Here is a 57,970-nt window from a genome sequence, read left to right on the forward strand (position 1 = left end):
TTCCTTCCTTCCTTCCTTCCTTCCTTCCTTCCTTCCTTCCTTCCTTCTTCTGTTCTTTCTTCCTTACTTCCTTTCTTCTTTTCTTCATCCTTCTTTTCTTCCTCTCTTGGCCTTGGAGGTAGCAGGCAAGAGTTTCAAGCTTTGTAAGTTCTAGAGGTCTATGTGAGTGCTAGCTGGGACAACAAAATGGCTCTGTGAATAAAGCACTGGGCTGGAGTCAGGAAGATCTGAGTTCAAATTGGGACTCAGACACTTACTAGCTATGTGGCCCTGGGCAAGTCACTTAACCTCTGTTTGTCTAAATCCACTGGAGAAGGAAATGGCAAACCATTCCAGTATCGTTACCAAGAAAACCTCATAGGCAGCATGGTCCATGAGGTCATAAAGAGCCAGACATGACTGAACAACTGAACAACCACAAAATTCTAATTATTAAGATGATGAGAAAAAGTGCAAATGGACTCTTCATAAGGAGAATCTTTCAAAAATTAGAACCATCAGAACAAGAAGTGGGTTGCCCTAGGAGGCCTCGCTGGAGACTTCCAGGAAAGGATGGTCAAGCACTTGTTCATATTGTTACAGAGGAGATTCTTAGCCATGGACTTATTGGAATGGAGAGTGATTCAGATGGCTTTCAGCTCTGATCTTCTGCGATCATAGGAAAATAATAGTCTACTTGTAGTGTCAGCAACTCTGAAGAGGAAGTATGAAGATTTTTTCTTCCATTTTACAAGTGAGAAAACTGAGGCTTGATGAGGTTGAGAAGAACTTTTATAGTCACAGAAGAACTCACAATTGTGAGGCCTGAGAATCAGTCTTTTGACTAAAAATAGTTTGTTCTTTCTATATATGTTGCCATCCCATATAAATAGATTTCTATAAAAAATAAATTGAACACTATAAGGTCTACAGTAGGACACACTACAGGTGCCTCCCCAAGACCTGAGGCATCTCACCATTTCCTGATAAGCATCTATTTAAACCATAAGGTCTAGAGGAATCTTGAGTGGCAGTCATTCAGAGGGATTTCTTGTGGCCCCACTCTGAGCACCACACTATATCAGGCACTGAGAGGGGAACAGAAAAGGAAAAGGCCAACCCCCCTTTCCTCTTGAAGAGCTGAAAATATAGTTGAAAGGTCTATTTAAGGAGGCAGCTAGGTGGCACAGTGGTTAGAGCACCGGCCCTGGAGTCAGGAGGACCTGAGTTCAAATCCAGCCTCAGACACATAACACTCACTAGCTGTGTGACTTTGGGCAAGTCACTTAACCCCAATTGCCTCATCAAAAAAGTTCTATTTAAAGCCCTCAATGGAGGTTCAAACTGCCTAGCTGCTAATGCTATTTTCTGGTGGCATCAGGAGGTATTGCCACAACTTCCTGCTTCAGACTTGGTAGATTTCCCAAAATGAAGAAAGTCACCACTCCCTGCCTCCCTGAGTAGACAAGTTTTGATTTTCTGTATGGAGATAAGTGTGGCCAAGCCTATAGCTCATTGTGACATCCTTGGTTTGTATGTACTCTTTGAGCACAAAATGGCTGAGTACACCTCCTTTCCTTACCTGTTGAAAAAAAAAGGAGACTATTGATAGGGTAAAGAGTATCCAGATGAGAGTAAGGTAAATAAGATGGTGAAGGACCTTGAGTCCAGGTCATGTGAGGATATGGAGAAAGGACTTGTGAGACTTAGCTTGGAGAGGAGAAGACTCAGGGTGACTGTGACTGCTCAAGTCAGGTGTTGGAAAGGCTCTCATGGTAGACCTGTTCTATCTGGCTCTAGGGACACAACCAGGAGCCTTGGGTGGAATTTGCAGAGGCAGATTGAGTGTGATGTCAGGAAATGCTTTGTAAGAATTGAATCCCTCTCATCTTTAAATAAACTCTTTCAATATATCATCAGCTCTTTTTTAAAAAAATTTTTATTAATAAATTTATTTATTTTTAGTTTTCAACATTTACTTACACAAGATTTTGAGTTCCAAATTTTCACCCCATCTTGCCCCTCCCTCACTCCAAGATGGCATGCATTCTGAATACCCCTTCCCCTAGTCTGCCTTCCCTTCTATCTCTCCCACCCTTCTCTTATCCCCTTCCCCTTCTATTTTCTTGTAGGACAGGATAGATTTCTGTACCCCATTTCCTGTATTTATTATTTCCCAGTTGCATATCATCAGCTCTTCAAGGGGAAAAAGTCCACCATTTCCTTTTCTGTTCCCTTCACAGTGTCAAATGCAGTATGACATTCCCAAGGAATCTTCACTCAAGGAATCTTGCTGGATGACTGAGATGTCAAGATATCTCCAGTTCTCATAGTCTGTCTAGATGTTGTTCAAGAAATGGTGACATGTCCCAGGTCTATGGGAGGGACCTCTGATTTTATCCTTGGAGACACTAACATGTGCCAAAGTTTGAAGGACTGCTTTTGGAGGAAGGGATTTCCCCCTCAATGGAAGTCTTTGCAAAGAGGCTGAATGACCATTTCTCAGGCATGTTGAAGAGGAGATTCTTATGGGACATGCTTGGACTAAATGGCTGATGGAGCCTTATTCAAATCCCTTTGGATCTGAATTTTGATCTGAAAGATTTGGGTTGGAGTCCTCACTCAATAAACTGCTTCCTAGGTATAGGACTCTAGGTAAGTTACAAGGTCACAGTTTTTAAGAGTTAAAAGGGACTTAAGTATTTTGCAGGAATAGGAATTTTACATTTCACATCACCTTTATAGTGTTCAAACAATTCCCTCTAGATCAAAGACTGAACAGAAGTTGGGCTAGCCCTCCTGCTGATGGTCATCTTCTCCAAATGCTAGAGTTGCAAACTACTCCTGCTACAAATTTGCACCATTTGGGGAACCCAGTATCTCTGGACTTCTCACAAGCTTGCCTCAAAGGTTGAAAACATACACCTCAGGATCACATTTTGGTCAATTGTATTCAGGAAAGTAACAAAATGTTAAGGAAGATCCCTTCAAGTAGTGAGCCTTGCTCAGGTGGTCAAATAACATAATCACTACATGATCAAGGCTGCTTTTCCCCTGGGAAACTGTCTTCCTTCCACCAGCCCCTTCCACTCTTTTCCTCAGAAACTCTCCCTTCAATCTTTGACACAAAAGGCAGCCCAAAACTCAGACTCAGATCCACATCAGTAGGATGGGTATTTTAGTTGCCTGAAAGCTGTCATGCAGCCAGGATAAGAAAAGTGCCCTAACTCATTGAGGGAGGGAGGCACAAAGAGTGACTTGATGGGCAAATGGGGGGGGAAATGAGAGACAGTAGGGGCAGAGTTACTCCATTTAAAAGTCCAGTGAGTCAGCATCACTTCATCTCATTTTTGCAGAAGAAACAATTAAAAATTAAAGTTTGCTATGGCTTTCCAAGACCACAGAGCTAGTAATAACAGAGAAGAGAGTTGTTTAGATTGAATTTGAGTAGCTCATCCAGAGCTCCATAATCTGCTCACCACATTGTCTTTCCTCACCACAGGAGCAGGAGACAAAGAAGCGCAGCCAGAGACTCCAGCTCCACAATGAGCCCTGTCCAGTGCTGATCCCTTTCCCAGAAGAAAGAGCAGCAGGGAGGAGTTTGGTGGAAAAAATGAATGCAAAACACCTGGATGATGGGGGCAGTCCTATCTTCTCCACATCTCTGAACATATTCAGCAGTTCTTCCTGAGGTATATGTTTTCAACCTTGGAGGCAAACTTTTTCTATTTAATGTTCTGAAGGTGGACAAAATAATTACTTTTTCTAGTTGAATTACAGTATTAAGATATAACTTAATGGCCTACTGACACTGACATCTGGCAACAATGATAATAGATAAGATTTATACAGTATTTTCAGGTTTGTAAAAAATTATTGATATGTTAGTTTATTTCATCTTTGCAATCTACCTGTTAGCCTCATCATTTTACAAATGAAGGAATTGAGGCTAAAATAGTGTAAGTGACTTGCCACTGTCACAGAGCTAATGGATTACTCAAGCAAGATTTGAACTTGGGTCCTCTTGTCTCCAACTCCAAAACTCTATCCACTGCCCCACCTACAACACTAGTAGAGTACAGGATGGTGGGAATGATATATGCCTCTGGATATTCCCACATGCTTTTGATTTTTCCTGTTTAGTGTCTGTGCCTTTTATCCCATGTAGCTTGCAGATCATGAGTACATGGTATGATGGTTCTTACATTTTTATGCATACATGTTATGTCTAGCTGATTGTGGGATACAGTTCGTTCAGTGATAATGCTCTCCTTCTAGGGCAGTGAACAGGGTGAGAGGTCAAGGATATCTTGAGATCTATATTTATAGGAAAGACATTTATCATTTGTTTGTCCATAATGAATACCAAGATTCTAGTGTAATTGTAGCTACTAGCTTGGTTAGATCTTGGTCAATAGGTGCTAAATGTTTACAGCCTACAGTGATTTCTTGAATGGTTTCTAATATTTCTTTGCATGATCCTTATTGACTACTAGGTCTAGACTCCTGTTTAAATTGATGGAGTGCTTGGGTGTTTGTACTCAGACCCCTCTTCCAAGATCATATTTCTCCCTAGCCTCAGAACAGTATCCCTGACAATTTTCTCCCCAGGTCAAATACCCTATCTCTGGCAATAACTCAGAAGAGGGCCCAGTGAAGTAAACTATCTCACTATCTCTTCCTGTTACAGGAAGAAGCTGACCTCTATAGAATGCCCTTATATGAATGAGACTGTCTTGTATCAACAAAACTATCATGTACTAATTCCCACAGTTATCATATATGATCCAGAAGTCAAATTATAGACATCAACTCCCAAAACTATCTTGTAACAGACTTAACAGACCAAAAATACACCCCTTCAAAATCCCCCTCTCTGGTTTCCAGTAGTGAATGATGCCTGTGACCAAGGTTGTATGTTATCACCTAATTAGCATACTTGCTACATAATCCACTGCTTTTCCTATATAAGCTTTAGCATCATTCCTATTAGGTTGCAAGTTCCCTAAGGAGCTCTTCCCACCTTGGCAGAATTCCTTAGGGAGTGCTGCCTGCCATATTAACATTATAATAAACTTTTGCCAACTTGACTTGAAGAATGCTTGATTCCATGAATTCATTCCAAATGACCCTGTCCTGTACTTCAGTCCTTGGAGGGTCCCTGAATCTCTTAAACCACATCATAACTCTTGTTATTATTAGTTTCAAATTGCCTGACCTTCAGTAAATGGCTTGGACTAAATTACCTCTGGCTCCACTCTACCTCTAAACCTATACTTCTTTAACCCTCATGGAAGTAATGACCTAGTTCCTAGGATTTAGCTTAACCTCTGAGTACTTCCCTTGTCCTCTAATCTAGATGGGATAGCAGAAGAAAATTGGTGTTGGAAAACTGAGAAAATTCTAGACCTGTCTGGTAAGTATCTGCTCAGATGGTTAACTGGCATTCCTTAAGTGCCACTCTGTGGCAAGTACCATGCTAAGTACTGGGGGTGGAAAGAAAGTCCTTAACATCAGGATCTTGTATTCTAATGGAGGAAATAATTAGATATAAAAAGATATATGCAGAGTTGGACTGATGGAGAGAGAAAGAAATAAGCATTCATATAGTTCCAAGCACTCTGCTAAGCAATTTTTACAAATATTATCGCATTTAACCCTCACAACAATGCCATGAGGTGGCTGCTATTATTATTCCCATTTTACAGTTAAGGAAACAGAGGTTAAAAAAAAGCATCAAGTAAGTTACCCACCAGGGGTAACTTAGCTAATAAGTATCTGAGGCCAGATTTGAACTTAAGAAGATGAGCCTGACTCCAGAGCAGGCACTCTATGCACTGTGTCACCTAGCTGGCTTACTACCTATACATGAGAATAATGTCTACAAAACATTTTTGCCCACTCTTAGTAGAATATAAACTCTGTTAGAGTAGGAACAGTATCTGGGAGGTTTGCCAAACTGATTTGCACATAGGAAGTATTAAGTGACTCAACGACTACAGAATTGTTAACTTGCAAGTAGAGCTAAGGCTTGGCCAATAAGCCCAGTCCTTGCCAACCTATGCAGAGAGCATAAGTATGCTCAGATGATGCACTTCCCCATGGGAAAGTGGTCAGGGAGCCTGTTTCAGGAAGAGTCCTGATAATTTATAATGGAAGTGCCTTGGAGAGACTTTGGATCATAGGTATACATTCAGCAACCAGTTCTAGTTTGCTTAAGATGGCCTAAATATCAGACTCTTAAATTGACTGTAATTACAGAACTAGAATATGGGGTACATTTAAAAGACCTTTGTTGGTTCCTGCCTCTTTCTCTCGGTCAGAACTTTCTCTTGATTTGACCCCATTTCTTCCTCTGATTTCTTCTTGCTACATAGTCATTTGCTAAGAGATTATGCTGTCATCTAAGGTTAGGAGGCCTCAAAAACTCTACCTATCAAGCCCAAAATGTAACTTTGAATACAGGTCTTGGTTCTTTGACTGCCTTCATATTTGTTTGTTCATATTAGATGAAGGAATCAGAAGTTATGACTTTGGGAACTCTGAAAAGTCAGGGGAGAGACACTGGGGAGTCCAGGGGACTTAGCCTTCAGGAATCAAGTCCATACCAGGCTTTGTAGCCTGCAAAAGATGAATGTCCTAAGGAGGAAGCAGAGGCTTTCAGGACCTAGCCCAGAACTAGCTAAACACAAAGACTCATTCAGCATCAATGACAAACCTAGACAAGAACTTGGTCGGTCCAATGCTATGTGGAAACTACATGAAGTCTGAGACCACACTTCACAAAGTCAAAGACAGTATAGAGGAGAGCATGCCCTCCTGGTATTGGAGAGAAATGCTTGTACTTTTGTGACTGCAATATCTTCAAAGTAAATATCCCATTCTAAATGCTATTTGATGTTAATTGGTGGAATGCTACTAGAGTGATAGTCACTGGCAATGAACAGAGGTGAAACACACATAGAATTAAGGCACAGGGCAAAAGCAGTAGAGAGGAAGATATCTCTAACCCTCAGTGGTGGCCAGAGGACTTTGAGGGGCATGTGGCCAATGGAGCAAGTCACTTCTGGGACAGGGAAACAAGAGCATACTCTTGTGGAAAGAATGCTTCATTGAATTGTTCAGAAACCTTATTAATTGTTCTATTGTTGAAATGCAACATTGTAAGATTAGAGGTTGCTGGTGCCCAGAATATCCCCTGATCTCAGTCACTCTCAAGAATGCTTGAGATAACTACAAGGAGTTTGTTGATAAATCAGGTCTAGAATCTTTCCAAAATTGTCTTCTTTTGGGTTACCACACCCAGGGCTTCTTTTGGTTCACCCAAGCTTATATTTTTGGTTTAGGGATTTGGCCTTGTTTTTGGGTTTCATTCAAATTTTATTTTTTACATCTATTCATATCCATCTTAATCTACCTGATTTTAAGTTGCCTTCTGGGTGAAATTGCTTACCTGAAGTACATGTGATTTGTGCATGGTTCATGAATACCTTAGTCAAAATCCTATATGATGTAATCCTTCCAGAACCTGGGGGAGAGGGAACTGCACTTCATTTCCACCTGGCTCTCCTCTACCAAAAGATCAGACAATTTTCTTTCTGAAACTATTTCAGATTTTGGGGTTTCTGCTTGAAAAAAACACTCCCTGCATCAGGAATGAGTAGGTAGGTGGAACTTGGAGGACAGAAATGAGGAGAAGACATCAGTGTAAAGTTTTTGTTTTGTGTCATGTTGTGTTGTTTTCAGTACCTACATTTTTTTAGAAATAGACTGGGGAGAAGTTCACAGAAGCTGGGATGTAATTTGGACATAGGTGGGGTAATTCTTTCACAAGTATTTGTTTGGGCAGTGGGCTACAGGGTGCAGTGACAACCCTTAGTTCTTACAACTTTGATTCAAGCAGCTTCAGAGACTCAGCACCTGAGTATCTCCATAACAATTTTGTGAAAGAGGAAGTAGTTGGGACTGTTAAGCCTTGGTGACCAGCCTGCTGGCACCTGAGGAGTGGCTAATGGTGCATGGGGAGGAAACTGAGTGCCTTGCAGATATTAATAATTCTCTGAATCTTCAGCCTCCAACCTACTGATTTTTGAAGTGAAAATACAGTCTTATAGAGCATTGGAAATGAAAAGTCAGTGTGTATCATTCTCAAGAATGAATGGCAATGGGGACAGCTAGGTGGCACAGTGTGGCTACAGCTCAAATTGGCTACAGCTATTTTCAGTAATGATATCACTTTAATAGGCACAGTTCAGTGGGGAGGTGGAGGAGCAAGATAAGTGAAAGTAGATGTGGTGAGCTGTAGCCTTACCTGTCAGAGGCATGAAAAAGGTAAGAGAGAGGAGAGAATTTTCTGAAGGACCTGGATGGTTCCTCTCTTAAGAGTCAGGTAGGTTGGTCTGGCAAAACTTGAGGTTTAAGGGAGCCTCTCTTAATAATAGCCAGGTGGCAACAAACTAAACATTTAAGAAGTTTCCATAAATTAGAGAATGACTAGACAAATTGCCATATATGAATGCAGTAGAATACTACTGAATCACAAGAAGTCACAGGCACAGGTTCAGAGAAGCCTGGGAAGAAATTGTGAACTGATTCAGAGTGAAATGAGCAAAACCAGAAGAACAATTTATACAGTAACACAAATATTGTAAATTGGGGAAAGGGGTGAGTTTTTTTTTTTGACATGTAAGGTCCTCTTGAGCTCTAAACCCATGATCTTATGATTTCGTCTGGACTTTAAACTGTCCTGAGGGCTAACTCTAGTAATGACAAAAAAGCCTCTCAAGTTGTGGCCCTGAAAGATGTCATTGGCATCATGTCTTACTTAGCTGGCCTTCCAACTGGCTCAGAGACATTAGGGGAGCTCAATGGAATCTTTGTGTCCCTGGGATGGGATGCCAGAACAGGGAATAATACTTTTGGAAAGAGACACTGGGACACTTTGAGCACAAAAATCCATGTGAAGTAGCGCAAGAGTCACAGTTGATGAGGTAGGTCTGGGTATGAGCAGCTAGAAAGGAATATTTTGTTCATAAACTTAATCAGGACATAGACATGACCAGGACATGCCAGACTAACTTTTTTTCCTTTTCACTGATACATCAAGTGGAATGCCACATTACAGAATTTACCTAGAATTCAGAAGAGCATTGAGTTCAATTTCTCAGACTATTCTCATGGAAAAGGTGGGGAGCTGTGAGCTAAGGAATAATTCCATTAAAGAAAAAAATTAATGCCATATTCTGTATTTTAGGCACAAGTCTTCCAGAAATGGTTTTTATTCAGTTAACATTATTTTAGATTTAAGCATTTCTACTTAGAAAGAGAAATGTGCAAACCAGAAAAGTCATCTCAGGCATGTATCTAACATAAGACATTTGAGGTAACAGTTATGGGAATATTGAACTAGGAAAATTTCACCCTATGACAAAATTTAGAGATAAAATGTTATTTCATCTGGTAGAACAAAAGTCCTTGTTGGTCAAGGGCTATTTCCAGCATGGCATGTTGCTTCTTGAGCAATGAGGTAAATAATAGTAAGGGGATCTAAGATGACTCCTATCTTGAATGTAGAGCAGCAGTTGCTGTGAGTCTAGGCCTCTGGGGAAAGCAGCTTTTCCCATGAGCTCATGGCTGAATAATATGGGGGGGGTTTTGTTCAAGTTTAGAGCGCTTTGTAGAAGCCAGTGAGTTCCATACCGACAGTAATAGATGGCTAAATCTTCAGGCTCCAGCCTGCTGATTGTGAGGGTGAAATCTGTCCCAGACACACTGCCACTGAATCGAGAGGGAACCCCAGAGGACAGATTGGAAACTTCATAAATCAGGGATTTAGGAGCTTGTCTTGGTTTCTGTTGATACCAATGAAAGTAAGTGTGCCCATTGCTATGTAGTGCACTTTGACTGGCCTTGCAGTTGATGGCGACTCTCTCTCCCAGAGCCACAGACAGGGAGGCTGGTGACTGGGTCAGAACAACTTCACCTTGTGAACCTGAAATTAATGAAGAGACATTTGAGATTATAGAACCAAGATTGTTTGTGCTCCTTTCTAAACTTTCCCTTTAATCTCTGATCACAAAAAATTGATTAATTCTCACCAAAGCCCCTTTCTTCTAACTCCTATATCATCTATCCAAGACTTTTCTCATTGAGACAGTGAATCCAGCACAGTTCAGATTGCAAGGAGCCTCTCCCAGCCTCCTGTCCTCCATAATCTCCTCCCCACATTCTCTTTCCTCACCTGGGAGCCACAGGAGCAGGAGACAAAGGAACTTGGCTGGGGGCTCCATCTCCTCAATGACCTCTGTCCAGTGCTGATCCTTTTACCAGCAGAAAGACAAGCCTATTGATAAAGATTTTCAGCAGCAGGGAGGAGTTTGAGGGAAAGAGTGAATGCAAAACACCTGCATGATGGGGGCAGTCCTATCATCTCTACATGTCTGAATTTATTCAACCATTCTTCCCAGTGTGTCCTCTGTCAGAAATGAGTCACACTTTCAGCCTTCAAACAATGAGTCTCTCTCAGGTGGTCAAATGATACAATCACTACATGATCAAGGCCCAGCCCCTTCCATTCTTTTCCTCAAAAACTCTCCCTTCCTGAGAGGTAGAATGAGGTAAATTATCTCACATTAAACAGACAAGAAAAAGCTTTTACAGTGAAGGAGAAGTGGGGGAAGGTGAGAGGGAATGAGTGAATCTTACTCTCATCAGATTTGACTTAAGGAGGGAATAACATCCACACTCAATTGGGTATGGAAATCTACCTTACCATTCAGGAAAATAGAGGGAAAGGGGATAAAAGTGGGGGGAGAATAGAAGGGAGGGCAGATTGGGGGAGGGGGCAATCAGAAGCAAACACTTTTGAGGAGGGACAGGTTCAAAAGAGAGAATAAATGGGAGTGGGTGAGATAGGAGGAAGGGAAATATAGTTCATTTTTCACAACATGAGTATTATCAAGGTATTTTGCATGACTACACATGTATAATTTATATTGAGTTGCTTGCCTTCTCAATGAAGGTGGGTGGGGAGGGAGGATGGGGGAGAATTTGAAGCCCAAAATGAATGTTAAAAATCGTTTTTACATGTAACAGGAAAATATGATATACAGGCAATGGGGTATAGAAATCTATCCTGCCCTACAAGAAAATAGAAGGGGAAGGGGATAAGAGAAGGGGGGGGTGATAGAAGGGAAGGCAGATTGGGGGAAGGGGTATTCAGAATGCTTATCATGTTGGGTAGGGGGAGAGGAGATATGGAGAGAAACTTTGGAACTCACAATCTTATGGAAATGAATGTTGAAAACTAAAAATAAATTAATTAATTAAAAATAAAAAAAAACTCTACCTCTCATCTTTGACCTCAAGATATATATTAAAGTATCTCACCACACTTTCTTTTGTCTAACCAACCCATTTCAAAGCCATTGACTAGTAATGCAACCTTCTGCATATTCACTTAATCTTGCTAAAACTCAGTATCCTAATCTGTAAAATGAAAAAAAAAAACAATGTACAATTTATAGAAGATAATTTGAGGGTAAGATTACTTTGTCAACTATTGGTTATTGTCCTTCATCCTCAAAAAGGACCAAAATGACACCACTCTACTGGAGTCAAATTACAGTATGTCTGACAAGGACTGATTAGGCCAATGTGAGCTCAGAATATTCTATCAAAGTTCGGGCACAAATAGTCTATGTGAACGTTTGGGGTGGATTCTCTAAATTTTTGTATCTTGCATTTCTTTTGGGCTATTTCAATTCTACTTTATACATAGAGCCCAGCACCTTCTCTGTTGTGGGCCTCGCTATGCTGAGGGGTCCTGTGTCATTGTCTCCCATGTCACACAATTCCAAAATTCTTAAGAGTGTCCTTGTATCACTTCTTCTGACTACCATGTGAATACTTGCCCTGTGTGAGTGCTCCATAAAACAGTCTTTTGGGCTAGCATACATTTTGCATTCTAACAACATGGCCAGCCCATTATAGTTGCATTTCTGAAGTAGAGTTTGAATACTTGCCAGTTTAGTTTGAGAAAGGACTTCAATGTCTAGTATCTTATCATGCCAGGTGATCTTCAGAATCTTCCTAAGACAATTCAAATGGAAGGCAGCTTCCTGGCATGGTGCTGGTATACTGTTCAAGTTTCACAGGCATACAACAATGAGGTCAGCACAATGGCTCTGTAGACCTTCAGTTTGGTAGTCAGTCTAATATCTCTTCTCTCCCACACCTTCCTTTGGAGCCTCCAAAACATTGAGCTAGCTCTGGCAATGTGTGCATCAACTTCGTTATCAATGTATACATTCCTTGAAAATAACCTATCAAGATAAATGAACTTATTCACAGCATTCAAGACTTCTCCATTTGCTGTAACTGGTAGTTCCACGCATGGAAGTTGTGGTGGTGGCTGATGGGGCACCTGTGTTTTCTTGGTGTTAATTGTTAGGCCAAAATTAGCATGAGCAGAAAAGAATTGACAAGTGCTTCATTGTATCTCAACTTCAGAGGCTGCATTGAGTGCACAATCATCTGCAAAAAGAAAAACATGCACCAACACTCCCTCCACTTTGGTCTTGGCTGGTAGCCTTTTCAAGTTGTAGAATTTACCATCAGTTTGGCAGCTGACTTTGATGCTGTGTTCATCCTAATTGAAAGCATTTGACAACATGACTGAAAACATCATGCTAAAAAGCATGGGAGCAAGCACACAGCCTTGTTTTACTCCACTGGTGCCTGGGAAAGCATGAGAGCATCATCTGTTATCTAGAACCCAAGCAAGCATACCGTCATGAAACTGATGCACAATGTTGACAAACTTCCCTGGGCAACCAAATTTTAACATAATTTTCCATAAGCTGTCATGAATGACAATATCAAAGACCTTGGTCAGATCTACAAACATTGTGCACAGACCTCTGGTCTGCTCCTGGAATTTCTCCTGGAGTTGTTGGGCAGTAAATACCATATCAACCATTCCTCAACCCTTTCTGAAACCACACTGGCTCCCAGATATATGACCATCTTCCAGGTAAAGGATCAGACTATTAAGAAGTATTCTGGCAAGAATTTTGCCAGTAATGATTAAGAGAGACCCCTACTCCTGTGATTTTCACAGGACAATCTATTTCCTTTGCCTTTATAGAGATGGACAATAGAGGCATCCTTGAATATCTAGGGGATAACCCCCTCTTGCCATATGAAATAACCTGGAAAATTTCAATCTGCCTTTGTATGAGCAATGGACCCCCTACCCTGTAAAGGTCAAGTGGAATAGAATCAGCACCAGTTGCTTTGCCACATGAAAGGAGCCTAATGGCATTCAAAACCTCTTCTTCAGTTGGAACTTCATCTATGGAGGGACTGACTTCAACTGAAGTAAATGGTCAGTGACTTCAGCATTGATTGATGATGGTCTGTTGAGAATATTATGGAAGTGTTTAGCCCATCCCTCTAGGATCATGTCCTTATCACTAACCAATGTGTCTATATCAGCACTGGGTAGTTGAGATACACCATCCATCTTTGGCACATAAGTAGCTTTCAGGGCATCATAAAAGCACTTTGGATTGTTCTATCAGCATAGAACTGAATTTCATCTGTCTTCTTACTGAGCCAAGATTCCTGCATCTTTCTAAGCTTCACTTGCACTTTACTTTTGATGAAATTAAATGCTGCTTTCTTAGAGATGGATGAACTATCCTAATGTTAAACCCTAGTGAGTTCTTGATTTTCATGTGGCAGCTTCTGAATTTCCTCATCATTATCATCAAACTTGTCTTGATATTTGTGAGTGTTCTGACCCAGATGAGCAAATGCAGTGCCATACACCAAATCTCTGAAAGCTGCCCACTCATTTTCTGCTCCATTGTTGCCAACTATGTGTTGGCTCAATTTTCTCTCCAAGTTAGCAACAAACTGTTCCCACCCAACTCTAATCTGTTGACATTAATTCTTCTGGTAGTCATTTGGTCTTGTGATCTCCACTTTTGTTGAATGTAAATATTTAGCTTGGAGAGGACAAGTCCATGATCAGTCCAGCATTCTGTATCACATATTGCCTTCATCACTCTCACAGCCTGTCTGTCTCTCCTTCTTACAATCACATAGTCTATTAAATGCCATTGGTTGCTGTAAGATACATCCATGAAGCTTTATTGCATTTAGGTAAATGAAAAACAGTGTTGTTGATGAGAAGATCATGAGATGCACAAGTCTTAATTAGTAAGTGACTATTGCTGTTGCTGTTTCCAACTACATTCCTCCTGTGTGTCCATGACTTGCTCTGTATCTTTCTTAGGGCCCAACTTCATGTAGTTTAAGGAAAGCATCATTCCATAATCTTATCTTGGACTGAATTTGCATTGAAAATATCCTTTTGGAAATAAGCACCTACTGGGGCTAAGAAAATTGATATTCCTCTCTCTTCTTATAGCCACACACACACACACACACACACAAAGAGAGAGAATTCCTCGGCATAAAAGTAGAGATCTGCTTTCCAGGATTGGGGCCAAATGAGTAAAACTTTTCATGTTTTGGGTACTAGGGATGAACTATCTCTTTTTTTCTTCAGATCTCCCCAAATAACCAGCAGGTGGGTCACTACTTGGAGGTCCAGTGAAAGTCTCCCTGCCAAGGGACTCCCTGCCAAGTCTGGCAGTCTCAGTCTACCCTAGCATTAAAGTCACCCAGAATTATAAACTTGTCCTCTTTTGGCACATTGATGATAAGGGTCTTCAGGTCAACATAAAATTTTTCTTTGACCTTATCAGGGTTCATCATGGTGGGAGCATAGGTACTGATGACAGTGGTGTGACATTTTCCTGCAAATGGCAATTGCATTGTCATGAGCCTGTCACTCCTTTTGGTAGGCATAGAAGTTTATTGACTAGATTAGTTTAGATTGCAAAACCTACACCAGCTTCAGGGCATTCCTTTTCACTGTGGCCAGTCCAGAAAAACATGTTTCCAGCCCTGGCTTCAGTAAGCTGGCCTTCATTTGCCAGGCTTGCTTCACACAACGCTGCTCTTTGGAGGTAATACTTGCTGAGTTCTCTTGCAACAAGAGCTGTTTGTCTTTCAGGTCTACTGGATTTTGTGTTGTCTATTAGTGTGTGCACATTCCATATGCTGATGGTGAGTGGAATCATCTTTGCAGACATTCTTTTACATTTGTTTTTGTGTTTCAACCAGAGTGGGATTTCCACCTGCTGCAGTAATTAAGCCAGGGTTGGATATACAAACAATTTTTAGGGCACCTTTTCTAGCCCCTTCCTCACACCAGGAGGTAATCAGTGTGATTTTTAATTTTTATTAATTTGTTTTGACTTATCAACAATCACTTTCATAAGCTTTTGAGTTTTAAAATTTTTTCTCCCCTTTCCTCTCCAAGTAGGCCACAATCTGATATAGGCTATACATATATGTTCCTATTAAACATATTTTCACATTAGTGGTGTTGTAAGGAAGAATTAGAACCAATAGGAGGAATCACCTGAAAGAAGAAACAAAACAAAAGAAAAAAATAGCAAATAGTATACTTGGATCTGCATTTAAACTCCATAATTCTTTCTTTGGATGTAGATAGCATTTTCCATCATGAGACCTTTGGAGATGCCTTAGATCCTTGCATTGCTGAGAAAGGCTAAGTCTTTCAATGTTAGTCATCACACAACATGGCTGTTACTGTGTACAAAATTCTCCTGGTTCTGCTCACTCCACTCAACATCAGACCGTACAAGTCTTTCCAGGTTTTTCTGAAGCCCACCTGCTCATCATTTCATGTAGCACAATAATATTCCATTATATTCATATACCACAATTTGTTCAGCCATTTCCCAAGTGATGGGCATTCTCTCAATTTCTAATTCTTTGCCACCACAAAAAGAGCTGTGATAAATATTTTTGTATATGTGGATCCTTTTCCCACTTGTATGATCTCTCTGGAATATAGCCCTAGACATGCTATTGCTGGGTCAAAGGGTATGCACATTTTTATAGCCCTTTGGGCATAGTTCCAAATTGCTCTCCAAAATGGTTGAATCATTTCACAACTCCACCAGCAATTCATTAGTGTTTCAATTTTCCTACATATTCTCCAACATTTATCATTTTCCTGTTTTGTCATGTTGGCCAATCTGATAGGTGTGATGTGGTACCTCAGAGTTGTTTTGATTTACATTTCTCTAATCAATAGTGATTTAGAGTATTTTTTCATATGACTACAGATGGCTTTAATTTCTCCATCTGAGAACTGTTGCCTGTTCATATCCTTTGACCATTTATCAATTGCGGAATGACTTGTATTTTTATGAATTTGACTTAATCCTCTATATATTTTAGAAATGAGGCCCTTATCAGAGACACTGGTTGTAAAAATTCTTTCCCAATTTTCTACTTTCCTTCTACTCTTGGTTGCATTGGCTTTGTTTGTGCAAAAACCTTTCCATTTAATGTAATCAACATTGTCCATTTTGTGTTTCATAATGTTCTCCATCTCCTGTGCGATCTTTAAAAGGCTGCTCAGACCCTGGGAAAGTCACTTAACCCCAATTGCCTAAAAAACAAAACAAAACAAAAGGCTGCTCAAACACCCAGGGTCCTGCCAAATCACACTGCTGCTTCCAGTGAGAAGACAACTCTATGGCCCTCTGGCACACGACGATGGGATGGAGCCATATGGGGAGGAAACTGAGTGCCTCGCAGATATTAATAATTCTCTGAATCTTCAGCCTCCAAACTACTGATTGTTGAAGTGAAGTCTGTCATACAGCTCCTCTTCCTGAAATAGGGAGGGATCAAGGGATGAAGGATGGAGACAGAGTAAGCAAAAAACTTGGGAACTTCTCCCCATTTTGTAGCTGAAAGATAAGGCGAGTGTTCCCAGTATTGTGTAACAGACTTTCACTGGACCCCAAGTAGTGACCCAGCTGCTGGCTATTTGGGGAGATCTGAAGAAAAAAAAAGAGATAGTTCATCCCTAGTACTCAAAACATGAAAAGTTTTTACTCATTTGGCCCCAATCTTGAAAAAGAGATCTGTTCTTTTATGCTGAGGGATTCTGTGTGTGTGTGTGTCTGTGTCTGTGTGTGTCTGTGTCTGTGTGTGTGTGTGTCTGTGTGTGCGCGATGCTGTAAGAAGAGAGAGGAATATCAATTTTCTTAGCCCCAGTAGGTGCTTATTTCCAAAAGGATATTTTCAATGCAAATTCAGTCTAACATAAGATTACAGAATGATATTTTCTTCAAGCTACATGAAGTTGGGCCCTATGGAAGATACAGAGCAAGTGACAAACAGAAGCCTAGACAATTTGTAGACATTGAACCTCAACTACAACTACAGAATCACACTCTCCACCTGGAAGCTGCTGGGCCATCATTTCCTTCACCCTTTAGCACTGCCCTGATGTTCACTCTGGCTTAATTTTTTTCACTTATGAAATAGAGGGGCAGTGTGGCAGACAAGATAGAGCACTGGACCTGAAGTCTCAGGAAGACCAGGATCCCAATTCAACTTCAAACATCTAACAATTGTGTGACTTTAGGCATGTTCCCTGACCTCTTTGGCCCTCAATTTCATCTTCTATTAAAGGAAAGGGTGGCATCAGATGGGTGAAGTTTATAAATAAAAGAAAATTACAAAGGTGTGAGGACATGCAGGAAAAATGCAAATTAATGCACTGTTATTCTCACCTTTTAGGAAAGCAATTGGGAACTTTGCCCCAAAAGGTACTAAACTCTGCATACTCTTGGAACCAAGAATATTGCTACTAAGCTTATATATGAAAAAGATACAAGAGAAAAAGTTTCAAATATACAGATATATTCAGAGGAGATCATTTTGGGGTGGCAACAAACTACATATTTAGGAAGTCTCCATAAGTTAGTGAATGACTGGACAAATTGTCTTTTATGCATGCAGTAGAATACTACTGAATTACAAGAAGTCACAGGCACAGGTTCAGAGAAACTTGGGAAGAATTTGTGACCTGATTCATATTGAAATGAGCAAAACCAGAAGAACAATTTATACAGTAACAGAAATATTATAAAATGAGGGGGATAGTTTCTTAGACCTGTAAGGTCTTCTTGAGCTCTAAATCTATCATACTATGATTTCCTCTGGACTGAAAACTGTCCTGAGGGCTAACTCAGAAGCTATCTCCCTGAGAGATGGCATTGGCATCGTGTCCTGCTTAGCTGGGCTTGCAATTGGCTCAGACACATCGGAGAGCACAATGGAATCTTTGTGTCCCTGGTATAGGATACCAGAACAGGGAATAATGCTTCTGAAAAGAGACATTGGAACACTTTGAGCACAGAAATTCAGGAGTGTCACCAAGGAGTATGACGGTTACAGTTGTTGAGGTAGTTCTGGGTAAGGCAATGAGTAGCTAGAAAGGGATGTTTTGTTCATAAGCTTAATGAGGACATGGACATAAAGAGGACATGCCAGACTAACTTTTTTTCCCCTTTCTGACCTGGTCACTGAACTGATACATTAAGTGAAATGCCACATTATAGAATTTATCTAGAATTCAGAAAAGCATTGAGTTAAGTTTCTCACACTGTTCTCATGGAAAAGGTGGGGAACTGTGAGCTAAGGAGTATTTCCATTAAAGAACACAATTAGTTCCATACTCTATATTTTAGGCACAAGTCTGCCAGAATGGTTTTATTCAGTTAACATTATTTTAAATCTAAGAATTTCTACTTTGAAAGAGAAATGTGCAAAACAGAAAAGTCATCTCAGACATGCATCTAACACAAAACATTTTGAGGTACCAGTTATGGAAATAATGAACTAGGAAAATTTCACTCTATGACAAAGTTTAGGGATCAAACATTATTTCAGCTGGTAGAATAGGGCTATTTCCATCGCATCATGCTAGTTCTTGAATAATGGGTTTAATAATAGTAAGGGGATCTAAGAAGAGCCCTATCTGGAATACAGAACAGCAGCTGCTGTAAGTCTAGGCCTCTGGGGAAAGCAGCTATTCTCTGAGCTCAGGATTGAATGATATGGGGAGGTTTTGTTTGGGGCTGGAGCACTGTGTAGGAAGCCGATGAGTGCTTTACTGGCAGTGATATATGGCTAAATCCCCAGGCTCCAGCCTGCTGATTGTGAGGGTGAAATCTGTCCCAGACCCGCTGCCACTGAATCGAGAGGGAATCCCAGAGAATAGATTGGAAACTTTGTAAATCAGGAGTTTAATAAGTTGTCCTGGTTTCTGTTGGTACCACTGTAAGTAAGTGTACCCATTGCTGTGTAAGAGGCTCTGACTGGCCTTGCAGTTGATGGTGACTCTCTCTCCCAGAGCCACAGACAGGGAGGCTGGGGATTGGGTCAGAACAACTTCCCCTTGTGAACCTGAAATGAATCAAGAGATATTTGAGGTTATAGAACTAACATTGTTTATGGTCTTTTCCCAAACTCTCCCTTCAATCACTGATCACAGATATTAATGAATTCTTTTCACCAAAGACCCTTTCTTCTAACTCCTATGTCATCTCTCAAAGACTTCTCATTAAGACAGTGAATGCAGCAAAACTTAGATTACAAAGGGCCTCTCCTAGCCCCCTGTCCTCCATAATCTCCTCCCCACATTCTCTTTCCTCACTTGAGAGCCACAGGAGCAGAAGACAAAGGAGCTGTGCTGGGGATGCCATCTCCACAATGACCTCTGTCCAGTGCTGATCCCTTCCCCAGCAGAAAGACAAGCCTATTGATAAAGATTTTCAGCAGCAGGGAGGAGTTTGGGGAAAAGAGTGAATGCAAAACATCTGCATGATGGGGGCAGTCCTATGATTTCCACATCTCTGAACACAGTCAGAAGTTTTTCCTGTCAGAAATGAGTCACACTCACAGCCTTCAACAGTGAGTCTCCCTCAGGTGGTCAAATGACACAATCACTATGTGATTAAGGCTGCTTTTCCCCTGGGACACTGCCTTCCTTCCACTAGACCCTTCTATTCTTTTTCTTAAAACTCTCCCTTCCCCCTGTGACCTTGAGATATATATTACAGCATCTCACCACACCTGTTGTCTAACCAACCCATTTCAAAACCATTGACTAGTAATGCAACCTTGAGGAAATTCACTTAATCTTGCTGAAACTCAGTTTCCTAATCTGTAAAATGGAATGAAAAATAATGTACAACTTACATAAGATAATTTGGGGATAAGGTTACTTTGTCAGCTCTTAAGAGCTATTAAAATCTGAGTGATCCTATTTGCCAGTTATTGCTCTCATTTTTTTCCTCTTGTTCTAATGAGTTCAAATAGAAATCATCCTCGGAGACATCACTATCCCACTGTCAATCTTTTCTATTTAATGTTCTGAAGGTAGACAAAATAATTGCTTTTTCTAGCCAAATTAAAGTATCATGATATAAGCTCATCCTCTGGCCTACTGATATTGACAAATTGCAATACTAGGAATAACTAATATTTGTACAGCTCTTTCAATTTGCAAAAGCAATTGGTACATTAGCTTATTTGATCCTCACAACCTACCTGTTATTATCATCATTTTACTAATGAAGAAACTGAGGCTAAAAAAGGGTAAGTAACTTGCCATCTGTCACAGAGCTAATGCATTATTAAAGCAGGTTTTAAACTTGAGTACTCTTGTCTCCAGCTTCAAAATGCTATCCACTGCCCTACCTGCAACATTAGTAGAGTAAGGGGTGGTGTGAATTATATGTACCTCTGGATATTCTGACATGCTTTCAATTTCTCCTATTAAGTCTCTGTGCTTTTTATTCCATGTAGTTTACAGATCTTGAGATCATGGTGTGATGGCCCCTATTAAAGTGTTGTTCTTATGTTTTTATGCATAAATGTTATGTCTAGGTGATTGTGGGATATAGTTTAGTCAGTGATAATGATCTACTTCTACTTCTAGGGCAGTGAGTAGGGTGAGAGGTCAAGGATATTTTGAGATTTATATTTATAGGAAGGGCATTTGTCATTAGTTTTTCCATGAAAGATAGCAAGATTCTAGTGTATAATTCTAGCTACCTAGCCTGGTTAGATCTTGGTCAATAAATGCTAAATATTTACAGCCTACAGTGATTTTTTGTGTAGTTTCTAACATTTCTTTGCATGATCTTTGTTGACTACTAGGTCTAGACTCCTTCCATATAACATTATTATTAGCTTTGAATTCTGTGGGCTTCAGTAAATGGTTTGGAGTAAATGACCTCTGGCTCTGTTCTACCTCTAAACCTATATTCCTTTAATCCTTATGGAAATAATAACCTAGACCCCATTTTGAGGTAACAGTTATGGAAATAATGAACTGGGAAAATTTCACTCTATGACAAAGTTTAGGGATCAAATATTATTTCAGCTGGTAGAATAGGAGTCTAACCCAGATGGGATAGCAGAAGAAAATTAGAGTTGGAAAATAGAGAAAACTTCAGACATGTTTAGTAGGTCAGACATGTCAGTCAACTGACATTTCTTAAATACTCACTATGTGCCAAGTAATGTGCTAGGTGCTATGGATAGAAAGAAAGACCATACCAGTCTTTAACATGAAGGATCTTATATTCTTATGGAGGAAATAATGTGTAAATAATTATCTATCAAAAAGATACATACAGAATAGGGCTGAGGGAGAGAGAAAGAGAGAGAAACATTCATGGTTACAGGTATAGTACTAAGAGCTTTTTACAAATATCATCTCACTTGCTTCTTACAGTGACCCTGTGAGGGAGCTGCTATTATTTCCATTTTACAGTGAAGGAAACTGAGACAAACAAGGGTCAAGTGACTTACCCAGGGTCACTCAGTTAATAAGTGTCTGATGCAGGATTTTGAAATCAGATCTTCTGAACTTCAGGCCCAGTGTTAGATCCACTGTGCCATCAGTAGAATTTTTAAAATGTAGAGTTAGAGTTCATATCTCAGAGGAGAAAGGTAAACAGCTGCCCATGGATAATGACTACCAGTAATCTAAGCTTCAGAGGATAAAATCAAGAGGCATAAGGAATGCACACCATGAGCTTTGGTGACAAATTTATTTTTTAATTTTTGTTTATTTTAAACTTAAATAGTAAATGAGAAAAGAAAAAAAGAACATTTATAACATAGACAGCAGAAAATGAGAGGATTTAATATAAAACAATAAATTTCTGTTTCAAGCAAACCTATATAATGAATACCACACATTGTTTTTAAAGCTTTCCTCTGTGTTTCTTTCTAGGTTTTCTTTTGTTCTCTGCTGTGTACTTTTTTCCTCCCTTACCTCCCCAAAGGCTACAAATAAACAAAATATATATACATATACATACATATCTATAAATGCACACATATATATATGCATATACACATTATAAACATATTTCTATTTGTCAGTTCTTTCTCCAGAGGTGGATAGGTTCAATTCCTTCCATGTTATTCTAAATAAATGAGCTCATCATTCCTTGTATCGTAGTAGTATAACATCACAACCAAATACCACAGCTTGTTTAGCCATTCCCCAGTTGAAGGGCATCTATCATTTTAGCTAGTCAGATATCTCAAAGTTGTTTAAATTGGCACTTTTCCAATCAATAATTATTTAGAGTATTTTTTCCATAAAATTATTTATACTTTTGATTTCTTTATCAAAAAAACTACCTGTTCATATCATTTTATGATTTACCATTTGGGGTATGACTTGTATTCTTATGCGTTTGACAAAGTCCTCCATACATTTGAGAAAGGAGATCTTTATCTGAGAGATTGTCTAGGAAAGTTTTCTTCCCAGTTTTCTACTTCTGTTCTAATATTGGCTATGTGAGTTTTATTTATTCAAGTATTTTTTATTTTAAATTAATTGAAATTTTCCGTTTTACACCTCACCAATGTTCTCTAACTCAACTTTCCTCACATATTACTCACCTATCCATGAGTCTTATAGGTAATGTGTTCTATGTTCTTCTGGTTTTCTTGTGATATCTCCCTTTACATTTAGTTCATGGGTCCATTTTGAACTTATATTAGTACATTAAGTTGATATGACATTGTCACCCCCTTACTCCAAAAATCTCTGCTGGCTTCCTGTCACTTTTTGGACAAAACACAAAATCCTGAACCTGGAATTTAATGTTCTCCACAACATGGCTCCCTCCTACCTTCCCAGGCTTATGCCATATTAACCAGCTTTCTGTCTTTTCTGTTCTGGTGAAGCCAGCAGGCTAGCTCTTCCTGCATATGGCTTTTTCATTGCCAGGTCTTTGCACAGATGGCTCCCTCAGATGTCCATGTAGGCCCTCCCCACCTTTACCAGGCAGAATCTCCAGCTTCCTTTGCAGCACAGCTCAGGTTCTATTCCATTGGGAAGGCTTCTGCTACTCCTCCCATATATGTTTTCTTTCCCTCTTGAAACTACTCTGTAGACACCAGCCTTCACCCCAATTTAATGTTAAATTCCCCAAAGGCAGGAACTATTTGGCTAAGGTCTATGAATCCATAACCTTTTGCACATAATAAGTGATTAAAGTGGGTTTTTCTTCTATTTGATGTGTTTTCTAACTTCTGACTAAACCTCCTGATGGAATGAGACCCTGCTATTGGTAAGTGGTAGTGCAGCCAGAGTACTGGAGGCCTGAGCCATGAGCTAAGAGTTGATGGGGTCAGGGAAGACTGTTCTGCCTGAGGAGTGTTAGGAGGACCATGATCCATGAAAGCTAAGGGTTCAAGGAGCTTCACTGATATCATGTGACCAGAGCAAGACCAGAGCCATTCTCTAAGTCCTCCAGTGCAGAAAGATTGAGTGTGGCCAGCAGATCCAGGAAGCTGCATTGTGGACCCAAATGTTTATTAGTTTGTTTTTAATCTGCCTTCCAAAAAGATGGTTCTATTCTCCCTCACTCAGGCTAGATTCTTGGTCTGCAGCTTTGCTCCATAGATTCTCAAGCTAGATTTACCCCCCTTCCACATGTTTGAAATACAACTTTAAAAAAAGAAACACAAGTTAAGTTAGCTTTAGAAGGAATCTTCCCAAGCAGCTAGAGCTAGAGCTAGTTATCAGGAAATTGGGGTCCATACCCTGAGGTAAAAGTGATTGGAATTTAGAATGTGCTTTGAGGCCCCTCCATTAAGGATCTATGCCCATCTGTGCTTGTGATACTTTGGAGACTCTTTCAGGTGCCATGCTGGGAATCTGAGGCCATCCCTGGGTATGGGGCCTCCCAGAACCTAACCATATCATTGCCAAGCCATGATGGATGTCATCAAGTTTAGTACACTTGGGTCGATTTGACAAAATGAAGTCTCACGACGTCTAACTTAGTGCCTAGAACACAGCAAGTATTCAATAGATGCTTTTGAATTGAATTGAACTGATTGGAATCATGCTGCAATCATCTCCTTTATAAAGATGTCCTCACCAAACAAAATAATGTTTAATTTTGACCCATTGCCACCCTGATTCCAAGTATTATTGAGCACACCAAAATGCAATTGCAACTAAAGTTGTCCAGGGAGACTTTGCTAATGTGATTCATTCTTAGATCATGAAGCATTTAACTGTTGAATGGATGTTGCCTTAGATAAACTGAAACCTGGGAAAGACCTTAGGTTAAAAAGGCCAAGGTATCCCAATGCATCCAAGGCCATCTCCAGTTGTCCTGATCTATATCTTGCCACTGGACCCAGATGACTCTGGAGAAGAGGGTGAGGTTAGTGACTTTGCATAGCCCTGACTCACTTAAATCCAATTCACTTGCCATTCAAGACATCACCTTTTTGATGTCATTGGTCCTCTTTGTGAAGGAAAGACAAGCAATCTGTGACTATGAGAAGAGCAATGGTACCTTCTCCTAGTAAGAGGGAGGAGGGTTGGGAGGCATTCTTCATTTTTCCCCCAAGTTCCAGCAACAGGAATTCTTAGAGCTAGAGTAGAGACCTGAGAAGTCACCTAGGAGGGGGGGTTAAGGTCCAACCATTCATTGTTATGGTAGACATGAGCTAACTAGCTAGGGTGAGCAAAGGAGTAGAACAAGAGCTCACATCTATACAGAAATGTCTAATTTGCAGACCACTCTATATTAGGTCTTTACCCTCACAACCCTACAATCCCTCTTGGGATTGTAACTAATTCTGAGTTTGAATTTGGGTATGGTTGTCTGCATTAAATAAAGGTTTGATTGAAAATATGGAAAGTAGATAAGAAAGTTTGGAGATAAGTGGGGGACATCCAAGTCTCTCCTGTTGTCCATGGATAGTTGTTTGGGGGTGCCTTTGTGCCAAATTCAGATGGTTTAAGTATAATGAGAGGGTGTGAGGAAGTTTGACAGTATTTTAAGAAGAAAGAGTCAACCAAATTTCAGATAGCTCTGTCAGAAGAACTGCCCATACTTACCCCACTTCTGGTCATTTTCCTCTTACTCCTTTTTGGCCCTTGTTTCTTTTATCTCCTTGCCAGATTTGTCTCCTCTAGGTTTAGTGCCCTCTGCTTCCAGACAACTGCTCAGGCTGGGTACCAACCTCTGTCTGAGACCACCACCCATCACCCCTTGGACCTGGCATCAACCAAGTTCCAGATATTGGCTAAAGAACCAACCTCTTGAATGGAGGGACCCTACAAGGCAGGGACATCTCTACATCCAATCCCAGCATGAAGCAGTTTCAGAAGCTGAGACCTTCATCCTTTACCCCAAAAGATGTCGGGTCCCATCTGTTTAAGGGTGGAATGATGGTGTGCTTGGGTGCTTATACTCAGACCACATTTCCAAGATCATATTTCTCCCTAGCTTCAGAAACACTAACCCTGGCAGTTTCCCTCCAATCCCAGGACCCTATCTCTAGCAAGAACTCATGAGTGGGCCCAATAAGGCAAACTCTCCCTGTTACAAGAACAAGCTGACCTCTGCAGAATTTCCCTTGTATGAACAGGACTATCTTGTGCCAGCAGAACTATCAAGTACTGATGCCCACAGGTATCATATACAATCCAGAAGTCAAGCTATAGACATCAACACCTGAAGCTATCTTGTTTCAAATATAACAGACCAAAAACACATCCATTAGGGAAACCCCCCCTCCCCATTTCCAGTAGCAAATGATGCCTGTGACCAAGGTTGTATGTAATCACCTAATTAGCATACTTGCCACATAATCCACTCCTTTTCCTATATAAGCTTTAGCATCATTCCTGTTAGGTTGCAAGTTCCCTAAGGAGCTCTGCCCATCATGGCAGGTTCCTTGGGAATCATTGCCCATTGGATAGCATAATAATAAATCTTTGTCACTTTGACTTAAAGAATGCTTGAGTCTGTGAATTCATTGTAGACAACCCTGTCCTGTGCTTCAGTCTTTGAGGGGTCTCTGAACTCTCAGACCACAATGCTATGATTGCCTCTGGACTGTAAAATGTCCTGAGGGCTAACTCTAGTGATAAGAAAAAGCATATTAAGCTGTCTCCCTGAGAGATGGCATTGGCATCATGTCCTGATTAACTGGCCTTCCAACTAGCTCAGAGACATCAGGGGAGCACAATGAAAAATATGTGTCCCTGGAATGGGATGCCAGAACAGGGAATAATGTTTTTGGAAAGAGATATTGGGACACTTTGAGTACAGAAATCCAGGTGAGCTGCCAAGTAGTGCAATGGTTGCAGTTGGTGAGGCAGGTCTGTGTAAGTTAACGAGCAGCTAGAAAGGGATGTTTTGTTCATATACTTAATCAGGACATGGACATAAACAAGACATGCCAGACTAACTTTTTTTTTTCCTTTCTTTTCTGACATGGTCACTAAGCTGATATATCAAGTGGAATGCCATATTACAGAATTTACCTAGAATTCAGAAAAGCATTGAATTAAGTTTCTCAGACTATTCTCATGGAAAAGATAGGGAACTATTAGCTAAGGAGTAATTCCATTAAAGAAAAAAATTAATGCCATATTCTGTATTTTAGGCACAAGTCTTCTAGAAATGGTTTTTATTCAGTTCACATTATTTTAAATTTAAGCATTTCTACTTAGAAAAAGAAATGTGCAAACCAGAAAAATCATCTCAGGCATGCATCTAACATAAGACATTTGAAGTAACAGTTATGGAAATATTGAACTGGGAAAATTTCCCCTTATGACAAAGTTTAGGGATAAAATGTTATTTTAGTTGGTAGAACAAGAATCCTTATTGGTCAAGGGTTATTTCCATCATGGCATGCTGATTCTTGATGCAATGAAGTAAATAATAGTAAGAGGACCTGAGAGGAGTCCTATCTTGAATGTAGAGCAGCAGCTGCTGTGAGTCTAGGCCTCTGGGAAAAGCAGCTATTTCCTTGAGCTCAGGGATGAATGATATGGGAAGGTTTTTGTTCAGGGCTGGAGCACTGTGTAGGAGGCCAGTGAGTACTCTGCCCACAACAGTAGTCTGCAACATCCTCAGGCTCCAGCCTGCTGATTGTGAGAGTGAAATCTGTCCCAGACTCACTGCCACTGAATCGAGAGGGAACCCCAGAGAATAGATTGGAAACCCTGTAAATCAGGAATTTAGGAGATTGTCCTGATTTCTGTTGGTCCCAATATAAGTAAGTGTTCCCATTGCTGTGTAAGAGGCTCTGACTGGCCCTGCAGTTGATGGTGACTCTCTCTCCCAGAGCCACAGACAGGGAGGCTGGGGACTGGGTCAGAACGACTTCACCTTGTGAACCTGAAATAAATTAAGAGATATTTGAGATTATAGAACTAGTATTGTTTATGCTCCTTTCCCAAACTCTCTCTTTAATCTCTAATCACAAAATTGATTAATTCTTTTCACCAAAGCCCCTTTTTTCTAACTCCTATATCATCTCTGAAAGATTTTTCTCATTGAGACAATGAATGCAGCAAAGCTCAGATTGCAAGGGACCTCTCCCAGCTTCCTGTCTTTCTCTATAATCCTCTCTCCATCTTCTCCTTCCTTACCTGGGAGCCACAGGAGCAGGAAAAAATGGAGCTGGCTAGGGACTCCATCTGAAGATTGAGCTCTGTCCAGTGCTGATCCTTTCCCCTGCAGAAAGGCCTATTCATAAAGGTTTTCAGCAGCAAGGAGGAGTTCAGGGAAAGAATGAATGCAAAACACCTGGATGATGGGGGCAGTCCTATCATCACATCTTTGAACTTATTCAGCAGTGTCCCCTGTCAGAAATCAGACAGGCCTGTAACCTTTAAACAGTGTGTCTCCCTCCAGTGGTCAAATGACACAATCACTACACGATCAAGGCTGCTTTTCCCCTTGGACACTGCCTTCCTTCCACCAGACCCTTCCATTCTTTTCTCAAAAATTATCCATTCAATCTTTTACCCAAAGACACATATTATAGCATCTCACCACACCTTCTTTTATCCAAAAACCCATTTCAAAACCATTGATTTGTAATGCAACCTTTGGCAAATTCACTTAATTTTGCTGAAACTCAGTTTCCTAATCTCTAAAATGGAAAGAAAAATAATGTATAATTTATAGAAGAGAATTTGTGAATAACATTACTTTGTAAACTATTAAGAACCATTAAAATGTGAGTGCTTCCTAAACATTTGTTACTCTCATTTTTTTCATGTTCTAATGAGTTCAGATAGAAATAGTTCTGGGGCAAGTCACCATCTCACTGTAAATCCTTTCTATTTAATATTCTGAAGGTGGATAAAATAATTACTTTTCTAGTTGAATTAAAGTATTAAGATATAAGCTTATCCTCCGGCCTACTGAAATTGACATCTAGAAATAAAAATAATAGTTAATATTTATACAGCGCTTTCAAGTTTGCAAAAGTGTTTGTTATATTAGCTTATTTGAACCTCACAGTCCTGCAGTTATTATCAACATTTTACAGAGAGTAGATTAGAAACTCCATAAATCAAAGATTTAACAGATTGTCCTGATTTCTGCTGGTACCAATGTATGTAAGGAAGCCAGTTGCTGTGTACAGGCTCTGACTGACCTTGCAGTTGATGGCGATTCTCTCTCCCAGAGCCACAGACAGGGAGACTGGGGATTGGGTCAAAACAACTTTCCCTTGTGAACCTGAAATTAATTGTGAGACATTGAGGTTGCAGAACCAAAATTGTTTGTGCTCCTTTCCCAAACTCTCTCTTTAATATCTGGTCACAGAAATTCATTAATTCTTCTCTATGGAGGGTGGAGCAGAGAGAAGCCAGGAAGTTCCCTGAGCTCTCTCCAGTCACCCTCAGAAACAATATTAAATCAAGGTTCTCAATAGATTCTGGAGTGACAGAACCTACAAAAAGAAGGAGTGAAAAAATCTTCCAGCTTAAGATATCTTAGAGTAACTTCAGGAAAGGTGTGTCTCACTTGGATAAAAGTGGTGCACAGCCCAGTGCAGATGGTGTCTGGGCAAGCCAATGGGAGGCTTTTAGCCACAGTACAGATCAACAACCAAGACCCCTTGATCCTGGCTCAGCAGGCAATGGCATAGCAGACCAGCTGTGAGGGCTGCAGCCTCAGTGCAGAAGGCAAATTGCCAGTCACAGAACCCAGGCAACAATAGGTATGACCAGGCCAGGCCACCATAGCATAGGAAACAAGCCACCAGTGCCTAAATACTCAGTGCACAAAGCCAGTGACCAGGCTTCTGGCCCCCAGCACAAGAAACTTGGCATAGTGTGTCCTCTGTGTCCCAGGAGCGGAGCTCAATTTTCAAAGCCATGAAATAGGCAAAAATAAGCAAGAAACAAAAAAAGAGCAGTGGGGGTAGGGAACTGAGTGCTTTGCAGATATTAGTAATTTTCTGAATCTGCAGCCTCAACCCTACTGATTTTTGGAGAGAATTCTGTCCTACATCTACTCTTCCTGAAATAGGCAGGGACCCAGGGATAAAGGATGGAGACCTAGTAAACAAAAAATTTAGGAACTTGTCCTCATTTTTGTAGCTGAATATTGAGGCGAGTGTTCCCAGTATTGTGTAACAGACTTTCACTGGCCCCACAAGTGGTGACCCAGTATGCTGACTGTGGGTGATCTGAAGAAAAAAAGATAGTTTGTCATCAGCTCTCAGAATATGAAAAGATTTTACCCATTTATCCCCAATCCTGAAAAATAGATCTGTGCTTTAATGCTGAGGGAAGCTCTGTGTGTGCGTGTGTGTGTGTGTGTGTGTGTGTGTGTGCACATCTCTTGATATAAGAAAAAAGAAGAATATCAATTTTCTCAAATCCAGTAGGTGATTATTTCCAAAAGGATATTTTCAATGCAAATTCAGTCTGAGATAAGATTACAGATTAGCACTTTCGTCAAACTACAGGAAGTTGGCAACCAAGGAAGATACAGAGCAAGTCATAAACACATGGAAGCCTAAACAATTTGTAGACACTGAACCTCACCTACAACTGCAGAATCACACCCACAACCTGGAAGCTGCTGGGTTTTTATTCCCTTTACAATTTAGCATTGTCCTGGATGTTCACTCTGACTTAATTTTTTCATCTATAAAATAAAGAGAGAGGAAGTATGGCAGATCAGGGAGAGCACTGAACCTGAAGTCCCAGGAAGACCTAGGTACCAATTCAACTTCAAACACCTAACAATTTTGTGACTCTAGGTATGTCCCTGATTCCTCTGGCCCTCATTTTCGTCACCTATTAAAGGAAAGGGTGGTATACAATTGGTGAAGTTGAAAAATGAAAGAAAATGACAAATCTGGGAGGGGCTGCAGGGAAAAAGGCAAATTAATGCACTGTTATTCTCACATTTTTGGAAAGCATTTGGGAACTTTGCCTGAAAAGTTACTAAACTCTGCATACTCTTTGAACCGACAATACTATTCCTTGGCATATATATAGGAAAAAAATAAAAGAAAGACAAAAAGGCCCATATATACAAATATATTCAGAGGAGATCATTTTGTGGTGGCAACAAACTTTTGGAAACAATGCTTTTTTGCAATACTGTTTTGCAAACAATACTTTTGGAAAGAGACATTGGGACACTTTGAGCACAGACATCCAGGCGAGCCAACAAGTAGCACAAGAGTCACAGTTGATGAGGTAGGTCTGGGTAAGGCAATGAGCAGCTAGGAAGGTATATTTTGTTCATAAGCTTAATGAGGACATGGGCATGACCAGGACAGGCCAGACTAACTTTTTTTTTCCTTTCTGCCATGGTCACTGAACTGATACATGAAGAGGAATGCCACATTATAAAATTTACCTAGAAGTCAAAAAAGCATTAAGTTAAGATTCTCAGACTATTCTCATGGAAAAGGTGGGGAGCTGTGAGTTAAGGAGTAATTCTATTAAAGAAAAAATTAATGCCATAGTCTGTATTTTAGGCACAAGTCTTCCAGAAATGGTTTTTATTCAGTTAACATTATTTTAAATCTAAGCATTTCTACTTAGAAAGAGAAATGTGCAAACCAGGCATGCATCTAACATAAGACATTTGAGGTAACAGCTATGGAAATATTGAACTGGAAAAGTTTCCCTTTATGACAAAGTTTAGGGATAAAATGTTATTTCAGCTGGTAGAGCAAGAGTCCTTGTTGATAAAGGGCTGTTTCCAGCATGGTGTGCTGCTTCTCAAGCAATGAGGTAAATAATTGTGAGGGGATCTAAAAGGACTCCTATCTTGAATGCAGAACAGCAGGGGCTGTGACTCTAGGCCTCTGGGGAAAGCAGCTATTCTCCTGAGCTCAGGGCTGAACAACATGGGCGGGGGGGGGGGGGGGGGGGGAGGGTTATACAAGTCTGGAGCACTGTGTAGAAGCCAGTGAGTTCCATACTGTCAGTAATAGATGGCTAAATCCTCAGACTCCAGCCTGCTGATTGTGAGGGTGAAATCTGTCCAAGACCCACTGCCACTGAATCAATAGGGAACCCCAGAGAATAGATTGGAAACTTCAAAAATCAGGGATTTAGGAGCTTGTCCTGATTTCTGTTGGTCCCAATATAAGTAAGTGTTCCAATTTCTGTGTAAGAGGGTCTGACTGGCCTTGCAGTTGGTGGTGACTCTCTCTCCCAGAGCCACAGACAGGGAGGCTGGGGATTGGGTCAGAACAACTTCACCTTGTGAACCTGAAATTAATGAAGAGACATTTGAGATTATAGAACCAACATTGTTTATGCTCCTTTCCCAAACTCTTCCTTCAATCTCTGATAACAAAAATTGATTAATTTTTCTGACCAAAGTCCCTTTTTTCTAACTCCTATATCATCTATCCAAAACTTTTCTCATTGAGACAGTGAATGCAAGAAAGCTCAGATTGCAAGGGGCCTCTGCCAGGTTCCTGTCCTTCTCCATAATCTCCCCACACTCTCTTTCTTCATCTGGGAGCCACAGGAACAGAAGACAAAGGATCTGGGCTGGCGACTCCATTTCCATAATGTGCTCTGTCCAGAGCTAATCCCTTCCCCAGCAGAACGGCCTATTCATAAAGGTTTTCAGCAGCAGGAAGGAGTTGGGAGAAAAAGTGAATGTAAAACACCTGGGTGATTGGGGCAGTCCTATCATCTCCACATCTCTGATCATATAAAGCACTTCTTCTCATTGTATCGCCTGTCAGAAATCAGACACAATTTCAGCCTTCAAACAGTGAGTCTCCCTCAGGTGGTCAAATGACACAATCACTACATGATCAAGGCTGCTTTTCCCATGGGACACTGCCTTCCTTTCACCAGACCCTTCTATTCTTTTCCTCAAAAACTCTCCCTTCTATCTTTGACCCCAAGACATATGTCATAGCATCTCACCACACCTTCTTTTATCCAAAAAAACCATTTCAAAGCCATTGACTAGTAATGCAACCTTCTGCAAATTCGCTTAATCTTGCTGAAATTCAGTATCCTAATCTGTAAAATGGAAAGAAAAATAATGTACAACTTATAGAAGATAATTTGAGGGTAAGATTACTTTGTCAACTTTTAGTTATTGTCCTTCATTCTCAAAGAGGACCAAAATGACACTACTATGCTGGAGTCAAGTTATAGTGTGTCTAACTGTGGCTGATCAGACCAATGTGAGCTCAGAATGTTCTACCACAGATCGGGCACAAATAGTCCATGTGAACATTTGGGGTGGATTCTCTGAATTTTTGTATCTTGCATTTCTTTTGAGTTATTTCAATTCTGCTTTGCACACAGAGCCCAGCACCTTCTCTGTTGTGGGCATGCTATACTGAGTGGTACTGTATCATTGTCTCCCATGTCACACGATCAATTTCAAAGTTCTTAAGAGTGTCCTTGTATCACTTTTTCTGACCATCATGTGAATGCTTGCCCTGTGTGAGTTCTCCACAAAATAGTCTTTTTGGCAAGCACACATTTTGCATTCTAACAATGTGGGCAGCCCATTGGAGTTGCACTCTCTGAAGTAGAGTTTGAATTCTTGGCAGTTTAGTTTGAGAAAGGACCTCAGTGTCTAGTATCTTATCCTGCCAGGTGATCTTCAGAATCTTCCTAAGACAATTCAAATGGAAGTAATTCAGTTTCCTGGCATGGTGCTGGTATACTGTCCAGGTTTCACAGGCATACAACAATGAGGTCAGCACAATGGCACTGTAGACTTTCAGTCTGGTATTCAGTCTAATACCTCTTCTCTCCCACACTTTTCTTCAGAGCCTCCCAAACACCAAGCTAGCTCTGGCAATGTGTGCATCAACCTCATTATCAGTGTGTACATTCCTTGAAAATAAACTATCAAGATAAGTGAACTTATCCACAGAATTCAAGACTCCTCCATTTGCTATAACTGGTAGTTCCATGCATGGATGGTGTGGTAGTGGCTGATGGGGCACCTGTGTTTTCTTGGTGTTAATTGTTAGGCCAAAATTAGCACAAACAGCAAAGAATCAATACATACTTTATTGCATCTCAACTTCAGAGGCTTCATTAAGTGCACAATCATCTGCAAAAAGAAAAACATGCACCAACACTCCCTCCACTTTGGTCTTGATTGGTAGCCTTTTCAAGTTGAAGAATTTACTATTGGTGTGGTAACTGACCTTGATCCACATTCATCCTCATTGAAGGCATTTTACAACGTGGCTGAAATCATCATACTAAAAAGCATGGGAGCAAGCACACAGCCTTGTTTCACTCCATTTGTGACTGGGAAAACATGAGAACATCATCTGTTATCCAGAACCCTGGCAAGCATGCCATCATGAAACTGATGCACAATGTTGATGAATTTCTCTGGGCAACCAAATTTTGACATAATTTTCCATAAGCTGTCATGAATGACAATATCAAAGGCCTTGGTCAGATCTACAAACGTTGTGCACAGACCTCTGCTTTGCTCCTGGAATTTCTCCTGGAGTTGTTGGGCAGTAAACACCATATCAACCATTCCTCGACCCTTTCTGAAGCCACAGTGGCTCGCAGGTAGATGACTATCTTCCAGGTGAAGGATCAACCTATTAAGAAGGACTCTGGCAATGATCTTGCCAGCAATGACTAAGAGAGAAACACCCATTATTGTCACAGGACAATCTATTTCCCTTACCTTTATAGGTATAGATAATTGAGGCATCCTTGAACTTTGAGGGGATATAACCTGGAAATTTTCAAACAGCTTTTGTATGAGCAATGGACCCCCTGCTTTGTAAATCTCAGCTGGAATAGAATCAGCACCGGGTGCTTTGCCACATGAAAGAAGCCTAATGACATTCAAAACCTCTTCTTCAGGGCAGTTAGGTAGCACAGTGGATAGAACACCAGTCCTGGAGTCAGGAGGACCTGAGTTCAAATCCGGCCTCAGACATTTGACACTTACTGGCTGTGTTACTCTGCACAAGTCACTTAACCCCACTGCCTCGCAAAAAAATCCTCTTCTTCAGTTGGAACTTCACCTAAGGAGGGACTGACTTCTACCTGAGATCAACAGTCAATGGCTTCAGCCTTCATTGATTATGGTCTTTTGAGAACACTATAGAAGTGTTTAGCCCATCTCTCTAGGGTCATATCTTCATCACTAATCAGTGTGTCTACAACGGCACTGAGTAGCTGAGATGCACCATACATCTTTGGCCCATAAATAAATAGCCTTCAGGGCATCATAAAAATGCTTTGGATTGTTACTATCAGCATAAAATTGAATTTCATCTGTCTTCTTACGGAGCCAAGAATCCTGCATCTAATTCTTGATGGAATTAAATGCTGCTTTCTTCGAGATGGATGAACGATCTTGTGGTAAACCCTGTAGAGTTCTTGTTTTTCATTTAGCAGCTTCTCAATTTCCCCATTATTTTCATCAAACCAGTCTTGATGTTTGCAAGTGTTCTGACCCAGACAAGCAAATGCAATTCTATACATCAAATCTCTGAAAGCTACCCACTCCTTTTCTGATCCACTGTTGTCAACTGTGTGTTGGCTCAACTTTCCCTCCAAGTTAGCAACAAACTGTTCCGGCTCAGAGAAGAGCTCTAATCTGTTGACATTAATTCTTCTGGTAGTCATTTGGCCTTGGGGCCTCCACTTTTGTTGAATGTGAATATTTAGCTTGGAGAGGACAAGTCTATGATTAGTTTAGCACTCTGTGCCACACATTGCCTCCATCACTCTCACATCCTGTCAGTCTCTTCTCCTTATAATCACATAGTCTATTAAACACCAATATTTGCTGTGAGGGTCCATCCATAAGGTTTCATTGCATTTAAGTAAATGGAAAACAGTGTTGGTGATGAAAAGGTCATGAGATGCACAAGTCTTCTGTAGTGAGTGACTGTTGCTATTTCCAACTCCATTCCTCCCTAGGACTCCCTGCCAAGTCTGGAAGTCTGAGCCTACTCTAGCATTAAAGTCACCCAGAATTATAAGCTTGTCATTTTTTTTCTTTGACCTCATCAGAGTTTGTCATGACAGGAGCATAGGCACTGATGATGGTGGTGTGATGTTTTTCTACAGGTGGCAATTGTGTTGTCATGAGCCTGTTATTCACTCCTTGTGGTAGACATACAAGTTTGTTGATGAGATTAGTTTTGATTGCAAAACCTACACCAGCTTCAGGGCATTCTCCTTCACTGTGGGTGCAACAGAAAAACATGTGTCCAGCCCTGACTTCAGTAAGCTGGCCTTCATTTGCCGGCCTTGTTTCACTCAAGGCTGTTATTTGAGGGTGATACCTGCTGAGTTCTTTTGCGACAAGAGCTATTTGTCTTTCAGGTCTACTGGATTTGGTGTTGTCTATAAGTGTGTGCACATTCCAGATGCCAATGGTGAGTGCAATCATCTTTGTAGACATTTTTGTAGATTTTTTTTGTGTTTTGACCACAGAATGGGATTTCCACCTGCTGTGGTAATCAGGCCAGGGTTAGGTAAGCAGACAATTTTAGGGTACCTTTTCTAGCCCTTTCCTCACACCAGGAGGTGTGCAGGATGATCCTTAAAAGGATGCTTAAACACCCAGAGGCCTGCCAAATCCCACTCCTGCTTCCAGTGAGAAAACCACCCTATGACCTGGGCTGCCTGTGTGCAGAATTGTGACTACAGCTCCCAGTGTATCTGCACTTGCTGCTTCATCACTTGCCTGTTGCCACAGGACTTTGAAATAGGTAAAATGGTATGGTTTATGTCTTTTGATTTGTGCATAAAGTGGATTTAAGTGAGGCAGAGTTGCACAAACTCATCAACTTCACTCTGTCCTCCAGAGTCATCACAGTCCAATGGCAGGAGAGAATCAAGACAACTGGTGATGCCTCAAGATGCAGTGGATGACCCTGGTGTCTTCGATGTCTGAGCAAACTCTAAGCATTCCACAGTACCGATTTCAGCTTCCTTCATGGCATTGGAACAGATTGTTCTCATCTGCCCATTCCACCAGGGGAAGTCTTCACATGTTTGGGGTAGACATCCCTCTAACTCACCAATGGGTTTGAGATCCCTCAGTTACCCTCAACCTGGTTTAGCCAAAATGGTTTACTGAGGTGTGGCCACTGCACATGCTACAGTTTCCTGGAGCCACAGATGGGAGTTAGGTGGAACAGATGGACACCAAAGGTGGAAAGCAACCCTGAAAAGGACTCAGCAGCCTTCACACCAGAGATACTAGTCTTCTCTGAACACACCCTGCAACCCTTTTGTCAACTATAAGGAGCTATTAAAATGCTCATGATTATCCTTAGCATTTATTATTCTCTTTTTTCTCATCTCCTAATGAGTTTGGATAGAAATAGTCCTGGAGCATATCACCATCCCACTATTAATCCTTTCTATTTAATGTTCTGAAAGTGAACAAAATGATTACTTCTTCTAGATGAATTTAAGTATTAAGATATAAGTTCATCTTCTGCCTTATTACAAGTGACATCTGGCAATAAAAATAGCTAATATTTATACAGTCCTTTTGAGTTTGGAAAATATTGATATGCTAGCTTATTTGATCCTCACAATTCACCTATTATTATCCTCATTTTACAAATTAAGAAACCGAGGCTGAAAAAGGGTAAGTGACTTGCCATCAATCACACAGCTAATGATTTACTGAAGCAAGATTTAAACTTAGGTATTCTTATCTCCAACTCTAAAATTCTATCCACTGCCCCACCTACAACAGTAATAGAGTATAGGATGGTGGAAATTATATACCACGTTCTTTTGATTTCTCCTATTAAATTTCCATGCTTTTTTTTGCATGTAGCTTGCAGATCATGAGGACATGGTGTGATAGCCCCTATGAAAATGTTGTTCTTACATTTTTATGTATAAATGTTATGTCTAGGTGATTGTGGGATATAGTTTGTTCTGTGCTAATGTTCTCCTTCTAGGGAAGTGAATAGAATGAGAGGTCAAAGATATTTTCAGATCTATATTTATAATAAGGGCATTTGTCATTTGTTTGCATATGAAGTATATCAAGATTCTAGTGTATAATTCTAGCTACCTAGCCTGGTTAGATCTTGGTCAATAGGTGCTAAATGTTTACAGCCTACAGTGATTTCTTGCACTATTTCTAATATTTCTTTTCATGATCTTCATTGACTACTAGTTCTAGATTCTTTACATATAGCCATTATTACTAATAATTTCAAATTCTCTGGGCTTTGGTAAAGGACTTGGATGTAAATGATCTCTGGCTCCATTCTACTACAATCTTGTAGTCCTTTAATCATCATGGAAATTATGACCTAGACCCCAGGATTTAGCTTAACCTTTGAGTACTCCCCTTGTCCACTAATCCAGATGGGAAAGCAGAAGAAAATCGGAGTTGGAAAACTGAGAAAATCCCCGAGCTGTTTGGGAGTTATTTGGTCAGACAGTCAACTGACATTTCTTAAGTACTAACTATATCCCAAGTACTGTGCTAAGTGCTGGAGATAGAAAGACCATACCAGTCCCTAACATTAAGCATCTTATATTCTAATGGAGGAAATAATGCGTAAATAATTAGACATAAAAAGATATGTACAAAGTAGCGGGAGAAAGAGGGAAATAGGCATTCATATAGTTCTAAGCACTCTGATAAGTATTTTTTTTAAACAAATATCATCTTATTTGATCCTCACAGCAACCCTGTGAGGTAGGTGTTATTATTATTATTCCATTTTACAGTTAAAGAAACTGAGGCAAACAAGGATTAAGTGACTTACCCAGGATCACTCAGCTAGTAATGTCTGAACCAGGATTTTGAACTTAGCTCTTTCAAACTCCAGGCCCAGCATTCTTTCCACTGTGCCACCAGTTTTGTAAAAAAAAAAAAAAAAAAAAAAAAAAAAAAATGTAGGGTTAAGCTTAGTAATCTCAGAAGGGAAGGGCGAATTTCCTGATGTGTATAAAGACCTATACTATTCTAGGCTTCAGAAAGTAAAATCAAGCAATGTGAGCAATGCTTACTATAAGCTTAGGTGGGGTATCTAACAGAGTCCCGATCATTAGATCATGATGTATAGTCCCAAAAATATGTATATACATACATAAAGTATATATATTATACATATGAACACGTTTACATATATATGTATATTTCTGTGTTTTATGTATTAGGAAACTGAGAGGATTCTTCTCTGTGTTGGAAAGAGTTTGGTTACTAGGGAAAAGAAACACCAGGTGGAGGTCAAATACTTTTTAGCAATCATCTGTGGAAATGTACACACAGGTAACTAAAGAAAAAAAAAAGAACTGTGTAACTCTGGGCAAGTCACTTAATCCCAATTGGGAAAAAAAGAAGACATTTCCACATACACACTACATGCCCAAAACTATTTCTGTCCCTGTGGCTGAAGACAGTGGCTTTTCTTAAAATACAATAAAAATCATCTGACTTAGAAAGAGAATCACAGAGCTGTGATTCTCATGAAGTCTCATGAAGAAGAGACTGCAAAAAGCTGAAAGCAGATGGAAGCAGGTATGCTTTTTTGGTGGATAAAAATGGTCTTTCCCACCTCAAACTGTCCTCGTGGAGTTGTTGTTGTGCCCATGTTGTATTACTACCTACACATTAGTATTATATCTATAAAATGTTCCTGCCCACACTTAGTAGATTAAAAACTCTGTTAGAGTAGCAACTGTATCTGAGAGGTTTGGCAAACTAACTTGTACATAGGAAATATTAAGTAATTCAGCAATTACTGAGTTATTGACTTGACAATATAACCAGGGACTGGCCAATAAGCCCAGCATTCATCAACCTATGTAGACAGCATCAATATATTCTGAAGATGAACTTTCCAATGTGGAAAGTGTCAGGGAGCCTGCTTCAGGGAAAGTCTTGATAATGTATAATGGAATTGCCTTGGAGAGACTTTGGACCATAGGTATACATTCAGTAACTGGATCTAGTTTGCTTAGCATGCTTAGCTTAGTTAGCTACACATCAGGCTTTTAAGATTGGCTGTAATTACAAAACTACAACTGGGGGTACCTTAAAAAGACCTTTGCTAGTTCCTGACTCTTTTTCTTGGTTGGACTTTCTTCTTGATTTGACTTAATTTCTTCCCCAGACTTCTTCTTGCTACATAGTCATTTGGTAAGAGATAATGCTACTGTATAAGTTAGGAGGCCTCAGATACTATGCCTACCAAGGTCAACATGTGTCTATGAAGATAGGTCTTGTATCTTTAACTGCATTCACATTTGTTTTTCATGTTAGGTGAAGGAAGTTAGAAGTTATGACCTTGCGAATTTTGAAAAGTCAGTGGAGAGACATCAGGGAATTCAGGAGACTTGGAGTTCAGGAATCAAGTCCATGTCAGGCTTTGTAGCCAGCAAAAGATGAATGCCTTGAGGAGGAAGCAGTGACCTTAGAGACCTAACCCAGCAGCAGCTAAAGACAAAGATTCATCCAGCATCAACGACAAACTTGGGCAAGAACTTGGTGGGTCCAATGCTATAAACTGAATTAAGTCTGAGACCACTTTCCTCAGAGGTCAAAATTGTATAAGGGATTGCATGCCCTCATGGTGTTGGAGAGAAATGCTTGTACTTTTGTGATTACAATGTCTTCAAAGTAAATATCCCATTGTAAATGCTAAATGATGTCAATTGGTGCAATGGTTCTAGGGTGCTAGTCACTGGCAATAAACAGAGGGACTAGGCAATAAACCTAGAACTGGAGTTCAAGGCAAAGGTCTTAGAGATACCCCAACCCTCAACAATGGCCCTAGGATCCTGAAGGGGAAGTGCTAGGGGGTAATGGAGCAACCTCACTCTGGGAAAGTGAGCCAAAAGTATACTCCTGTGGCAAAAATACTTTATTATATTGTTCAGAAAACTCATTATCATACTGTTGAAATCCAACTTTATATAATTAGAGGTGGTTTGTGCCCAGAATGTTGCCTCTTCTCAGCAACTTTCTAAGAATCCTGAGATAATTACAAGGAATTTTGGCATGTCCCAGGTCTTGGATCTACCCCAAATATTATTGTTTTGCCTTATCACACCCAGGACTGGTTTGGAGTCCAGCCAAGTTTTGGATTTGTGTTTTGTCATGCCTCAATTTTATTTTTTACATCTATAAAAGGAGCTAGAGAAGGAAATGGCAAACCACTCCAATATCTTTGCCAAGAAAACCTAAATAGGGTTACAAAGAGTCAGACACAACTGATACAACTCAATAAAAATAATTCATAGCCATATCAATCTACCTTACTTTCAAATGGTCCTCTTGGTGAAATTCCTTTACTGAAGACCATGTGATATATGTATGACTCATGTGTGGATGTTTGTCAAAATCCTATACAATATACACCTTCTAGAACCTGACAGAGAAGGAGACATACCTCCTTTACAGCTGGCTCTTCTCTACCAAAAGACCAGATAAATTTCTTCTAACACTATTTCAGATTTGGGATTTCTTCTTGCAAATAACACTCCTTAAACCAGGAATTAATAGGCAGGTGGAACTTGAAGAACAGAAATGAAAAAGGACATCAGTGTAAGGTTGGTTTTTTAAAAAATATGTATGTTTCCTGAGAGGGAGACCTGGGAGAAGTTTACACAAGCTGGGATGAAATTTGGTGGGGTATATAGGTGAGGTAAATTGTTTCACAAGTGTGTGTGTTTGGGTAGTGGGGCTACAGAATGAGGTGACAACACAAAGCTAATATAACTTTGATTGATTCACAGACACAGCACCAGAGTGTCTCCATAGCAGTTCTGTGAAAGTGGAAGGAGTTGGAGCAGCTAAGTCTCAGAGGCCAGCCTGCCCAAACGTGAGGAGTGATTGGAGCACTAAGGGAGGGAACTGAGTGATTTGTAGATATTAATAGTTTTCTGAATCTTCAATCTCCAACCTACTGATTATTGGAGTGAAGTCTGTCCTAGACCTACTCCTCCTGTACTAGGCAGGGACCCAGGGATGAAAGAAGAAGACATAGTAAATAAAAAAATATTTATTGCAGCCCTTTTTGTGGTGGCAAAATATTGGAAATTGAGGGGATGCCCATCAATTGGGGAATGGCTGAACAAGCTGTGGTATATGAATGTAATGGAATACTATTGTGCAATAAGAAATCATGAGCGGGCAGACTTCAGAAAAACCTGGAAAGACTTGTATGAACTAATACAAAGTGAAATGAACAGAACCAGGAAAACATAGCACACAGCATCAGCAACATTGTGTGATGATCATCTGTGAATGACTTAGCTCTTCTCAGCAACACAATGATCCAAGACAATTCCAAAAGACTAATGGTGAAAGATGCTATCCACATCCAAATAAAGAATTGATGGACTCTGAATGCAGATCGAAGCATACTTTTTTAACTTACTTTATTTTTTGTGTTTTTTTCTTTTGATCTGTTTCTTCTTTCAAAACTGTGACTAATATGGAATATGTTTTACATAATTGCACACATATAATCTATATCAAATTGCCTACCATTGTAGGAAGAAGGGAGGGCAAAGAGAAAAATGTGGAACTCAAAATCTTGTAAAAATGAATGCTAAAAATTGTCTTGACATATACTTGGGAAAAAAGAATACTATTTAAAAATTAAAATTACATTAAAAGAGCATAACAAAAAAAATACAAATTCCTGGACCAGCTAAAGGCCCTGAGTGCCTTCAAAGTGTAACACTTTCTTCGTATATATACAGCTCTACTCTACCCTATGACCCAGAGCATTCCAAGTCTCAATCTTTTATATACACTGGTTTTGCTCCAATGGGATACCCAAAAAGATCAATTTATGTTGGCCTCGTTATATTGCCAGGCTCTATCATTTTATACTTAAATGCTTAACATTCAACAAGAAGGGAAGAAGTGAGGTGTGATAAGATGAGCTAGAGAGACAATATGAGGGGACCTAGGTCCTTTCTTCCTGTGTACCTAGATGACCATATTCTCCCGCTCAAATGGGTCTTTAATCCCTTCAGGGACACACACAAACTAGAAATACTATCTTAGAGAAACCAGTTTGTTTCAAAAATAAATGGCAAATCAGAAAGCAAAAAAAAAAAAAAAACAACACTGCAAGTCAAATCAATAATCATTTATTAATCACACTCAATATGGGCCAGGCACATAGTGTTCTTAGCACTGGTGATATAAAGAAAAACAAATAGTCCCTGCATCAAAGAGCTCATAGTCTAATGAGGAGATATAACATACAAGCTATAAACCAAAAAAAGATAACTATACATATACATATAGATATACATATACATATATATGATAAATTGGATATAATTACAGAGGGAAAGCACTAGCACTTAGGAGAATTAGAAAAGTCTTCCTGTAGAAGGTAGGATTTAGCTGAGACATTAAGGAAGTCATGGAAACCAGGAGATGGAAATGAAGAGGGATAAAGTTCAAGGACTGGGAAACAGTCAATAAAAATGCCTGGAAGTGGGAGATTAAGTCTCATATGTGAGGAACAGTAAGAAGGCCACTGTCACTGACTTGTGGAATACATGGAGGAGAGTAAAGTGTAAGCTCTTGTACCTCCCTCATCAATTCCTTATCCCACTCAGCCCAACCATTTTTTCCAAATATTTCTTCCTTCAAACCTTCCAGTAGCTTCTTTGTCTCCTATCCTTTCAACTAAAAAACTTGTCATGTTTAACTAAAACATTGAAGCCCTTCTCTGAGAGCTCTCTCTCCTTCACACTTCTTCATCTCAAATCTCCTCTTTTATCTCTTCTCTTATCTCCTCCTTCACACCTGTCTCATATAAAGAGGTGACCTTTCTCCTTGTCTTGCCAAGGCCAACCCCTCTACATGCACAACTGATCCCATTTCATCCCATCTCCTCCAGCATATTGTCCTCTCTATCAACCCCATTCTCTAATTAATTTTCATTCTCATTGTTTTGTTTTGTTTTTTTTTGTTTTTGTTTGGGCAATGGGGGTTAAGTGACTTGCCCAGGGTCACACAGCTAGTAAGTGTTATGTATCTGAGGCCGGATTTGAACTTGGGTCCTCCTGAATCTAGGGCCGGTGCTCTATCCACTGTTCCACCTAGCTGCCCCCTATTAATCTTCCTTCTCCCTGTCTACTGTCTGCTTCCCTGCTACCTACAAACATGCCCACATCTCTCCCACCCTCAAAAAACTTTACTTGATCCATCCATCCCTGCTAACTAACATCCTATATCTCTTCTGCCTTCTATGACCAAACTCTTTGATAAGACCATCTGTAATCAGTAATTCCATTTCCTTTCCACTCACTCGCTTATCCTCTACAATCTGGCTTCCAGCCTTGTCATTGAACTGGAAATGCTCTCTCCAAAGTTACCAGTGATCATTTAATTGCTAATTTTTCTCAATCCTCATCATTCTTAACCTCTCTGCAGGCTTTGACACTGTCAATCAGTCTCTTCTCTTTGACACTCTCTTGTCTCTAGGTTTTCACAACATTGCCAGTCAATAAACATCTGTTAATTGTCTACTATGTGCCAGGCATTGTGCTAAGTACTGGGGATATGAATACTAAAAAGACAGTCCTTGCTCTCAAGGAAATTACAATCTTATGGGGGAAGATAATAGTCAAAAGGAATCTCAAAAGTAGGGGTAAGGGTGGCCCTGGACCCTCTTCTCCTTCTATGCTATTTTACTCAATGCATTCATCAGTTTCCATGGATTCAGTTATCAGAGGAGATGCACACCTCATCCTCCATTTGATCCTGGTGATGTCTCATTCAAATATAGACCTTCAAATTGTGTTGGTACCTAGTCATGACCTAGTATCATTATCATCATCATCATCATCATCATCATCATCATCATCATCATCAATCATCATTATCACCATCACCAATTATAGTAGTTAACATTTATATGGTGCTTTAAGGTTTGCAAAGTGCTTTACAAATATTTTATTCTCACAAAACTTGGTAAGCTAGGTTCTATATCCTTATTTTACAGCTGAGGAAACTGAGGAACAAAGAAGCTAAGTGACTTGCCCAGGGTCATACAGTGTGAAAGATGATTCATTTGGACCCCTACTCAAACTCTAGTCAGTATTAGTAAGTTCATTATGATTCTATAAGGGGTAATGTTTGCTAGAAACTATTTTACTATACTCATCTAGTGATACATATTTTGTCAGTCTTCTAATAATAGGTATAAGAATAAATAATGTATTAATACACATTTTGTATAAATCACACAGGAATATATGTTCTAATAGAAGGGCCCCTATAATAGGCTCATACCTTAATGTAATGTTTATTATTTGTTTACCAGCTATGAAGCTTACTTGCATAACTGCAAGAATACTGACATGGATATCTTCACCCTGTTTTGCTCAAATTCTATGACCAGACCAGCTATGGATGGCATGATACAGAAAGTCTCCCCCAATCTGTTCTTGGAATGTATGTATGACTTGTACCATCTCCTCTTGCTCAAACTAAGGAAGAACCCATCTTATGACATCAGTGGAAATATTCCCTGCTTCACCCAACCCATTATACCCTGCTGGCATGCCATTTTTAGCTTATGCATCATTTTTTGCCCATAAAACAAGATCTATCAATGAACAGGATGCTGTACTTTGTATAGCCTCTTTAGAATGTTCAAGTAATAAATCTGGTATCAAGCCTTATAAAATAAGGTGCTGGAAGGAGAGGGCATATCAGACTGTGAGGAAGGTTGGGGTCCACTTAATTAGAAGAGGCCATGTCTCTTCAATAAAATGCTTTGGCTCAGAGCCTCAGTTTCTCTTTTAGTCATTTGGGATGTTTTTGGCCCCCACAACAGCTAATAATTGTCTAAGGCTGGATTTGAATTCAGGTCTTTCTGACTCCAGGACCAATGCACTATCCACTATAGGTAATAGATATATTGTTAATAAATATATTGTTAATGACTATTTTGACCCTGTAGGCAATGGGGAAATTTTTCTAGAGACAAATGAAGAAGTTTGGACACTGAGTCAATCTAAAGTCTTTCTTGGATCCTTTTGTATACACACTCAGTTCTGGCTCTGAAACCAGTTATAAGGCTTTTCATCTTCATGCTGTTGCACACAGAAAATAGTCAGCAAACATTTATTAAGGACTTGTTCCAATCCAATTTGGAGGGTTAAAGTTGAATGAGGCCTTACCAGGATCAAATGAGGGATGATATAGAGATAGATAGATAGATAGTTAGTTAGATAGATAGATAGATAGATAGATAGATAGATAGATAGATAGATAGATAGATATAGAGAGAATCTAACCCCACTAAATCCCCCTAATATAGATTCTACTCTGGGAATAGTATTCCCTACCTATAAGAAGTCAGATCAAAGAAAAGGGATGGGGGGTGGAGGATGGGGTGGCTAGGGGAGCAGGGACAACAGGGGAGGGAATCTTACCCAGAATAACAATTAAGAATGTTAAGTATGGACCAGAAAGTATTTGTCTTCATCAGTCTTTAGGTCAGGAGAAAACACTGGAAAACCAATGAAGACAAATATCTTCTTGAAGTCAGAATTTAGAAATATATATGGATCCACCAATACCATCCTCTGCTTTCCATAATTCCAAAGCTATGCTGAGCTTCTGCAGGATTTTCTATGACAAAGAGAAAGTCCATTGAGTCTCTATTATAATATAACTTTTCTACAGTCAGTAAATGGTGACAGATTTTCTGTAGGAATAATTTCATGTTCCTTATTTTTATATGCTGCCTTAAGGCCAGGTGGGTTACAGCTCACTCCTCCCCCCAGAGTTCTCTGATACTCTTAAAGGGTGTTGCAGACATTATATCTCTCTGCCATTGGCTCTAGTCTCCATCTATAGTGTCCCCCTACTCTAAGGGTCCTTTGTATCCCAGTTCCATTGAACCACTTAACAGTTGGATTAGCTGTTTTTTGTTAGTGCCTTTAAAAAAGAAAAGATGGTTTATTTTCCCCCAATTATATGTGGAAACAAATTTTGAACATTTTTTAAAAAATTTGTTTCAAATTCTATCCCTCCCTTTCCTTTCCCTTCCCTGAGACAGTAAGCAATCTGATATAGGTTATACATGTACAATCATGTAAAACATTTCCATGAAACTTGAGAAAAGAAAGGAAGGAAGGAAGAAAGGAAGGAAGGAAGAAAGAAGGAAGGAAGGAAGGAAGGAAGAAGGAAGGAAGGAAGGAAGGAAGGAAGGAAGGAAGGAAGGAAGGAAGGAAGGAAGGAAGGAAGGAAGGAAGGAAGGAAGGAAAGAAAATAATATGTCTGTATACAAACAATATCAATTCTTTCTCTGGAGGTGAATAAAATTTTTCATCATGAGTCCTTTGGGATTGTCTTGGATGGTTGTATTGCTGAGAATAGCTAAGTCATTCACAGTTCTTCATCATACAATATTGCTGTTACCGTACAATACAATGTTCTCCTTCTTCTGTTCACTTCACTCTGTTATCAGTTCATGTAAGTCTTTTCAGGTTTTTCTGAAATCATTCTGCTTGTCATTTCTTATAGCACAACCAAAACAATCATATACCACAGCCATTCCCCAATTGACGGCCATTCCCTCATGGATTTGCTTTACAAAAAATATTTACCTCAAATGAATAGAAAGAATAAACTTACAAATGTCCCCTCAACACTTGGTGGGGAATAATCTCTTCCCTCCCTTTTTTCCCTTCCTCCTTCCTTCTATCCTTCTTTGCTTCCCTCATTTCTTCCTTCCCTCTTTCCTTCTTTCCATCGTTTCCTTTTTCTTCCCTCCTTCTTTCCTTCCTTTTCTCCTTTGTCTCTTTCCTTCCTTTTTTCCTTCATTCTGTACTTACTTATGTTCTTCCCTCTTTTCTATTTTCTTTCTCTTCTTTCTTTCCTTCCTTCCTACCTTTCCTTATTTTCCCCTTCCCTTTCTTCTCTCTTTCCTTCCTTTCTTCCTTCTTTCATTCCTTCCTTCTTGCCTGCCTGCCTATGTTGCCCAGGGATGGGTAGGAGCAGTAAGATTGAAGTTGTGATTATTATTTCTATCCCCTGAGCCCTGTTTTTCCCCTTTTACCTGAACAGATTTAGAAATGTTTAATTGAAGCAGCCCCCTAGAGCAGCTCTGGGGGAAAAGGCAACAGCCAGAACAGCTAGTTTCCCACTGAGCAGCACATCTGAGGCCTAGGGAGGTTTTTGTATAGGGCCAGAGCACTGTAGGAGGGAACTTGACGCTATGCTGACAGTAATATTCTGCAGCCTCCTCATCCTCCACACTGCTGGCTGTGAAAGTGAAATCTGTCCTGGTTCCACTGTCATTGAATAACTCCAGGACCCCAGAGTTCTGGTGAAATGCAGCATAGATAATAAGTCTGACAGGCTCTTCTGGTTTCTGTTGGTACCAGTGTAGGTGATTTTTCCCATTACTGTACTCTCTCACTCTGTACTCTTACAGCTAATAGTGACTCTCTCCCCTGGAGCCACCAGCAACAGGTTGGAGACTGAGTCAGCACAATGGCACCATTGGAACCTGAAATTCATCGTGATAATCATATTTAAGGTTATAATGTTCTACTCTTGCTCTCCTTTTTGTCTCTGACTTGAGAACAGTATGGTTCTATGATTCCATTTCACCAAAACCTTCCTTTTTCTAGTTCCCATCTAACGTCAGATATGTCTCTAATACAAAAAAAAACAAAGTGCCTGAGACTGGAAGGATCCAGTCCTAGTCATTTCCCTCTTCCCCACACAGATATTCACTTCACAGTTTTTCTTATGGTTACACTGCTCTTCCAACCCCCCCTTTCCCCATCACTCCTCCACCCTCACCACCCATCCACACTCAAGAAGGATGGATGGCAATGGAAGGAACATAAAAATGAGGATGAAATGCAAGCAGCCATGAGACTGGAAAATTCCCTTTGTTCCCCTTCCTCACCTGGGAGCAGGAGGCAGAAGAGCTGAGAGGATGCCACCATCTTCATGTTGTGCTCTGTCCAGTGCTGATCCTACCCAGAAAACTAATAAGCCCTAATGATAAGGGCTTTATCAGCAGGAAGCAGCTGGGTGAGAAAATATGCAAAGTAGCCTGGCTATAGTTGAATTCTTCTTTTCCAGCTACAGAGATCATTTCTTCCCCATGTGAACCAAGCCAAAAAGGAGGCTACACATTCAAACCTGGGAGATTGTATTTGTACTTCCCCATAGCGATAAACAGGGTAGAAACAACTAATTTTGCCCCCTCCAAATGAAATTGAAGCATGCTACCCAAATCCTGACAGAGAAGTGATGGACCAGTATGCAGAATGAGACATAAATTTTTGGACATGGTCAATGCAGGAATTTGTTCTGCTTCACAATGTATATTTGTGAAAAAGATTTTGTTTTTCTTTTTTCCTTTTTTTTTCCAATGGTAGAGGAACAGTGGGAAGAGAAAATATATTTTTGTTAATGGAAAAAAATAAATTAATGGAAAATATTTGAAGCTTCTATAATCCCATAGTCTCAGAAGGATATGTTATGTTTCCTGATACTTCATTTTTTTTTCTTCTTTAAACATGCCTATCTGTATTGATTGGCCTGAAGCCTGATGGTACCAATATTTCTTTTTTTTTTAATTTATTTATTTTGAATTATCAACAATCACTTCCATAGGTTTTTGAGTTTTTGAGCAAATAGTATGCTTCGATCTACATTCAAACTCCATAGTTTTTCTTTCTTTGTGGATAGTATTTTCCACATGAGGCCTTTGGAGATGTCTTAGATCCTTGTATTGTTGAGAAGGATTAAGTTTATCAATATTAGTCATCACACAACATGGCTATTATTGTGTACAGTGTTCTCCCAGTTCTGCTCACTTCACTCAGCATCAGACCATACAAGTCTTTCCAAGTTTTTCTGAAGTCAGCCCATTCATCATTTCTTATAGCACAATAGTATTCCACTACATTCACATAACACAACTTGTTCAGCCATTCCCCAATTGATGGACATCCTCTCAATTTCCAATTCTTTGCTACCACAAAAAAGTTGCTATAAATAGTTTTGTACTTGTGGGTCCTTTTCCCATTTGTATGATCTCTTTGGGATATAGCCCTACACATGCTATTGCTAGGTCAAAGGGTACACACATTTTTTATAGCCCTTTGGGCATAGTTCCAAATTGCTCTCCAAAATGGTTGGGTCATTTCACAACTCCACCAAAAATGCATTAATGTTCCAATTTTCCCACATCTTCTCCAACATTTATCACTTTCCTGTTTTATCATGTTAGCCAATCTGATAGGTGTGATGTGGTACTTCAGAATTGTTTTGATTTGCATTTCTCTAGTCAATAGTGATTTAGAGCATTTTTTCATATGACTATAGATGGCTTTAATTTCTCCATCTGAGAACTGCCTGTTCATATCCTTTGACTATTTATCAATTGGGGAATGACTTGTATTCTTATAAATTCAACTTAATTCTCTATATATTTTAGAAATGAGGCCCTTATCAGAGACACTGGTTGTAAAAATTCTTTCCAAATTTTCTACTTTCCTTCTAATCTTAGTTTCATTCGCTTTGTTTGTGCAAAAACTTTTCAATGTAATGTAATCAAAGTGATCCATTTTGCTTTTCGTAATGTTCTCTATCTCCTGTTTGGTCATGAATTCTTCTGTTCTCCATAAACCTGATAGGTAAACTATTTCTTGCTCTCCCAGTTTGCTTACAGTATCAGCCTTTGTATCTGAATCATGAACCCATTTTGACATATTTTGGTATATGGTGTGAGATTTTGATCTATGCCTAGTTTCTGCCATACTCTTTTCCAGTTTTCCTAGCAGTTTTTGTCAAAGAGTGGGTTCTTATCCCAGAAGCTAGGGTCTTTGGGTTTATCAAGCAGTAGATTACTGTAGTCATTGACTACTGTGTCTTGCATACTTAACCTATTCCACTGATCCACCACTCTATTTCTTAGCCAGAACCAAGCAGTTTTGATGATTGCTGCTTTATAATACAATTTAAGATCTGGAATGGCTAGGCCACCTTCCCCTGCATTTCTTTTCATTAGTTCCTTTGATATTCTGGACCTTTTGTTCTTCCAAATGAATCTTGTTATTATTTTTTCTAACTCGGTAAAATAATTTTTTGGTAGTGTGATTGGTATGACACTGAATAAGTAAATTAGCTTAGGTAGAATTGTCATTTTTATTGTATTAGCTCGGCCTACCCCTGAGCAACTGATGTTTTTCCAATTATTTAGACCTGATACTTTAAATCAGTAACTACTTATTGAAATGCAATCCCTCCAAGATGGAGAAATTGCATACAGCAACTTGTTGGTTTAGGGAAACTGCCTCCGCTGAAATTTCCATCACCTCTACATGCAAACACTCTGGTATACTCCATGACTATTTCTGCTGCCCTATTAATATGAATATAGCATTCTGAATGCTATCAATATGATGGGGGAGGTCCTCATGTGATGCCTAGGTTCAGATGCCCCGGGTAGAAGAAACCAAGGAATCCCAATGATGAATTCCAACTCCTCTATCTCCCTTTCATCTTTAGATTTTGGGCTTGTCAAAAATGCATATATTTCTGTATATGCATATATACTTAGGTGTGTGTGTACATATAAACACACATATACATATAAAATCTGGTGAATGACTGTTCAGATTAAAATGTCTCTCTTTGATTTTATTTCTCCTCGCTTATGACCTTAAATTGACAATTACACTATATTCAGAAATACCACCAGACAGGAAATTGGGTGTGGGGGGAATTATTCAGCAACTTTACACACACCTTCATGCCTGTCTCCAAAGCCAGTGCTAAATGAATCAACAGCTTTTTATTCCAAATTCACCATCACTCCCAAATAATCACATAACAAAAGTGAGCACTCTAGGGTTTTTGTTTTTGGTTTTGGTTTTCAATATATGTGAAGTATTCAATATCAAAGACAAGAGAGGAGGAAAAGAAACAGGAGGTTCTGGCCAGCTCAGCTCATTGGGAAATACAGAATCCTATACTAAGTATATACTATACTCTTGCATTTGCCCCTTTCTTTCCACTTACACAGTCACTAATCTAGTTCAAGCTCCTATCACCTCTTGCCTGGACTCCTAATCCATCTCCCACCTTTGTCTTTCACTCGCCAATCCATCCTTCACACTGCTGCTAAACTGTTTTTCTGAAAAACAGAGAACATCAAAAAAGAGCTAGAGAAGGGAAGTTAATCCATGACTCTCTCCACACGTCAGAGGGCTTGGAGCTGGGTGTGGGGGTAGGGGCAGGGAGGAGCAGTCTCATGGAACCAGGCTGGTTCAGCACCATAGTGGCTACAACCCCCTCAGATGCACAGGGGTATTTAGTGGTTCTCATGATATCTCTGGATGTAAGCCGCAGGAAGAAAACAAAATGGGTATTACACCCTTTCCACATGGCCTCTCCAGGGTCTCAGTTCTGAATGATCTATTGCTGTATATTCTGGGAATGCTGTACCTTACAAGGCAGGGCTACATTAAATCCCCACATATGGTCCTACGTGGACCACTCATGCCTTTGACCTTATAGAGTTTACAGAATAACAAGTGTGGAAACATGCAATTTACTGTGCATAATTCCCAGTATGAGTTTGCAGAACAATCTACATGTCTCTATTTCATCTTTAGACCAAGAAAAAGTCTAGTCAATTGGATAATAGTTTTCCTTTCCACCTCCACCCCAACCTGCAGGGCATGTGCTATTTGTCTTCCTGCAGGAACTAATCACAAATTATGTGTATTGTAAATGCCATCTGGTCTCACTGCTAAAGGAGAAGAGAGGGTCTGAGAAAACCCTCTCTATCTTCTAGCTTATTACAGAGTGAAGCTTCCTAGATGGGATGGATTAAATCAGACCTGCACAACTTGGCAGTAGGTAGGGGCCAAAATTAAAATAGGCTAAACTTTGGGCCACAGATAGGTTAGACTAGTGACAGACTGATGGTTGGTTGCCATGGGTCATGTGACAAACAGGAGAGAGTGAGCAGTGACAACTCTACATTTTTTATGGGCCACCTGAAATCTTTGGGTGAGCTGCAAGCAGCCCACAGGCCATATGTTGTGCAGGCCTGGATTAAATAATACTAGAAGGAAGATGGAGGACAAGTACACAGAGGCTGAGATGAATCAGATACAGAACAGGGATAGGGACTGAACCTGTGATTTCATTGGTTTTTAGAGAACTCCAAGATAATGAAACTCTCTCCAGCCATTCAGACTGGCACATTCTCCTCAACTTAGTGTCTTAGAAAGTTTCCTGGGGCATTGAGAGTTTAAATGTCTTCTTCAGGGTCATAGATAAAGTATGTGCCATAGGCAGGACTTGACCTGTCTGGTCTTCCTGTCTAACCCTCTATTCATTATGCCACAATGAGGTGAATAAAAATTAGTGACAAAATACTGATGCATGGAGGAATAAAGTAAATAAACTACAGCATTGTGGCTATTGAACAGTGTAAGATTCACAGATGGATTGATAATCCAATTGAATATTCATTACCTATTTCCTGTGTGTCAGGTACTATGCAAGGTGATGGAGATATAAAGGCCAAAATGAAATGAATATTGGCTTCATGGAAAGTTTGGTTGTACCATATTGTGCATAGGGGGAATAAAATCCAATAAATCTAAAAAGATCGGTTGGGGCTAGGTTTTAAAGAGCTTTTAAAGTCAAACAATTTATATTCAGTATTGGAGGTAACAGGGCAGCCAATGATGTTTATAAAAAAGGGAATAAACAAGGGTCACATTTATATTTCAGAAAAACAGTTTAGCAGCAGTGTAAATGATGGATTGCAGAGGGAAAGACAAAGGTGGTAGACAAATTAGGAGTCCAGGCAAGAGGTGATTGGAGCCTGAACTACATTAGTGGCTGCATAAGTAGAAAGAACAGGGCAAATGCAAGAGACATCGTGAAAGTAGGAACAAGATTTGGTACCTAATTGGGTATGTAGGGTGTGAGTGAAGAATCGAGGGCAATATAGAAGTTTTCGACGAGGTGAGTAGAAGAAGTTGTGGCCTAAGTGAGTCCCCAGAGGATGTAAAGAAATTGGAGGGCTAAAGTAAAGTTAATGAACACATGACAGCTCCTGCCCCTTCCTACAGGAAGTCTTTCCTGACTCCCCTTGTTATTAATTCTCTCTTCCCTAAATTACTTTTATATTTTCTAACCCCTATACATGTTGTACTGTATTCTTCATTATATACCAAGCTCCTAAAGTTTTTTTCACATCTCTACCACTTAACATAACACCTTAAATCCAAAGAACCATATTTGTTTAACTGAATTGTATTGATTTGTCAATGCAAACTTTTTTTTTTTTTAACGTGAAGACATGTCTGGACCATCTGACTTGGAAGAGAACTACACCCTGGATGATTTGCTGGGCAACCAGTAGTTCTGAATGCTGTGACCAAACAGTTGATCCTCTTGAATCACCTCCTCGGCAGAGGAATACAAGGAAAAAATGACCTTCATCCCTCCAGTAGTAGTCTACCAAGCTGATTACATGCCACCAAGGAATTTCTAGGGCCTCTGATACTTTTAAGCAGCACATGGAAAAAGTAGTTGATGACATAAACTACTTGGAGGTGTTGATTTATGTAAATTATCTCACTATAGCTGGAAAAGCATGAGATAATTCTGTTGAATTTGTTGAACTGCCAAGAGACATTGGTCTAAAGCTCTCAAATGACTGGTGCCAGTTGTGCAGAACCTGCCAATTTTGTCAATCACAGAGAATCTCAGCTGGACTGAGGATCAATTCTGAATGATATTCACTCATCACCTGGCCCCTAACATTGCATTATCAAATGCAGAACTGCCTATTAGTTATATCCTTTAGGTATAACATAATGCCTATGCCTCTCATTACAATTATTTGTGCATGTGGCACATCCCTTAACCTCATTCCCAAACCCTGACTGTGAGCTGCATGTCACCAGAAAAGTTTTTTAAATTAATTTCCCTAATCAAACAAGAATTTAAGTACCTAATAGGTGTGAGGCACTGCCCTGTGAGCTGTGAATATAGACAACAACAAAAAGCTATGGGGCAGCAAGGTGCCACAGGGGATAGAGCACCAGCCCTGGAGTCAGGAGGATCTGAGTTCAAATCCAGCCTCAGACACATAATTCCTAGCTGTGTTGACTTTGGGCAAGTCACTTAACCCCAAATGCCTCACCAAAAAAAAAAAAAGCCAATCCCTGCCCTCCTCAAGGAACTAACATACATAGATATCACATATGTGTATATATACATATATGTATGTATATACAGTGCTCCCATGGGTGTGTTTGTATGATATAGGTATGTGTATGCATAAACACAAATAAAGCAGACATACAGTAACCTTGTAGGAAAAGGGACTAATAGCTGGAAAGAAGGAAGTAGGGATGGTGAGACCAAGAAAGATTTCATATAGAAGCCACCACTTGATCTTAATCTTAAAGAAAACGAGGGATGCCAAGAGAAGGAGGTGAGGAAGGACAGCATTCTAGTGCAATGCACAGAGAAGGAAGATGGAGTGTTGTTTGTGAGGACAGCAAGCAGACCACAGAATAAAGGGAAGCCACGTATAAGAAGGCTGGAAAGGTAGAATGGGGCTAGGTTGTGAGGTTTTTCAGTGCAAGCCTCAAGCAGAGCTATTTTTCTTTCAAGATAAAAAACATTGCAGCAATCGACAAAATCTGACACCTTGACCTTTCCAGTAGTTGATTTTGATTTTATATTAACAGGTTCATTATCAGTTGATGATCAGTTGAGTGTCTCCAGTTGAGTGTCTCAGAGACTTGTGCTATGCCTTGTCCTGCTTAACATTTTTATTAATGACTTTGATAAAGGCAAAATTTACATATTTACTAGATCTGCAAATGACACAAACTTGGGAGAAATAGCTAAAACAGTGGATTACAAAGACATAATTCAAAAAGGACTTGACAGGCCAGATCACTCACTGGAATCAACTGAAATTTAATAGTGGTAAACGTTTTACACTTGGATTCAGAATATCAACTGTACAAGGTAAGGGAAATATGGTTAGACAATAGTTCATCTAAAAAAGATCTGGAAATTTTGAGGGTTTGCCAGCTCAAAGAATAGCCAAAAAGAAAAAAAAAAAAAGCAAATTCAAACTTTGGCTGCATAAGGCAGGTAATATGCTTGCTGTGCTGTGCCCAGGCCAGAACACATCTAGAAATGTTCATTTGTAGGCACATTTTGGAAAAGACACATTGATGAGCCAAACAGTGTCTAGAGGAGGGAAATGAGGGATGACAACAAGGACCTACAGTTTATTTCATATGAGGACGAGTCTAAGAAACAGCATATTGGACCTGAAGGGCTGTTATGGTAAAGAAGGATTATACTTACTCTGTTTGATCCCAAAGGGTATAACCAAGAGCAATGGAAGTTTAATGTAAGAAAAAACTTCCTAATTATTGATGTTCTCTAAAAGTGGAAGAAATTATTTGTGGGGAGGGGATCCAATAGTATCTCTCCTCCAACACGCGCATGCATGTACGTGTGCACGTACACACACACATACACACACCATTAGAGATACTTTAAAATGATTGGATATTTGTTGTATATAGTGAAAGGGATTCTTTTTTTAGATAAAGTTGAATTAGATGGCTTCAGAAGCCCCTTCAAACTCTGAAACTGAAATTCTGGAAAATTTTCTGAAACTTTTCTATTAGTTTATCTTGTTCAGTCAACCTCCAGGACAAAGTCTCTGATGAGTTTGAAATACATTTATCATTTCATTACACTTATGGATATTCTTACCAGTATAAATTATCACATGATGTTCTTAATTTCTTTCTCTTCTTGCTGAAGACATTCCTGGATATGGTTTTTAAATTCTCTACATCTGAGCATGTTTTTATTGTTAGCAAAGATTTGCCTCATCCTAAAGGCTTTCCCATATTTATTAGATTCAAAGGGTTTTTCTCCAATACAAAGTCTTTTATGGTACTTAAGGTTTTGAAAGTTTGCTCACATTTGTCAAAATGAAATAATTATAGTCATTATTAAAGCTCTGATGCATAATGAGTTCTGCCTTCTCATGAAGCTTCTTACATATTCCTTACATTAAAAGTATTTCTTTACTGGATGATACCGTGTTTCCTAATGTTTCCACACCATTTGAAAGCTTTCCCACATTCATTACAACAAAAGGTTTCTCCTCAAGAATGTTTTCTTGTATAGTTTAAGGTTTCCTTTCCAGCTAAAGGCTTTCCCACACTTATTATCATCAGAATTCTGCTAGTATGAATTGAATTTCATGTTTCTTAAAAGTTGAGTTTCACAAGATAATTTTCCCAAATTCCTTATCTCTAAAGGAGTTCTATGTACTCTGAATTTTTTTCATATGTTGTCAAGTTTGACCTCTAATTAGTTTCTTCCACCTTCATTGCATTCAAAGGTTTTCTCTTCAGTATAAATTTTTTTATGTGTATTAAGGTTTCCCTTATGCCTGAAGGCTTTCCCACATTGATTACATGAATATGGTTTCACTCCAGTATGAATTCTCTCATGTGTATTAAGATTTCCCTTCCTGCTAAATGCTTTCCCACATTCATTACATTCATAGGGTTTCTCTCCAGTATGAATTCTCTCATGTTGCATAAGGTATGAGCTCTGCTTGAAGCCTTTCCCACATTCATTGCATTTATAAGGTTTCTCTCCAGTATGACTTCTCTTATGTTGTGTAAGACCTGAGCTGAACCTGAAGCCTTTCCCACATTCATGACATTCAAAGGGTCTCTCTCCAGGATGAATTACCTTATGTGCTTTAAGGCGTGAATTAGTGCAGAAAGCTTTCCCACATTCACGACATTTATAGGGTTTCTCTCCAGTGTGGATTCTTTGATGTTGAAATAGATAATTATTACTGCTGAAAGCTTTTCCACATTCATGACATTCAAAGAGTTTCTCACCTGTATGAATCATGTTATGTGTCTCAAGATGTCCCTTCTGCCGGAAGGCTTTCCCACACTCATTACATTTGTAAGGTTTCTCTCCAGTATGAATTCTTTGATGTTGCATAAGGGATGAGCTCTGCCTGAAGCCTTTCCCACATTCATTACATTCAAATGGTTTTTCTCTAGTATGAATTATCTTATGTCTATTAAGGTGTGAATTGTGGCAAAAGATTTTCCCACATTCACTACATTTATAGGGAGTCTCTCCAGTATGAATTTTTCGATGTTGGCCCAGGTATTGTT

General features: G+C 39.7%; 1 protein-coding gene and 2 gene segments (V, D, J or C); all 3 read right to left on the bottom strand.

Annotated features, from left to right (window-relative positions):
• Positions 1–9,467: 9,467 nt before the first annotated feature.
• Positions 9,468–10,285, bottom strand: LOC114030849. The segment is given in 2 exon segments: positions 9,468–9,970; positions 10,220–10,285. Coding segments are annotated over 2 exon segments (552 nt in total).
• An 8,772-nt stretch (positions 10,286–19,057) lies between these two features.
• On the bottom strand, positions 19,058–19,652 carry LOC114030858. The segment is given in 2 exon segments: positions 19,058–19,353; positions 19,604–19,652. Coding segments are annotated over 2 exon segments (345 nt in total).
• A 36,040-nt stretch (positions 19,653–55,692) lies between these two features.
• LOC114030836 (zinc finger protein 883-like) overlaps positions 55,693–57,970 on the bottom strand; it is a 22,960-nt gene continuing 20,682 nt past the window's right edge. Inside the window, exon 6 of the mRNA XM_027845743.1 lies at positions 55,693–57,970. This exon is cut by the window's right edge and continues 723 nt beyond it. Coding sequence (XP_027701544.1) covers positions 57,138–57,970 — 833 coding nt within the window. The 3' untranslated portion in view covers positions 55,693–57,137.

Source organism: Vombatus ursinus, unplaced genomic scaffold (genome assembly GCF_900497805.2).
Source record: "Vombatus ursinus unplaced genomic scaffold, bare-nosed wombat genome assembly UNPS02015016.1, whole genome shotgun sequence".
Lineage (NCBI taxonomy): Eukaryota > Metazoa > Chordata > Mammalia > Diprotodontia > Vombatidae > Vombatus > Vombatus ursinus.